The sequence below is a fragment of the Pleurodeles waltl genome, chromosome 12, assembly GCF_031143425.1.
Source record: "Pleurodeles waltl isolate 20211129_DDA chromosome 12, aPleWal1.hap1.20221129, whole genome shotgun sequence".
In the NCBI taxonomy this organism is placed as follows: domain Eukaryota; kingdom Metazoa; phylum Chordata; class Amphibia; order Caudata; family Salamandridae; genus Pleurodeles; species Pleurodeles waltl.
The window spans coordinates 34,992,730-35,064,320 of record NC_090451.1 but is presented as its reverse complement, the minus strand read 5'-3'; the positions used below and the strand labels follow the sequence as shown (position 1 = coordinate 35,064,320).

General features: G+C 48.3%; 1 protein-coding gene across 8 annotated transcripts; it reads left to right on the top strand.

Annotated features, from left to right (window-relative positions):
* The first annotated feature begins 13,957 nt into the window (after positions 1-13,957).
* On the top strand, positions 13,958-66,555 carry USHBP1 (USH1 protein network component harmonin binding protein 1). 8 transcript variants are annotated; one of them, XM_069216827.1, is made up of 17 exons: positions 20,068-20,226; positions 27,292-27,460; positions 27,881-28,047; positions 28,796-28,929; positions 37,304-37,494; positions 38,725-38,928; positions 40,387-40,509; positions 41,056-41,219; positions 42,874-43,014; positions 43,910-44,007; positions 45,672-45,816; positions 46,351-46,612; positions 47,033-47,242; positions 58,744-58,835; positions 59,671-59,793; positions 66,108-66,308; positions 66,361-66,555. In XM_069216827.1, the coding sequence occupies exons 3-16, from the start codon at positions 27,956-27,958 to the stop codon at positions 66,286-66,288; spliced, it is 2,160 nt and encodes a 719-aa protein (XP_069072928.1). In that variant the 5' UTR covers positions 20,068-20,226; positions 27,292-27,460; positions 27,881-27,955; the 3' UTR covers positions 66,289-66,308; positions 66,361-66,555. The 8 variants fall into 8 exon arrangements, with proteins under 8 accessions (XP_069072923.1, XP_069072929.1, XP_069072926.1 ...); XM_069216822.1 differs by lacking the exons at positions 20,068-20,226; positions 27,292-27,460 and adding an exon at positions 13,958-18,330; XM_069216825.1 differs by lacking the exons at positions 20,068-20,226; positions 27,292-27,460 and adding an exon at positions 14,136-18,330 and having other exon boundaries at positions 41,110-41,219.
* Positions 66,556-71,591: the final 5,036 nt, after the last annotated feature.

Genomic DNA, 71,591 nt, shown 5'->3' with positions numbered 1-71,591 from the left:
ATACCTGTGGAAGGTCTTGCAGGCTCTGCAGTCAGCAGGCCTCAGTATCAAGGCATCAAAATGGCACATAGGAAGGGCACTGTTGTATACTTGGGACACCTTATAGGCGGAGGCCAAGTGCAACCTTTACAGCCCAAGATTCAGACAATTCTGGACTGGGAAGCTCCTACCACCCAGACTCAGGTAAGGGCATTCCTTGCCTTGACTGGTTATTACAGGAGGTTTGTGAAGGGGTATGGGTCCATTGTGAACCCCTCACAGAACTGACCTTCAAAACGATGCCCAAAGGGTAAACTGGACTCATGGCTCTCAAAGGCCTTTGACACCCTGAAGGAGGCAATGTGCTCTGCACCAGTTCTCAAAGCTCCGAACTACTCTAAGCAGTTAATTGTGCAGACAGATGCCTCTGAACACGGGATAGGAACAGTCCTGTCCCAAACCAAAGAAGATGGCCATGACCAGCCTGTTGCTTTCATTAGCAGGAGGTAACTCCCCAGGGAGCAGTGTTGGAGCGCCTTTAAGAGGGAGGCCTTTGTTGTGGTTTGGTCCCTGAAAAAGTTAAGACCATACTTGTTTGCTACTCACTTCATTGTGCAAACTGACCACCGGCCTCTCAGATGGCTAATACAAGTGAAAGGTGAGAACCCTAAACTTTTGAGGTGGTCCATCTCAATCGAGGGAATGGACTTTTCAGGGGAACATAGACTTGGGACTGCCCATGTCAATGCAGATGGACTTTCCAGGCTCTTCCACTTAGACAATGAAGACTCTTTAGGGAAAGGTTAGTTTCATCCTGTTTCGTTTGGGAGATGGTAGTGTAGGAAAGTGCCCTTTTTGGCATGGTTACCCCCACCTTTTGCCTGATATTGATGCTGAATTGACTGAGAGTGTGCTGGGATCCTGCTAACCAGGTCCCAACAGCAGTGTTCTTTCTCTAAACTGTACTACTGTTCCCACAGTTGGCACACCCCTGGCACACAGCTAAGTTCCTTGTAAAAGATACCAGTGGTCCCACGGGCTCTGTGACCAGTGAGGGTCCCAAAAGGGCTGCAACATTTATTGTGCCACGCTAAGGGACCCCTCACCAAGCACATGCACACTACCATTGCAGATTGTGTGTGCTGGTTGGGAGGAAAAGGTAAAGTCGACATGGCATCCCTCTCAGGGTGCCATGCCCACCAACCACTGCCTGTGGCATAAGTAATATACCCCTCTAGCAGGCCTTACAGCCCTAAGGCAGGGTGCACTATACCACAGGTGAGGGCATAGCTGCATGGGCAATATGCCCCTACAGTGTCTAAGTCCATTCTACGCATTGTAAGTGCAGTGTGACCATGTTAAGTACATGGGTTGGGAGTTTGTCATCACAAACTCCACATCTCCATGATGGCTTCACTGAAGGATGAGAAGTTTGGTAAAAAAAACTTTTCAGCACAATAAACCCATACTGATGCCAGTGTTGGATTTATTGTACAGTGTACCCAAAGGGCATCTTAGAAATGCCCCCTGTATTTTAACCAACCCTTTGGTGTAATTCTGACCAGTCTATGCCAGCCTGCCACTAAAGGACACGTTTCTGACCCCATGGGGTGAGGGCCTTTGCTGTCTCTGGAGTGAGAAGCAAAGCCTGCTCTGGGTGGAGGTGAGGTGACCCCTCTTCCTGCAGAATCCTCCATCATGATTTGGAGGACAGGGACCAATAGGGATAGGAGTATGCCCCCTTCCCCACAGGGAGTGGGCATAGGAAGGGTGTAGTCACCCTCAGCGACAGTAGCCATTGTCTATTGCCCTCTGACCCCTGTAACACCCCTAAATCTAGGATTTAAGGGCATCCCTGAACCTAGCTCACCAGATTCCTGGTGACCTCAAGACAACAAGGAAGAAGAAGGACTGCTAAGCCGACCCTCCAGCAGTGAAGACTCCATACGACAGCTGACTTGGCCACAGCCCTACCGGCCCGTCTGCAGCTTCAAGGACTCTGCTACAAAAAGGTGACGCATCCTGCAGGACCAGAGACCTCTACAAACCCCCAAAGGAATGCCTGTCAACCAGAGGACCAAGAACTCACAAAGACAGCTCCCTGACCACAAGAAACTTCAAAAAGGACTCCAGAACAACCCTGGATCCGCGAGTCCTGCCCACTCTGCACCTGACATCCACGACCCGTGTCCATGTGGCCCACTAGTCCAGAGCAGGTTCCCAGATGATTCCGACCTAGTGTCTACCCTGGGTTGACCCCTCCTGGCCAACTAGACTACGCTTGCAGCCTAAATCCAGAGCCCCAGACCGTGAGAGAACTGTACAAAGATATGAAATGCCCAAAGGTACCCCTGCATCCCTAGGACCCAGGCCTTAGAGAATCTGACAGACAGTCCAAAAATGTTCAGCAGGTGGCCCTTCTCCTTGCCCAGCCTTTGATTTTCCGGAACCGACCCCCTGGACCTAGCTTGCAGCATCTTTGTGACCCCTGGGGTTCCCCTATTGAAAAGCATTGGGAGCCCAACGATGTGTTTGCACCCTGCACCTGGTCGCCCCTGTGCTGCTGAGGGTGTGTTCTTTGTGCTAACCTGTGGCCCCCTGTGTTCACCTAAACCCCCCAGGTCTGTCCTCTGAAGTTGTGGGTACTTACCTGCCAGCAGATCTGTTTGCCCTCAGTCTCCAAAGAATCCCATTCTAAATCCAACACCAACTTTGACTTCTGCACCCGATCGGCCCTGTGTTGCTAGTAATGCATGTTTGGGATCATCTTGACCCTTGACCAGTGGACATCCTAACCCCTGGAGACCGGAACTGTAAGTCGAGTAATTACCTCAAAACTGCACTAATACTTCTCCTCCCCTAGGACTGTACTGAAAATTGCATTGTCAACTTTTGAAAGTGAAAAGTGTTACTCACCTGTAATATGTTTTATTTGCCAAACCTAACAAAGTACATTTGATACATATGCTTGATACATACTTACAACTGTACTTACCTGCAACAAGAATCTTTTAGTTCTAGAAATAAAGTAACAAATATATTTGTGTTTTATAAAAACAATTGGCCTGGAGTTAGTCATTGAGTGTGTGCATCATTTCTTGACTGTGTGTGTACAACAAATGCTTTGCACTAACCTCTGATAAGCCTAAGTGCTCGACCACACTACCACAAAAGAGAGCATTAGTATTATGTGGTTTCTTGTTAAGCCTCTGGGGAACCCATGGACTCTGTGCACACTGTATCTCATTTTGATATAGTATATACAGAGCCATCATCCTACAACTAGCTACAGATAAAAACATGTTTGCCCTTTGAGACTCACATACTCTGTGCTTTACTTTTTCATCAATCCCTTTGGCCCTTGTTCTGGCTAACCCACAGATAGCACATTGAAGATGCTCTGCTTTCTGATCAGTTGTTGGAGGTGGATTAGTGGTAGCCATCGATCTTCTAAGTGGATGGGCATTGGGTTTGGTTGTTGTCGCTTTCTCAGACGATTCGGATTCTTGTTGTGATTCACTGGTTTCTCCTATTTTGTAACAATTTTTTTCCAGGCTTTTTTCCATTGTATACAACTTGTAGCACTTGTTGTTACAATGATAAAATATTTTATCCTCTTTACCTATCAGTTTCAGTCTTTTGGGAACTTCGTTTTGCCGTATTTCTGCAGCATCTCAAACTCTCTTCTGTCCAGTCGCTGTTGATATTAGCTTTTCTTTTTGATTAGTTTGGCATATGACACATTTTGTTTGTTAAAAGAGTCCTCAGATTTTGTAATTAGCAACACTCTGTCAGGAGGTACAGATCCTCTGCTCCCACCTGCTTCACTCATGTTTACAAATTTAAATCAACGAAAAAGCTGAAACAAAACAATATTAAAATAAATTACCAATAGGATGGCTAAAACACATCATTATAGAGCTGCCATTTTGGAAACTGGCGGAAGGGTTGCTCTGAAGAGTTATTCTCTCTCTTTCTACAAGGCTACTTGACCCGCAAAACCTATGTTTTGACTCCAAAATGAAGTATATAAGTCTCAGGTTCCTGAAATATTACATCATCACTGCAACACATCCACCATTTTTAAAAATGTTGTCCAGAAAGAAATGGCCTTGATTAGCAATGTCTTCCTAAACTAAATTATTTCTCTAATGATACAAAAACAGAAATAAAAAATGATGATCTCTGGACAACAATTTTTTTACAGGGGTATATCAAAGGGCCAGGACTATTCTGCAGTTTGATGTTTAGTTCTGTGTATCAGTTGGTCTCTCAACATCTTGTTGTGAAACAATCTATACTTGCATAGTAAAGCGAGCCCCTGTAAATCAGTTGTATAACTGCCAATATATTTTTCTGGACATTGCTTTCTTTCCAAAATTCTGCCTCGCCAAACCATCAGGAAGAAAATGGAGGATGTGGGAAGGAAAACAGTATGGCAATAGCTACTGTACAGTAGTGAAAACTCTCAAAACTCAACTATTGGTACCCTATGCCTCTGGAAAGCAAACCTTTGTACTAAAGAATTGTAGTCATGAAAGTCTGTGGTTTTAATTAAATGTCCTCAGCGTCACACAGATGAATTCACCTCCCTTCATCGATTCAGTGCTTTGGCTGTGAGACAGATACGTTGTTGTCAACAATTAAACCAGATCCTGGTTGATGTGCTCTTGTGTTGATGGTATATCAATCGATTAAGAACAAAAAAGGCAGCAATAGTTTTCCATCGCACTGGTCTTAGATCCACTTATAAATTCAACTTCGGTGCTCACTTGCCTATATCCTACTGCTCAAAACCACACATTAAACAAACAGAACACATTGTTAATAATTTGTCAGCCCAGCCAATGTGTTTCGTCCCTTCAGCAGGACTTCATCAGGGATTTATTGTGATATTATCTCAAGTGAAATACTCGCACTGTTCGTCTCCTATTCAACGTCCATTCATTAATGCTTCCTGAGAGTCCCTGAATTTGTGGAGGTGGATTTGTTTACTATACGTTGTAAAGAAGAATGAAAAATAAATGGAGTAGATAACAAAATGGTCTCTTTGGACCTATTAATGGACTGAACATGGAACACCTTGTGACCATCGCTGATAGAACAGATGAAATTGTAGTAATTGTGGATTAAGAGATTGTTGACTAAACTAAAAGAACACTTTTTTTTGTCCTTTTATTTGTTTGTTTAATTAGCATAAAAATCAGGTACACCATTAGTAGTCAAGCATGTGAACCACAACGAGGCCTCGCGAGTTTGGAAATGAGCGGACATCATATGGAGCTGCTGGCATCAAAACCAGGCAAAGTTGGGTGCAGTGGTCACTGGGCTACCTACGGCCCATTCCTCCCCAATCCTGTGTACAACATCACTCATGGATGGAGGATCCTAGGGGCAGCGCTTCACTTTTATCCCATTCCACACTTGGAATGGGATCAAAGTCGATCATGCTGGCGTTCATGCTGTTGATCCTTGGGTGGTGTGGCTTTTCAGTCCCCCTTTAAAACAGCTGTCACTCAGACCCCATAATAAATGGGTAAATACAGCCTAGGAAGTTAGAGAAACATGACGAAGTGAATGCAGGTAAGTGTAAAAAGGAGACAACTGAGGCGAGACAGGAGGGTTTGTCGATGAAAAGCTACAAAAACACAGATTTCAACATAGAAATTCGGCTGAGAGAGACGCTAGGGAGGCTGGTGAGGGTGGGAACTCAAAGATTTTGACTGGTTACTGGGAATGGTTGGTTATATCGCAGCTGGCAGAGATTATAAACTTGTAATTTATAAAACTGAGTTAATGCCCTAAATTAACATAGTTGCTGATGGTCCTCCTATGTTTTTCAAACCTTCAACCTGTGAATACACACCTGGGGTAATAGAAAAACCCTGGGTATACTCTCACAGTATTAATTGATGGGATTTCCCTGTTACCTAGGGCATTCACACCCTGAAGCTTTTGGTGGTCCCTTCTCTACAGGATTGATTCCAGGAGGTTGTAGGGAAGTATCCTAGCGATTCCACATGGCATGAAAATATTAGGTAACCGCCAAAACTCCAGTTGGACATTTTTGGCACTAGGCGCTACAGAGAAAACATTCTTCTGCTCTGGCCTGACTACTCCTGTAATATATGTCTAAAAACTAACAGAGGCTGTAGGAGATGCTAGTGTGGGAAGGAGTAGGTTATGAGACCAAGTAGAGGTCTCCAGATTCTGTGAGTATCTTTTGAAGGGGCCATCCATGTGTGAAGAAAAATACCTATTAATTTTACTCCAGTCCTGCCTGGTTAACAGCCACCAGTAGGCATTCCAAAATGTTCCATCGGCTGATGTCTGCTTGGGTTTTGATTTGAGACCTATTGTGACATCATCGGATTACCCCCAGCACCGGGTCAACGCACAGTGTGACTTCCCCTGAGTGTACCTGATTTGATGTAACTGTAGCTCAAAAATTGCAGACACAATCAAGAGTTTCTGATGGAGAATCACCCAAACCACTGTGGCATCCAGTACACCCAAAGACTTTACCAGGGGCAAGTTGTAGCTAGGAAAAAAGTTTAAGATCCAACAACTTTTAATTGCAATTTCTCAAATAGTGTACTGACAAAAAGTATGGGTGAGATAGTTTAGGAACCAGGATACCCAACTACTGCCAACAGTACACAGCACCAATGTCAAAGGTGAAGTGAAAAATGCATGTTGCCGCAAGGATCTCACAGGTTGCAGGTGCCAGGAGTAAAGCTGGTGCGAGGGCACCACTAAAGACATCAAAGCGTCTCTGCAGCTCCATATCTGATAGAGACGTCCAGTTGCAGATTCCTTACCTTAGAATTTCCCCCCAGGCATCAGTCTGGATCCCGAGATTTTTCTCGAGCAGTACTCCTGCAAGCCGTTAGGTCTCGTCGGTCAGCTCTGCATTCGTCATCGGCATCGTGCGCGCTGAATATGATGCTATGGGACCTATATAGGTGCCACCCGGTGCACTGTCAGTTCTTTTCTTTCCGCGCTGGCCAAGTACAGATCTGAAGAAGAGCTACACCCAGTCACTTTCTGACTGATATTTTCTGGTGTTTTTTTAAAATATTTTTTTGTGTTTCACTCCTGGTGCATTGAGATGTCATTACAGAAGACTGGGTTCAAGCCCTGTGACTCCTGTCATTTGATGATGTCCATGACGGATCCAAACCTCGTGTGCTTATGGTGTTTGGAGCGTGACCACGACCCAAAGTTGTGCTCCGAGTGCCAGGCCATGAATCCAAAAGCTTAGAGGGAGTGGTCTTTACAGCTACTTGCATCCCAGCGCTCCGTTCCGCATCGTCCCTGATCATGGTCAAGAGGAAGGTCCTGAGAATGGTCGCAGAGCCCCCATTCTTCGTCGCCCCACTCCAAGTCTTCGGGACAGTTGGGTAAGTTGAGGCCCAAGAAGACGTTGAAGAAGAGCAAACGTTCTTCTACTTCACCCCGTCCATCGGCTGACGTGACATGGGAAAAGGAGCACTGTCATATTTGCCCTCAATCCTCGGAGCCTGCTTCTGGGTTGACTCATCACCTCCCCGAGTTTCTGGGAGCCACCCCAGCCAAACTCTGTGAGTTCTATGAGGCCATGCGCCTCATATTTCAAAGTGCGACTCTGCTGGAGTGCCTTTGGGCCCCGCGGAGTCAACAGGGGCCCTCTCGGGTTCTGTGCTGGCGGCTTCGGCCTTGGCTCCGAGGGCAACCATGGACCCATTCCTGGATCTGAACTGGCATCAGTTGTACCCCCTCGATCTTCCCCAACGATGGTTGTGACTTCAACGCTCCTGACCCTGTCTGTGCCCACGGTCGGCATTGACCTGATCCTCATTGCTGACTCTGACATGGAGCTGGACCTACTTCGCGCAATGCCAATTCCGACTTTGAAAGGGACCTTGCTTCCTCGGTCGGATCCTGACCCTTATTCACTTGGGTTGTGGTACGGTGAGGATTGGAGGGGTTGCTGGACTCTTTAGAATTCCAGCTTGAAGATCCTATGGACTGGCGTATGGACCCGGGTGAAGCTATTGTTCTGGACAATTCCACTGATGCTGGCATGCTTTCTCCTCCAACCGCGGCTACAGAGGAGAGGGTCCTCCTCGATGGTGGTATGAAGAGCGGCTGAGGTCCTTTGTATTGAGCTGCCTTCTGTGGCAGTCAGACTGAGGTTACATCCTGACTGAAGTATTTTAGCCTAGGGCTTCCTCTTCTGGACTCCCTTTGCTCTTTAAAGATGCCCTCACTGATGCCCTGCTGGGGACTTGGTCCAAACCCAGCACAGGGTCTCCTGTAAACAGGACAATTGCCCATCCTCATAGACCAACTCCCAATGACCCAGTGTTTCTCACGCAACACCTGACCCCTGAGATTTTGGTTAGCCAAGCCTCTAGGTCCCCGGGTGAATTCCTTTCCTCACCCCTGGATAGGGAATCCAAGAGGCTGGATCAGCTTAGGAAGAGGATGTTTTCTTCCTCCACACTAGCATTGCGGTCAGTGAACACTGCATGCCTTTTGGGCCGTTACACCCATATCTTATGACACACGGTTGCGCAGGTGCTGCCACAGGTCCCGGATGAGGTCCGGGCCATTCTCTCCTAAGCTGTTGCTGATGGGAGAGACGCAGCTAAGTTCACAATACGATGTGGGCTGGATACGACTGACACACTAGGCAGATCGGTTGCATCTATGGTGGCCTTAAAGTGCCAAACTTGTTTGAGTATGTCTGGCTTTTTGGGGGATTCCAATCTACTCTTACAATCGTGCCCTTTGATGGCACCCATCTATTTGGATACAAAGCAGACTCAGTGTTCGATTGCTTTAAGGAGTCCCAGGCTGCTGCCAGGTCCTGGGGCCTCGCAGCAGCCCCCCACCCCTCAGTCTACGTTTTGCCTCTTTCTTGGCTACGGAAGGGGTGTCCCACCACGTCTATTTCCCTCCATCCACTGTGTCACACATGCTGCCCAGCCTCTGTGTGGCGGGGGTGTGGGATCCAACCTCCTCCTGGATCAGGGAGCCAGTGGTCTACGAAGTCCCCCCCGCTGCAGCCTCCAAACCTTTCTAGTCTGATGCCTCCCCATCAGGGACCAGTCGGAGGGAGGATTCACTATCTCCTGCCTTGCTGGTAATCCATCACGTCAGACAGATGGGTTTTGCACATAGTCCGAGGGGGCTACTCCCTCCCATTTGAGACTACTCTTCCATCCATGCCACCATCGTAAGATCGGATGATGGAGGATCACTTGGCACTTCTCTGCAAGGAGGTTATGGCTCTCTTGGTCAAGAGAGCCATAGAGAGCGTCCCTGAGCCAGAAGTAGGTCGTGGTTGTTATTCCCGCTACTTTCTGGTGCCCAAAAAGGACAAGGAACTCCACCCTTTCCTAGACCCGTGGTCCCTCAATCTCTTCCTCAGAAAGGAGAAGTTCAATGTGATCACTCTGGCTCAGGTTTTATCTGCCCTGGACCCAGGAGACTGGATGGTAGAGTTGGACTTGAAGGACGCCATTTCCATATTTCCATCCTCCCAGCCCTCAGGCACTATTTGCGGTTCACGGTGGGCCACGAGCACTTTCAGTTCGCTGCGATCCCCTTTGGCCTTATCAGCACCTCTCTGGTGTTCACCAAAGGGATGGTGGTGGTTGCAGCTCATCTGCGCCGGTTAGGGGTTTCAGTCTTCCCCCTTCCGTGACAACTGGCTGTTGAAGGCAAGCTCGCCCCAGGCTGTCGTCTCCCACCTTCAGACCCCAGAAGATCTCATGCATTCGCTGTGGTTCACTATAAATCTGCTAAAGTCACACCTGACTTCCTCTCAGACGCTCCCCTTCATCGGAGCAGTTCTGGACACAGTCCAGTTTCGGGCCTACCCTCCTGAGTGGCGAGTCCAGGATATTCAGGCTATGATACCAATGTTTCAGCCTCTAACCTGGATTTTGGTGAGAATGACTCTAAGGCTGCTGGGCCCAGCGCTTAATTTGTAAATAAAAGGGTGCCGGTGCCCAAAGCTCTCCTCTTAAACACACAGCTGCTGTATTTAAATGTGCGAACACGGAATACTGAGGCGGCATAAAGCTGAAGCCCTCTCGGGCCTCTTCAATCCATATAAAGACACTCCCTTCCCCTTCAGCTCACTCTGGCAGCTTTCTATTTTCTCCCTTTGTGACGCTTTTTCGTTTTTCCCTTCCTCCGTCTTTCCCATATGTGTCTTTTGCTCGCAGCAAATGCTTGAGGCTGAAGAATAAGCCCCAGCCCTCAAAAATAAGTGCTGGTGCTCAGCACCGGAAACAACAAGAACAAATTAAGCACTGGGTGGGCCTCATGGCCTCCTGCATCCGGCTGGTGACACATGCCAGATGGCATATGCCATATGGCATATGCTGACTCTATAGTGGGACCTGAAGTTCTAGTGGGCACAGCATCAGGGGAATCGCTCTCACATGGTCCAGATCTCAGAGGGAACTGCACAAGATCTACAGTGGTGGCTACTGGACTGCGATTGGGTCAGAGGCAGATCCCTCTCCCTTCCCCAAACAGATCTGACAGTAGTGACAAATGCGTCACTTCTGGGATAGGGTGGCCACATGGGAGAGGCAGAAATCAGAGGCGTCTGGTCTCCAGCGGAGTCCGGGCTTCAAATCAGTCTTTTGGAGCTCAGGGCGATCAAGCTGGCATTGAAAGCATTCCTCTTTCAAAGGGAAATTAGTGCAAATGTTCACAGACAACACCACCACCATGTGGTACTGCAACAAGCAGGGTGGGGTTGTGGACCCATTGTCAGGAGGCTCTGCGCCACTGGACATGGCTAGAACATCAGGGCGGTTTGTTGGTGGTTCAACACCTGGTGGGCTCTCTTAGCACAGAGTGGGACGAACTCAGCCGTCAATGCTTAGTTGATCAAGAATGGCGTCTCCATCCAGAGGTGGTGCAAGGTCTCTTTCAACGGGGAGGAGAGCCTAGGTTAGATCTGTTCGCCTTCGCAGAGATTGCACAATGTCAGCTGTTTTGCACACTGGAGCTTCCAAGGCTGCACTTGCTCTGCAACACGTTTCATCTCGAGTGGAGCTCAGGCCTCCTGTACACCTTTCCACCCATTCCACTTCTGCCCAGAGTTCTCAGACTGCCCCTTGGGGATGATCTTCTGTCACAGCAGCAGGGGACGGTTCTTCACCTGAACCTGTCCAGTCTCCGTCTTCTTGTGTGGCGATTGAGCAGTAGCAGTTGACAGCTTCTGACCTTCCGCCCAAAGTCTGTAACGTTATCTTGGCAACCAGGCATCCCTTTACCAAAATGATATACGCCTGTAGATGGAACAAATTTGTGGCATGGTGTACAGGCAAGTCTGTTGACCCACTTTCTACCCCTCTTTCTGAGATCTTCTTGTTTATTCTTTTTTTGGCCCAGCAGGGCTCTGCTTTGGGCACCTTCAAAGGTTATTAGTCTGCTCTCTCTGCTTTTCTGAGATTACCTGACCAACCCTCCTTGTTCAACTCTCCTATTGTTAGTAGATTCCTCAAGGGTCTTACCCACGTTTCCTCCATCACCATTCATAATGCCTCAATGGGATTTGAATCTGGTTCTTACTTTTCTAGTGTGCGCTCCTTTTGAGATTCTTCAAACCTGTCCACTCAGGCTTCTGACATTAAAAACAGCCTTCCTTGTAGCATCACTTCTGCCCGCAGGGTGTGTGAGCTGCAGGCACAGCCATCTAAGAAACCCTTCCTTTCCATCTATCGTGACAAGGTGGTGCTTCGCACTAGGGCTTCCTTTTTGCAAGGTGGTCATGCCCTTTCATGGAGGCCAGTCCATCACCTTGCCTACCTTTTACGCACCCCCACATCCTTCTCAGGAGGAGGAGAGACTCCACTGCCTGGACCCAAAAAGAGCAATGGCGTTCTACCTTGATCATATCAAAGAGTTCCGGGTGGACAATCAACACTTTCTAGGTTATGTGGGTGCAAATAAAGGTTGGGCAGTGCAGAAGAGAGCCATTCCCAGATGGGTTGTTCTCTGCATTAAAATGTGATACGCATTGGCTAAAATGCAACCCCTGGAGGGTTTGCGCGCTCACCCTACCATAGCAACAGCTGCAACCACGGCTTTAGCATGCAGAGTTCCAGTCTTGGACATCTGTCAGGCGGCAAGGTGGGCATCCTTGCATTTGTTTACCAAACACTACTGCCTGTACAGTCAGGTCTGTAGGGATGGGTACTTTGCCCATTCGGTCCTACAGGACTTCCTGGTATGATCTTGGTTCGCAGACCCACCTCCGGGGATGGTATTGCTTGGGTATCTATTCTAAGGTAAAGAATCTGCAACTAGAAGTCTCTATCAGATGAACAAGTTACTTACATTCTGTAACGCCTTATCTAGTAGAGACATATTCTAGTTGCAGATTCCTTACCCACACACCCATCCTCACCACTCCGAGAACTGATTTCTAGGTCCCATGACATCAAATCCTGTGCTCATGACACCGACGATTAATGCGGAGCCGACTGATGCCACCTAACTGCACACAGGGGTGCGGCTTGAGAAAAATCTTCGGATTCAGACTGACACCTACGGGAAATTCTAAGGTAAGGAATCTGCAACTAGAATATGTCTCCACCACTGGGTAAGACGTTACTGAAGGTAAGTAACTTGTTCGAGAAGACCAATCGCTATAAGTCGCTTTGGTAACTGTCCAGCTAGACTGCCAGGTTCCTATGGAAAAGAGGTCCTCTTGAATCTTCAGGCAGCTGGCCTTCTACCGGTCTTCCTGGGTGTTGGGTCAACTTTTCTCCCCGCTGGGTAGTGCAGCTCCCTTTCATCTGGTCCTTCACTGAAGTGAGCATTTAGAAGCTGAAGACTTACTTGTCGATGATTAAAAGGAGGACAGCAACCAGGAAGGCCAATGAAAATCTGTGAGGTATGGAGACTGAGGGTCTCCTCTTCACGTCCTTCAGTGGGGCGCCATCATTGCGTTACGCCACTGGCAGCCCACAAGAAAATAAAGAAATGCACACATAACAAATACGTACAGTTTCACGTGAGTACCGCAACCTCGTCCACGCATCGACTGAAAACGTTAACTGGAGGTGTGGCATGACAATGAATCCTCAGCAGCGTGGTATTACGTGTATCCGCGACTACACCCAGTTGTATGTCAGTGGGGCCCACCGGCTCCCATTTTTAAGGACCTGCCCTTGTTTTTCCGCATTAGACTTTGACCCAGAGCAGTAATGAGAGAAACACAAAAGTTGTAAGAAAGGGGTGAAAATGAGTGATAGACAGCAACAAGAAAGAAAGCAGGGATGAAAAAGATCCTGAAAGAGTGAGATAAAAGGAGAGAGAGCGGATGGTGGTGCACAAACTAGACATGAAGGCGAAGTAACACTAGGAAGCCTCGGTAACCAGCGCCCCAAAATTCACTTAGTAGCTTTTGAGCACAACTTTGGGCCTCAGCACTGATTCTTTTATAAAGGAAGCACTGGTTGTGTGTTCTGAAATCCGGTGGGGGAGGGGGCGTTGCACGGTGCTTTAGGTGCTCAGAACTGGAATTATTTTGCCAAACCTACTTGGCTGGAAATTGAAACCATCTGGCGATAATGAGCTGGGGCGCCCTGTGTGGTTTTACGGTGCTGTGAAGGTATTCGAGGTGGCCTCCGTCCGGCCAGCTTGTGGAAGGTATTCGAAAACCACTTTACAGCCCTCGGACTCGGCACTGTACCCCAAAAAATAGTGACCTCCCCCTTATGTCTACGGCTGGGCGAGCGCCTAGGGCTGTGTGACCTCTCAGGCTCCAAGGGACTATGAAAGTACATGGAAGGAGTGTGCGCGCGACAGGAACAGGGAGAGGCCTCGCGCAGCAGCATGTTTCCGCAGACACAGGAAGCTTCTCCAGGCTCTGCAGACGGAAGGAGGTGCGCAGGCCTCCAGGAAGCCCTGGGAGGGTAGTGCAGGCGTGCTTCCAGGCTGGTGCAGTGCCTGATGCAGAGGGAGTCTGGGCGATGCACTAACTCGTTGCTGGGTGCTAGCTGTGACTATCTGGTCATCCACTCTGCAGGCGGAAAGGGAGGTGCGCAGGCCTCCAGGAAGCCCTGGGAGGGTAGAGCAGGCGTGCTTCCAGGCTGGTGCAGTGCCTGATGCAGAGGGAGTCTGGGCGATGCACTAACTCGTTGCTGGGTGCTAGCTGTGACTATCTGGTCATCCACTCTGCAGGCGGAAAGGGAGGTGCGCAGGCCTCCAGGAAGCCCTGGGAGGGTAGAGCAGGCGTGCTTCCAGGCTGGTGCAGTCACTGATGCAGAGGGAGTCCGGGCAATGCACTGGCTCTCTGCTGGGTCCTAGCTGTGACTATCTGGTCGTCCACTCTGCAGGCGGAAAGGGAGGTGCGCAGGCCTCCAGGAAGCCCTGGGAGGGTAGAGCAGGCGTGCTTCCAGGCTGGTGCAGTCACTGATGCAGCGGGAGTCTGGGCGATGCACTAACTCGTTGCTGGGTCCTAGCTGTGACTATCTGGTCGTCCACTCTGCAGGCGGAAAGGGAGGTGTGCAGGCCTCCAGGAAGCCCTGGGAGGGTAGAGCAGGCGTGCTTCCAGGCTGGTGCAGTCACTGATGCAGAGGGAGTCTGGACGATGCACTAACTCGTTGCTGGGTCCTAGCTGGGACTATCTGGTCGTCCACTCTGCAGACGGAAGGAGGTGCGCAGGCCTCCAGGAAGCTCTGGGAGGGCAGAGCAGGCGTGCTTCCAGGCTGGTGCAGTCACTGATGCAGAGGGAGTCTGGGCGATGCACTGGCTCTCTGCTGGGTCCTAGCTGTGACTATCTGGTCGTCCAATCTGCAGGCGGAAGGAGGTGCGCAGGCCTCCAGGAAGTCCTGGGAGGGTAGAGCAGGCGTGCTTCCAGGCTGGTGCAGTGCCTGATGCAGAGGGAGTCTGGGCGATGCACTAACTCGTTGCTGGGTCCTAGCTGTGACTATCTGGTCATCCACTCTGCAGGCGGAAGGAGGTGCGCAGGCCTCCAGGAAGTCCTGGGAGGGTAGAGCAGGCGTGCTTCCAGGCTGGTGCAGTGCCTGATGCAGAGGGAGTCTGGGCGATGCACTAACTCGTTGCTGGGTCCTAGCTGTGACTATCTGGTCATCCACTCTGCAGGCGGAAAGGGAGGTGCGCAGGCCTCCAGGAAGCCCTGGGAGGGTACAACAGGCGTGCTTCCAGGCTGGTGCAGTCACTGATGCAGAGGGAGTCCGGGCAATGCACTGGCTCTCTGCTGGGTCCTAGCTGTGACTATCTGGTCGTCCACTCTGCAGGCGGAAAGGGAGGTGCGCAGGCTTCCAGGAAGCTCTGGGAGGGCAGAGCAGGCGTGCTTCCAGGCTGGTGCAGTCACTGATGCAGAGGGAGTCTGGGCGATGCACTGGCTCTCTGCTGGGTCCTAGCTGTGACTATCTGGTTGTCCACTCTGCAAGAGGGAAGTGCAGGTTTGCTTACAGGACTGGTGCAGTCAATGACGTAGAGGGAATCTGGGCGATGCAGTGACCTTCTGCTGGGACCCTCTGTTTGGACCCTGGACTCTCTCTAGGTGTAGCTGTGACCATCAGGTCCTAGGGTCTGCAGAAGGAAAGAGAGGCACGCAGGCCCTCTGAAGTCCTGGGGGCGGAGGGCAGAGGAGGCGTGCTTGCACTGATGCACAAGCGGTCTGGTTGATGCACTGCCTCCCTGCTTGGGTCATAGGCCCTAGATGCAGCAGTGGCCATCTGGTCGTAGACTTCTCAGGTGGAAAGGAAGGTCCCGAAGAGCAGAGGCCTGCTTCCAGCACATCCTAGGAGTGCAGAGCAGGCAGGCTGCTGTCAGTGAGTGCATGCGTTGATGGGTACGCGGTCTGGGTGATGCACTGCCTCTCTGCTTGGATTCTTGGCCCTAGATGCAGCAGTGGCCATCTGGTCGTAGACTTCGCGGGTGGAAAGGAAGGTCCCGAAGAGCAGAGGCCTGCTTCCAGCACATCCTAGGAGTGCAGAGCAGGCAGGCTGCTGTCAGTGAGTGCATGCGTTGATGACTCGCGGCCTTGAGGCTGTGCTTGGGGCATTGACTACCTGCAGCAGTGTACATCTGGTGGTATCTTTAATGCTTCGGCTTTAGCAGTGCCGGACCGTCCGGTCACCCCGGTGATGTTCTTGCTGTAGCAGTAACACAGTAGCAGATACTGTCTACATCTGTTTGGTTGTGAGAGTAATTGTTTAATGGTAGCAGTGGTTTTCAGTTGTAGCAGTGATTATCTGCTTGTAGCTGCCACTGTCTGTTTATAGAACTGGTTGTCTGAAGGTGTCAGTCATTCTGGCTATGCAGTAAGGCGATATGAGTAGCATAGTAGGGGTAGGGTTCACTCTTGTTTACTTGTAGCAGTGCTTGTTTACGTGTAGCACTTACTTTATTGATGTAGAATTCAATGTCTCATTATAGCACTCTAACACTGGCAGTCTGTCTTACCATTCACAGGTCATCTGTAGCAGTGGCGGTCTAATTACTGCAGTGGCGGTCTATCTGAAGCAGTGACGGTCTAACTCTAGCAGTGACGGTCTCGCTGTAGCAGTGACGGTCTCAGGGCAGCAGTGACAACAGGTGAAGCAGTGATGGGTTCGCTGTAGCAGTGACGGTCTCGTGGTAGCAGTGACAGTCTAGCTGTAGCAGTGACGGTCTAACTCTAGCAGTGACGGTCTAGCTGTAGCAGTGACGGTCTAACTCTAGCAGTGACGGTCTAGCCGTAGCAGCGACAGTCTCGCTGTAGCAGTGACGGTCGAACTCTAGCAGTGGCGGTCTAGCTGTAGCAGTGACAGTCTCGTGGTAGCAGTGACAGTCTCGCTGTAGCAGTGACAGTCTCGGGGCAGCAGTGACAACAGGTGAAGCAGTGACGGGTTCGCTGTAGCAGTGACGGTCTCGTGGTAGCAGTGACAGTCTAGCTGTAGCAGTGACGGTCTAACTCTAGCAGTGACGGTCTAGCTGTAGCAGCGACAGTCTCGTGGTAGCAGTGACAGTCTCGCTGTAGCAGTGACGGTCTAACTCTAGCAGTGACAGTCTCGTGGTAGCAGTGACGGTCTCGCTGTAGCAGTGACGGTCTCGTGGTAGCAGTGACAGTCTAGCTGTAGCAGTGACGGTCTAACTCTAGCAGTGACAGTCTCGCTGTAGCAGTGACGGTCTAACTCTAGCAGTGACAGTCTCGTGGTAGCAGTGACAGTCTCGCTGTAGCAGTGACAACAAGTGAAGGAGTGACGGGTTCGCTGTAGCAGTGACGGTCTCGCTGTAGCAGTGACAGTCTCGGGGCAGCAGTGACAACAGGTGAAGGAGTGACGGGTTCGCTGTAGCAGTGACAGTCTAGCTGTAGCAGTGACGGTCTAGCCGTAGCAGCGACAGTCTCGTGGTAGCAGTGACAGTCTCGCTGTAGCAGTGACGGTCTAACTCTAGCAGTGACGGTCTAGCTGTAGCAGTGACAGTCTCGTGGTAGCAGTGACAGTCTCGCTGTAGCAGCGACAGTCTCGGGGCAGCAGTGACAACAGGTGAAGCAGTGACGGGTTCGCTGTAGCAGTGACGGTCTAGCTGTAGCAGTGACGGTCTAACTCTAGCAGTGACGGGTTCGCTGTAGCAGTGACAGTCTAGCTGTAGCAGTGATAGTCTAACTATAGTTGTGACGGTCTATCTGAAGCAGTGACTGTCTATGTTTAGCAGTGACAGTCTAACTCCAGCTGTGACAGTCTAGCTGTAGCAGTGACGGTCTAGCTGAAGCAGTGAGAGTCTAGCTGAAGCAGTGACAGTCTAGCTCTAGCAGTGACAGTCTCGTGGTAGCAGTGACAGTCTCGCTGTAGCAGTGACAGTCTCGCTGTAGCAGTGACGGTCTCAGGGCAGCAGTGACAACAGGTGAAGGAGTGACGGGTTCGCTGTAGCAGTGACGGTCTAGCTGTAGCAGTGACAGTCTCGTGGTAGCAGTGACAGTCTCGCTGTAGCAGTGACAGTCTCGCTGTAGCAGTGACGGTCTCAGGGCAGCAGTGACAACAGGTGTAGCAGTGACAGTCTCGTGGTAGCAGTGACAGTCTCGCTGTAGCAGTGACGGTCTCGTGGTAGCAGTGAGAGTCTCGCTGTAGCAGTGACGGTCTCGTGGCAGCAGTGACAGCACACTTCTAGCAGAGCACTCACCAGCAGTGACGTGTGCAGCGGACACAGTGCAGGTGGGGCAGTGGTGGTCCAGTGCCCCGGTGGATGTCGCTGTAGAAGACTACAAGTTGTGACCACCCTGCGCTGGAGGCGGAGGGACCAAGTCTGTCGCCATCTTTAGGTCACTGCAGAGAGGACCAGCTCTCCCAGGATACGATGGACGGCGCTGAGCTGGGTCAGGTAAGACTGCTTGCTCTGTCTCCCGAAGGGCAAACTATAGAACAGTACTGAGGATTCATCGCTTGATTATATTTAGGTGTTAAAGATATTGTATTTTTTTTAAAGAGCCCTTAATGTCAATCCGAGCACGGACCGAGTGCTTGGTTTAGCACCAAGTAAGTAAGCGACGCAGAGTTTTGAACCCAGGCCTAGAGTTGAACATAAAAGGTTCCTACTGTATCTCCTTATGTCCTTGTGTAGTACAGTGCTCGGTGCTTAATGTGTGCTTGTTTCCGGTGCTTTTTTTGAGGCCGGCGCTTATTCGTCTGCGTCAAGCATTTGCTGCGAGCAAAAGACGCACATGGAAAAGACGGAGGAAAAGAAAGACGGAAAAGCGTCACAAAGAGAGAAAGCAGAAAGCTGCTAGAGTGACTGGAAGGGCAAGGAGTGTCTGTAAATGGATTGAAGAGGCCCGAGATGGCTTCAGGATTACGCGGCCTCCGCATTCTGTGCGCGCACATTTAATTGCAGCAGCCGCATGTTGATGAGGAGGGCTCTGGGTACCGGCACGTTTTTATTTACAAATTAAGGGCTGAAAGTGCTGATATGGACTTGACCCCAGAGCGCTGCGCGGTCCTGTCCAGGATGTCTGGTGGGGGGAGTCTAGGTGAACAGCATGGCTGGAAAGGGGTGACTGCTCGTTGTGCCAGAGGGCTGCCGGGGTGCAGCTCCCCTCCTCGCTGCACAGAAGTGGGGGAGCTTGCTGAGGGGAACCATCTCATGGCGACAGGGCTCTAGGCCGGAGCCCTGGTGTCAGCGCAGTAATGAAACTCGAGTACCCGGCCGGCAGAGCAAGGTCTTGGGCGTCTGTGTTTTTCTCCATGTATACCCCGTCTTGATATCTAAAGAGAGACCTCCTGCCCTCCCCAGCCCCGCAAGCCTGGATCCTATTGTCACGTCAGCTGAGGGGGCCAGGGCCACTGGGATGAGTGCCCTCTCTATGGACGCTCTGGTTAAGTACGCTGAACACACCTGCGTGCCATCTCCTGGGTGCGGCTAGAAGCCTCCCGTTGGTTTCTGGGGCGCTGTGGCTTTCTGGGCTCCACTGGTAATCTCTCCCCAGTCCTTACCCTTTCGCCCTACATTCGCGGCAGCCGGGGGTAGGCGGTAGGGTAAGCTGGAGAGAGTGAAAAACTACTGAAATGTATTCCGTAATGCTAATAACAAGAGTTTTTTTCAGAGGTGGTGGAGCCACCTGTAGGGTGAGTCCAAAGACAGCCACAGACTAGGTAGGGAACACGATATTGGGTCGCTCTGTTTCCAACCCAAATTACTGAGTTTTCCATTCATTAAGTGAACAAGACGGCGAGCAGCCTCGAGGCGCTAGGCAGAGCTTCTCCGAAGACGCATAGAACACCCACTGAGTGATGACTTGCAGGCAGACAGAAAATGCATCCCCAATGCCACCGACATATTCTGTATCTTATATTTCATGCTGTTACAATTATTTAAAGAAGATGTTGTGCTGCCTTGTACTGTCAAAGAGCTAAAGCCCTCTTAAGCCAGGCCAAGCAGTTCCATTTTCATACTCTGAAACGTGCGAGTCGCAGACAGCAGCAGGGAGGGAACCTGTACAATTACTGCCCGAGGCCTCTGTGCTAGCCGGGGGCAGACTCCGCAAGTCGCTGATTGGCCTTTCCTGGCTGGACTCCTGGGTTGGCGAAGCGCCCAAGTTGCAGTTTCTCCGGGAAAACAGGATGCAGCCCGGGGATGTGGTTTCCGTTTCAAACGATGCGTGCGCCCGCCTGTTGCCCTAGGTTTGTGCCAAGGTGAAGTGGGCACAGCCCCTCCGCGATCCGCAGCAGGCTCCCTGCAGAAGGGATGTGAGGGGCAGGGGGCACCCTCACAAGAGGACAGGTAAGCCCGGCCTTGGGTGGCGCGCGGTCTAGTCACGTTACCCAGACTACAGGCAGCAGAGCTATCTGTGCCAGGGGCGCTTAATGCAGGCAAGGGGCATGGGCCTCGTCGCCCCTAGCTAGGCAGTAAAAGCCAGCTGTCACATCACACACCTGGGCCTCGGTGCCACTGCTCCTGCTTCACCTACGCCGCTGTGCATTTGGGAAGCAAAACCGTCCTAAGGTGCACGGGGTGTACACCTTAGGACAATATTTTTTGGGAACGCTGCAGAGTGGAGGTTGGAGGTAGTAGCCTAGCAGAGGGTAGTGGAGGGGGGATGCCTCTATTCACGTCCATGCTAACCTTGCTGCAGCCCTGGCCCCATGGCCCAAGAAGACCCCAGGGCAAGAGACTGTTCTCGGGGCATCGTCAGACATGCTTCCGGTCCTATGCTGTCCCCTCACTTCCACGTCACTGCTCCCTTCTCGGTGCCCCGTGTCCCCCACTCTTTATTCACGGCCCCCTTCTCTAAACACCCTTCCCTCACTCCCTGTTGTAAGCCACTTACCCTCCTGTTGCATGTTGTTCACTCCCTGTCCCATGCTCCGGCCTCTATGTACCAAGCCCCCCATTCCCCCTCCTGTTCTTCCTTCTGTATGCATCAAGTCCCTCAGTCTCTATTCCATGCGCCGTTCTCTGTGCATCAAGTACCTAACTCCATGTCCCATGCGCCACTCTCTGTGCATCGAGCACCTAACTCCCTGTCCCATGCACCACTCTCTATGCATCGAGTACCTAACTCCCTGTCCCATGCGCCACTCTCTGTGCATCGAGTACCTAACTCCATGTCCCATGCACCACTCTCTGTGCATCGAGTACCTAACTCCATGTCCCATGCGCCACTCTCTGTGCATCGAGTACCTAACTCCATGTCCCATGCTCCACTCTCTGTGCATCGAATACCTAACTCACTGTCCCATGCGCCACTCTCTGTGCATCGAGTACCTAACTCTCTGTCCAGTGCTACTCTCTCTATGCATCAAGTACCCCACTCTTTGATCCATGCTCCAGTCTCTATGTGTCAAGTACCTCAATCTTCGATCCATGCTCCAGTCTCTATGCATCAAGTACCTCAATCTCTGATCCATCCTCCAGTCTCTATGCATCAAGTATCTCAATCTCCGATCCATGCTCCAGTCTCTATGCATCAAGTACCTCAATCTCCGATCCATGCTCCAGTCTCTATGCATCAAGTACCTCAATCTCCGATCCATGCTCCAGTCTCCATTCATCAAGTCTCTCACTCTGTGTTCCATGCTCCCTTCTAGTCATCAAGCCCCTCACTCTGTGTCCCATGTTCCCGTCTCTATGCATCAAGTACCTTCACTTCGGGATCCATGTCCCTGTCTCGATGCACTAAGTCCCTCACTCACTGTTCTATACTCTTGCCTGTATGCATCAAGCCCCCCTCCCTCTCCTATGTCTATACAACAAGTCCTTCATTCTCTATTCCATGGTCCTATCTCAATGCAATGCATTAAGTCTCTCCTTGTTTGTTCCATGCTTCTGTCTCTATTCAAGTCCCTTACTCCCTGTTCCATGCTCCCACCTCTATCAAGTCCCACACTCTGCCTCGAGATCCCTCCTCTGTGTACCATCTTCCTTACCCTCTGCTCTATGATCTCTTCTCTACATGTTGTGTATCCCACTCCATGTCTCTTGGTCCATCCTTTATGCACAATGTCCATCATTCCAATCTCCTTTCTCTATACATCGTGTCTCCCACTCCCTGTCCCATGGTCCCTTCTCCGTGCAGCAGATTTGTAGGAAGCTGGCCTGGTGTGTGGTGGGTACCTGAGGTACTTACACCTTATATCAGGTCCAGGTATCCCCTATTAGTGAAGTGTAGGCGGTGTCTAGAAGCCAGGGCTCTCTAGAGGTAGCTGTGGATGAGCAGCCAAGCCTTATCTAGGAGACATGCAAAGCTCATGCAACGCCACTGTAGTCACACAATACTTACACACATGAAAGAAAACACTCAGTGTTACAAAAATAAAGGTACTTTATTTTTGGAACAAACCTCCACAAAATACTAGACAGGTGACCCACCCTTAGGAGGTAAGTAATACACTAAATATATACATTAGTAATTAGAAATAGGCATAGAAAAGGTTAGAAAACAGTGCAAATAGTAATAACCAATAGTGATCCCAGGGGAGCACAAACTATATACTAAAAAAATGGAATGCGAACAAGGTACCCCCACCTAGGTAAGTAAGATGTGTAGAGGGGAGCTGGGAGTGCTAGAAAATCACAGAGGTAAGTAACACAGTACTCCCACCCCCCAGCGACCAGGAATACAGGAGTAAAACACTGGATTTTCCCCAAACCACCCAAAAGAAGGAAAATGAAAAAAAAAAGACACCCAGATTAGACTGCAAGAAAACTAGCAGTGGATTCCTGAAGAAAGAAGACCTGTGGAGAGAGGGGATCAAGTCCAGAAGGCACAACAAGTCCAGTGGGGGCAGGAGCCCCTACCTACCACACTGAAGATGCAGGAGTTGGTTGACGGTGAAGAAGGACAGGTCAGCACTAAAGTCCAGAAGCTGGAGAAGAGTTCCTGATGGACGCAGAAGGTGTCCCACGCTGAAATAAAGATTGCAGACTGGTGTCGGTGTAGGAATTCTACCAACAAGCTTTGGCAAAAGCAAATTTGTGGTTGGAGGAAAAGAGGTGCTGCCGGGAGCCGGCAAGGCCCAGGAGGACTCAACCCAGGAGGGGGGGGGGAGAGTCACAGGGGACCCTCAGCATCGCAGAGAGTCCACAGGAGCAGAGGCAGCACCCAGAGGAGTCCCAAAAGATGAGGACACAGAAGGTGCAAGAGGAAGCCCACGCAGCACCACAAAAGAGGATCCCACACCGCAGGAGAACCACGCAGGAGGCTGGGATTTGCAGGAAGGAGTGCTGGGGACTGGAGATGCAAGTCGTCTGAAGATCCCTTGGCGGAGACGCAAATAAGCCATGACGGCTGCAAGAGATGCTTTGCACTGAGGTACTGTCCTGCGTGGGAGGACAAAGGCTTACCCTTCACCAAAGTTGGACAGCTGGCAGAGAGGACCAAGAGGACTATTCTGGACCACCACCTGTGATGCAGGATCCATGCAGCTCAGCAGGAGAGGGGATCCACGCAGCCGGTCGTCACTTGTTGTAGTTGGCTTCAATTGCAGGGCAGTGACTTCTTCACTCCAAGGGAGATTCCTTCTTCTTCTTGTGCAGGCTGAAGAGTTGCAGTCTTCTGAGGATGCATGGTGAGGGAACTGTTGCAACGCTTGCAGGAACTCTAGATACAGTATTGCAGAAGAGTCTTTTACATGGATCTGCAGCTTGTCGGTCCTGGAGGGTCCAGTTGGGGTTCTGGTGGCCAGAAGTCGAAGTGGAGGTTGCAGAGGAGTCCTGCTGGAATCTTGCAAGCTGAATATGAGGACCCACCACAGAGGAAGACCCTAAGTAGCCCTGAAAGGGGGAATTGTCACCTAACCTATGTAATCACCCATCTGGAAGGGGCTCTGACGTCACCTGTCTGGCCTAGCCACTCAGATGCTCCCAGAGTTCCCTGCCAACCTTAGAAACAAGATGCAGAACCCAGGGACCCTCTGGAGGAGCTCTGAGCACCATCCCTGGAGTGGTGATGGACAGGGAAGTGGTCACTCCCTTTTCCATTGTCCAGTTTCGCGCCAGAGCAGGGACTGGGGTTTCCTGAACCGGTGTGGACTGGTTTATACAAGGATGGCATCAAATGTGCCCTTCAAAGGAAAACCAGTGGCTTGGGGAGGCTACCCCTCCCAAGCCAGTCACACCTATTTCCAAAGGGAGAGAGTGTAACACCCCTCTCCCAAAGGAAATCCTTTGGTCTGCCTTCCTGGCTTGAGCAGGTCAAGCAGCAGGAGGGCAGAAACCTGTATGAGGGGTGGCAGCAGCTGGGACTGCCCAGAAAACCCTGGAAGACTGGTGATAGCAATGCTGGGGGTCCTCAAAGGAGCCCCCAAAGTGCATGGAATCATACAACCAATGCTTGCAACAGTATTGGGGTATGATTCTGACATGTTTGATACCAAACATGCCTAGGTTCAGAGTTACCATTATGTAACTGGACATAGGTAGTGACCTATGTCCGGAACACGCATAAAATGCCGTCCACGCACTCACAAAGTCCAGGAAAATGGAGCTGGAGTTAGTGGGGGCACCTCTGCTAGTGTAGGGGTGGCCTCACACACAGGTACTTGCACCCTGCCCTCTGGGCTAGGAGGGCCTACCATAGGGGTGACTTACAGGGATCCTGGTGCAGTGACCTGGTAATGAAAGGGTGCATGAACTCTTTCACGCAGGCTGAAACACTTTGCATGGGCTCGCCATGGGTGGCATAATACATGCTGCAGCCCATGGGGAACCTCTGGTGCCCCAATGGCCTGAGTACTTATGTACCATATACTAGGGACTTACATGGGGGTACCAGTATGCCAAAAGTAGGGTGAAAAAGGTTCTAGCAACCAAGTTAGAAGGGAGAGAGCATAATCATTGGGGTGCTGGTTAGCAGGATCCCACTGAACACAGAGTCACAGAAAATGGGGGTAACCATGCCAAGAAATAAGGCACTTTGCTACACAGTTCCTCACTCCTTTCACCCAGTCTGTTACCCCCTTCTAAATGCATACCATCCCTCACTCCTTGTGCCGTGCACCATGGCCATCACTCCCTGTTCCTTACCCTCAGGCAGCGGTTCATCACTCCCGGTCCTATATTCTCACTACAGACTGTCCTCTCGTCCCCAGTGATGCCTCTGTTCCATGTTGCCCCAGGAGGTGCACATATTCCATGAGTGACCGCAGTGGCGCCTATTCTCCATGGGTGACTGCGGGGACGCTTATATTCCATGAATGACTATGGTGGTGTTTGTATTCCATGAGTGATTGCAGTGTTCTCCATATTCCGTGACTGAATGCAGTGGCATCCATATTCCATCAGTGAATGGGGTGGCACCTGTATTCCATGCGTGACCCTGGCGACGCCTGTAGTCCATGTGTGCCCCTGGTGATGCCTGTAGTCCATGTGTGACCCTGGCGACGCCTGTAGTCCATGCGTGACCCTGGCGACGCCTGTAGTCCATGCGTGACCCTGGTGATGCCTGTATTCCATGCATGACCTTGGCGACGCCTGTATTCCCTGCATGACCCTGGCGACGCTAGTATTCCATGCATGACCCTGGCGAAGCCTGTATTCCATGCGTGACCCTGGCGACGCCTGTATTCCATGCGTGACCCTGGCGACGCCTGTATTCCATGCGTGACCTTGGCGACGCCTGTATTCCCCGAGTGGCCGGGTGATGCTCGTATTCCGTAAGTGACCGTGCTGATGGTGCATAGATTCCTTGAGTAATTCCGGAGTCATGCCTGTGATCGGTGAGTGACCGCTGTGATGCCAGTTTTCCATGGGTAGCCCAGTTACCCCATATTCCGTGCGTGACTGTAGTGGCAGCTTCATCCCATGAGTGACCCCGGTGTCACCTTCATTCCATAGCTGACCAAGGTACCTCCTGCATTCCATGAGTGACCCCGCTGGCGCCTGTATTCCATGCATGACCCTGGCGAAGCCTGTATTCCATGCGTGACCCTGGTGATGCCTGTATTCCATGCGTGACCCTGGCGACGCCTGTATTCCATGCGTGATCCTGGTGATACCTGTAGTCCATGTGTGCCCCTGGCGAAGCCTGTATTCCATGCGTGACCCTGGCGACACCTGTATTCCATGCGTGATCCTGGTGATACCTGTAGTCTGTGTGTGCCCCTGGCGACGCCTGTAGTCCATGCGTGACCCTGGTGACACCTGTATTCCATGTGTACCCCTGGCGACGCCTGTAGTCCATGCGTGACCCTGGTGACGCCTGTATTCCATGCGTGACCTTGGCGACGCCTGTATTCCATGCGTGACCCTGGCGACGCCTGTATTCCATGCATGACCCTGGCGACGCCTGTATTCCATGCGTGATCCTGGTGATACCTGTAGTCCATGTGTGTCCCTGCCGACGCCTGTATTCCATGCATGACCCTGGCAAAGCCTGTATTCCATGCGTGACCCTGGTGATGCCTGTATTCCATGCGTGACCCTGGCGACGCCTGTATTCCCCGAGTGGCCGGGTGATGCTCGTATTCCGTAAGTGACCGTGCTGATGGTGCATAGATTCCTTGAGTAATTCCGGAGTCATGCCTTTGATCGGTGAGTGACAGCTGTGATGCCAGTTTTCCATGGGTAGCCCAGTTACCCCATATTCCGTGCGTGACTGTAGTGGCAGCTTCATCCCATGAATGACCCCGGTGTCACCTTCATTCCATAGCTGACCAAGGTACCACCTGCATTCCATGAGTGACCCCGCTGGTGCCTGTATTCCATGCATGACCCTGGCGAAGCCTGTATTCCATGCGTGACCCTGGTGATGCCTGTATTCCATGCGTGACCTTGGCGACGCCTGTAGTCCATGCATGTCCCTGGTGACGCCTGTATTCCATGTGTACCCCTGGCGACGCCTGTAGTCCATGCGTGACCCTGGAGACGCCTGTATTCCATGCGTGACCTTGGCGACGCCTGTATTCCATGCGTGACCCTGGCGACGCCTGTATTCCATGCTTGACCCTGGCGACGCCTGTATTCCATGCGTGATCCTGGTGATACCTGTAGTCCATGTGTGCCCCTGGCGACGCCTGTATTCCATGCATGACCCTGGCAAAGCCTGTATTCCATGCGTGACCCTGGCAATGCCTGTATTCCATGCGTGACCCTGGCGGCGCCTGTATTCCATGCGTGACCCTGGTGACGCCTGTATTCCCCGAGTGGCCGGGTGATGCTCGTATTCCGTAAGTGACCGTGCTGATGGTGCATAGATTCCTTGAGTAATTCCGGAGTCATGCCTGTGATCGGTGAGTGACCGCTGTGATGCCAGTTTTCCATGGGTAGCCCAGTTACCCCATATTCCGTGCATGACTGTAGTGGCAGCTTCATCCCATGAGTGACCCCGGTGTCACCTTCATTCCATAGCTGACCAAGGTACCACCTGCATTCCATGAGTGACCCCGCTGGCGCCTGTATTCCATGCGTGACCCTGGCGATGCCTGTATTCCATGCGTGACCTTGGCGACGCCTGTATTCCATGCTTGACCCTGGCGACGCCTTTATTCCCCGAGTGGCCCGGTGATGCTCGTATTCCGTAAGTGACCGTGCTGATGGTGCATAGATTCCTTGAGTTATTCCGGAGTCATGCCTGTAATCGGTGAGTGACCGCTGTGATGCCAGTTTTCCATGGGTAGCCCAGTTACCCCATATTCCGTGCGTGACTGTAGTGGCAGCTTCATCCCATGAGTGACCAAGGTGTCACCTTCATTCCATAGCTGAACAAGGTACCCCCTGTATTCCATGAGTGACCCCGGTGGCGCCTGTATTCCATGAGTGACCCCGGTGCCTCCTGTATTCCATGAGGGACCCCGCTGGCGCCTGTATTCCATGAGTGACCCCGGTGCCTCCTGTATTCCATGAGTGACCCCGCTGGCGCCTGTATTCCACGAGTGACCCTTGTGACGCCTGTATTCTGTGAGTGCCCACAGTGACGCCCTGGTTGTCTGTCTTACAGGAGGACATTGACCTCTTGGAAGGGGGCACTGAGTTTTCAGACTTGGATGAGGTGGCATCAGTGGATGGTCATGCCATGCTGCGGTACGAGGAACACATCACTGAGCTGCTGGTAACCATCGCAGAGCTGAACGGGAGGGTCGAGGCGCTACAGCACAGCGGGGACAGGTGTGGTACCCGGGTCTGGCGTCACCACATCCTCCCACCTTCTCTTGTCTCCTGTGATGTTCTCCTTCTCATGTCACCTCATCCCAGTAAAGGCCCCATTTTGCATTGTTTTCTCCCATGTGATGACATATCCAACCCTCCACTCTGTCTTGCAGTGGCACCCTGCCCACGCCCTCCACCACATCATGTCACCACCTCACTCTGTGACACACCCATCTTCCATTTCTCTTCTCTTGCGCTGTCACGCCTATCACATCTCCTCCCTCGCGCAATGACACCTTCATCTCTCTCCTCCTCCATCTCTTGGCAGCTTTTTCCATCATCTCTCTCCCGTGACGTGTTGGCACCTCAGGCTCTCCTCTCCCATGTGGAGGTACCCCCAGTGACGCGTTCCCTCTGCTCTTCAACATAGGGTTAGCTGTGGTCAGTCTCACCTTAATGATTTTAGAGCCCCGAGCAAGAAATATTTTCGGGGCAACTGTTTGGAACAATTTTAAATTGTATTACCCCTTTTTTGCTATTCAACCCCTTTGTGGGCTAACATTATTCAATTATATCCTAAAGGTTAAGATACAAAAATACCCAGAAGTGAGCCAGAAAGATCATTTTCCAGGGGACTCTTTGGAAGGTGGGGGTCCAGGACAATTGCCCACTTTGCCTTGCCTTAAATTGTCTCTGGTGGTGGTCCGGCTGGTGTCGTCACTGCGCACGTAGCGTCGCTTACCAGCATTCGCTGTGTTTCTTGCAGAGAGGAGGACGAGCTTTTCGACCAGTGCTCCCAGTACACGTCCAGCCTGCCCAGGTGCGTGTGGCCGCCGAAGGGGCCGGATGTGACGCAACAAGTGGATACAGTCTGTGAGGACATACAGCTCCCTGGTGACGGTAAACTCTAAAATAGGGGGCCGAGCTTTCACACACTTTTACAGTTTAAGAAAGACAGAAAGTAATCTCTGTCCCTAAATCTATTTCTGATTAAAAACGGGAAAGACAGAAAGAACATTTTCTTTTGAGTAGCTATCAGACCTCAGTGCCAGGCTACAGGCTATGATAAGTGACCCAAAGTGCTGAGTAAAGATTTTTCTAGCTTACGCGTCAAGAATTTTCAATTCTATTAAGTACACGGAGGTGAGGATTATGCTTCTCTTTCTTTACTGATCCAAAAACAGCAGCCAAAGAGTTAACAACATTAAACTACAAATCCCATCAACCCTAGTAGTCCATAGTGTCCAATCCCAGGGTATCCCCAACTATAAGAGTCTCTATGACAACAGCTCCTCCTCTTTCTTTGCGATAGACGAACATACATCAATCCTTCAACTTGCCACTGAACATGACTGCGAACTCAAACACAACAGGAAACTTCGAATTCTCATCCTGAAATTTCAATCTCCTTTAGAAACGGAACCTAAATGAAAAGAAATACGTCATAATATCTTTTGAAAAATTTCAATTTAAAGGGGGGGAAAAACACAAATTTGAATACATCTCATCATTACGAATTTATACGTTGATAATTAAACATCAAACAATTACCATTGTTAAAATCTGGGTGGGATAATCCTCGCCTCCGTGTCCTTAATAGAATTGAAAATTCTTGACGCGTAAGCTAGAATTATTTTTATTCTATGTCAGGACCGGAGGCTTCGGATTATGCTAGTTTAAAGTTGATCCACCACATTAGATGCTATATCCACAATGGGTTTATGATAGAATACCTTAAATGTACTATCTGAAGACCAATCCGCAGCTGCCATGATATCCTCCAACCTGGAACCCACACCAAAGGATTTGGAAGCCATAGCTCCCCTTATGGAGTGAGCCCCAAACACTGAGGTATCAATACCAGCCTCCCCCAAAAGCCATTTGACCCATCTAGCCAAAGTTGCTGACGAGAGAGAAGGGAGATTAACAATTGACCTCCTGCATCTCTTCGAGATTCACGGGTAGAATTCTCATAAGTTTTGAGACATTGAATCACACACAGTTTTTGATTATGAGGAAAAGCAGGGTATGAAATACATCTTGATGCAGTTTTTGTTCTTCTAGAAATAGAGAAGGAGACTCCCGTAGGAGTAAATACTCTACCTGTCAAAATCCAAGGCTTTCACATCAGAAACGCGTCTGCATGAAATAAGGCATAATAGAACCGTCAATTTAGCCGCTAATTGTTTAAGTGATAAATCTTCATTGCAAGGCCACGACCTAATAAAACGAAGGACGACATCCACGTCCCACAAGACTGCGTAGCGTGGCTGAGGAGGTTTTACCATTCGAATACCTCACAGAATTTTGGAAATTAAAGGGTGTTCCCCCACAGGCTTACCATCTACATGGGGGTGACCTGCTGAAATTGCAGATCTAAAATTATTAACCGTTCTGTAGGCTAGACCCTGTGTAGCTAGCTCTGAGAGGAAGTTAGCTATCATGGGAATCTGGGTCCCCACGGGATCAATATCCCGTTCACTGCACCAACCCACCCATCGTTTCCAGGCTGACTCATATCGTTTATGGGTGGAGGGGGCCCAGGATTGAGATAAAAAGAACAAAGAAGTTCGGGAGATGGGTGTTGAGCCGAGAGGCAAACAGGTCTGTTACAAAAGGACCCCATCTCTCTGACAGTTTCTGAAACAGTGAATGATGGAGCATCCAATCGCTGTTGTCCTTCAGAAAACGTGAATTCGAGTCCGCCACTACATTGGCGCGACCCGGAATATATTCTGCTATCACATGTATCTGATTCTGGAGGCAATAATGCCAAAAGTCCTTGGCAATCTCCGCTAGCATATGAGATCTGGTGCCTCCCAGGCGGTTGATATATCTTACCGCTGACACATTGTCCATCCACAAGAGGATGCAACATCTGACTTTGTCGGGCGAGAGAGAGCGAATTGCAAATGCTCCCGCTAGTAACTCTAAGCAATTGATGTGGAGATTCAGCTCCTCTGGAGACCAACGGCCCCCGTCTCTACTGATCCACAACGAGCTCCCCAGCCCCATCGACTGGCATCTGATTCTATGATCATTTCCGGAGAGGATGCAAAGATGGCCTTGCCATTCCAAGCTTCCATGTGCTGAAGCCACCAAGCAATCTCCGTCCTGGCTTCCTTTGATAGCGGAATCTGGTCTGTGTAAGAGAGACCCTTGCGCAGGTGTAATATCTTCAAGCGCTGAAGGGCTCTGTAGTGTAGTGGGCCCGGAAAGATCGCCTGAATGGAGGAAGCCAGAAGCCCCACCAGTCGGGCTAGAGTCCGTAATGATATAGTCGGAGAGACAAGGGCTTTCCGTAACTCTTTCTTGATTGAGACTCGCTTCGCTAAAGGAAGTCTGAGCTGAGTCTGAATAGAATCTACTTGGAAACCTAAGAATTCTATATTTTGAGAGGGAACCGTGACTGACTTCTCGCTGTTGATCAAGAAACCTAGATCCTGAAGTATTTGTATTGCCCAGGAGAGGTGTAGAGAGACTAATTCTCTGGACTGTGCCATGATCAAAATATCGTCCAGATAAATGATGAGGCAAACACCTCTTTCCCAAAGGAACTGGGCCACTGGGTAGGAGGAGCTTCGTGAAGCACCACGGGGCTGAGGATAGACCAAAAGGGAGCACTTTGAACTCGTACCAAAGGTGTCTCCACTGAAACTGAAGGAATCGTCGATGAGGAGAAAAAATGGGAACTGACAGGTAGGCGTCTTTGAGATCTAGACGTACTAACCAGTCTTTTTCTTGAAGAAGGTCTCTCAACATATGGATACCTTCCATCTTGAAATGGTGATAGACTATCCAATGATTGAAATCCTTCAGATTTAGTACCAAGCGAAAACCTCCTCCTATTTTCTGAACTAGAAAAATGGTACTGATGAAGCCGTTTGGATGAGGACATGTGGGTATAATTGCTTGTTTGTGCAGAAGACTTTTGATTTCTGCGTCTATGAAAGTGCTCTCTGCAAGGGAAAAAGAGAGGGGAAGAGGGGGGCATTCCTGTCGGGGGGTGTCGTAAAACTCTAGTCTGTAACCCTTGACCGTCTGAAGAACCCACGGATCTTGGGAAATGCGACTCCATGCTGGGGCATGTTTCTTTAGTCTCCCCCCAAGAATCACCTCTGAAAATTGAATAATTCTCACCTGCGTTGGAGGAATCTTGAGCTCGATCTGAGCCCCGGTTCCTGAAGCCACGTCCACGACCTCTGCGGCCTCTGGAGGGGTAGAAACCCGTAGGTTGGTAATATCCTTGACCTCTGGGGGAATAACCGGCAGAGGTCTGTTGGAAACCACGGCCTGGCGCTTGACCTCTATAACGCCCGGCCCTGGTAAAAAGGCCACCTGTGAACATTAGTTTCATGGAGGATTGAGCCTTGTCCAGGGCTGTAAAGGTGGAGACGTACTTGCCCAAGTCTTTCACAAATTTCTCTCCAAATAGAAGACCATTAGCTAGGGGGCCTGGTTCCGTGGGTGCCAACTCTGCTAATTTAGGATCTATTCGCATGAGGAACGATTTTCTGTGTTCGGATGACATGGCACAATTTACATTGCCCAAAAGGCAAATGGCTCTTTGGGCCCATTCTAGAACAGTTTGAGGGTCTAAGGTCGAATTGTCTTCTTTTGCCTGAACGGCTAGGTCTAAAATCTTAGTAATGGGACCAGACAAATCTAGCAATTTGTCTTGGCATCCCTTCCAGGCGCGATCCAGACCTTTTTTAGGGTCTTTAGAAAATTTCTTTAGAAAGGTAGCCACATTGGGGTCGAGTTCTGGGGTGTCTGCCACTTTGCCCACCAGCGAGGGGCGGGGGCATTCCGATCTAAGAATGCTACGAACCTCTTTATCAAACCCTTTGCAAAGTCTTTCTTGAACATACTGGGCTACTTCATTGCAAGGGACCCATTCCGTTGACCTGGGATGAATGATGTTGTCTGGGTCGAAAAGCAAATTTCCTTGAGGAGATACTTCTTCACCGATGTAATGTTTCGATTTTCGTTTGCGTTTGCCTGAAGTTTTAGGCTCCGAGGCATCGGAATCCGATTGCGAGTCGGATGATTGAGAGAGATCTTTTAGTCCTGCAGAGAGGGTGGGAAGACCCTCGGAAGAAGGAAGATCCGAACTATACTCATGGTCGTTGAGTACGGCCAAGGCCATTTGGGAGAGAATTTCTCCTGAGGATAAAGGGTTTTTCTGTCCCATATTGATGAGATTAGGGTCTCTGGAATGAGATTCGTTATTTCGTGACCCCGATGGTAGGGGTCCCATTAATTCTCTTTGCCCATATCTGACCAGAGGTCTGGTAAATGGTTTAAGTGCTTTTATTAGCGCTTGGTTAACAGAATCCTGAACATGATGACCCAAGGCTTGCACCAATCTCTCCTCCATCTGTTCAGGGAAGGGACCTTCCACTTCCTCCTGATAATATTCATCCTCCCCAGCAAAATAAGCCATGGCAGGATACAGATGAAGTTCAAGGGGGGAGGCAACCCCAGCAGGTAAATATTCTTTTGAAAAGAGTGGATCAAATTGTATGCACCCAGTGCAATTTATTGTGGGCCTGCAGTAATGTGGAGGGAGCACCTGCAGAAAAGCCTCCTAGGCGAGGCCTGACCGTTTACTCGCCCTGTCAGGCGTTCTGTAGGGCAATAGCACTTCTAATGCGCTTCGCGCGCTACCGAGACGGAGACTCCGATGAAAATCGGAATCTCCGGCTCCGCGCCTGCGCGAGCGCAAGAAGTGTAAAAATAGAGAGCAGACTGCTCTCCGATGCTGCACTCGCTCGGTCTCCCTCGGAGACCGAGTGAATCAATATCCTCCGCCCGGCGCGCACAGCAATATTTCACAGCTGTGTCGCGGGCGGAGATTCCATTCCCCCAACAGCACGATCGGGAACGAGCGAGTGACGTTCCCGACGCGCGAATCGTGGAATAAAACAAAACGGGAAGACTGAACAGAGTCTCCCGCTTATCGAGTGCCGCTTGCCCTGCTCCCACTCCACGGCCCAGAAACCATAAATTAGATAAACTAAACAGTACTTATCTCACAGAATATAGTTGAGGCAAAAAACGAGGGACTTAACTTCGGCTGCGCAGCAGCAAAGAAAGAGGAGGAGCTGTTGTCATAGAGACTCTTATAGTTGGGGATACCCTGGGATTGGACACTATGGACTACTAGGGTTGATGGGATTTGTAGTTTAATGTTGTTAACTCTTTGGCTGCTGTTTTTGGATCAGTAAAGAAAGAGAAGCATAATCCGAAGCCTCCGGTCCTGACATAGAATTAAAAAGGAAATGACATTTCCTAGAAAAGGACAAGTGTTTGTGGATGTGCACACGCGCCTGTACTACAAAGATGAGTGCATTGTGTTATATGTGGCTAAAACTGAACAGACAGGTAACAGCACATGTTACCGTATTGGTTAAACGAGTGAGGAAATATATACTGCAACTCATTTTTTAACAGAACAAGAAATATCAGTAAAACGAGCAAAAATAATTACAGATAAATACACACGGAAATGTGAAAAACATTAAATAAATAACCCACGCCCTAAATAAAATGTTTGAAATATGTAGCCTTACACAAGGTATGGGGTACAGGAACACTGATTACCTGCAGGCTGGCCTGCTGGCGCCCAGCACATTTATTTCCTCAGCAAGGTCCTTGAGTTGGGCACAATGTGTGGTCCTTTCTACACACATGTAACAGTATGCCTCAGTGTAGTTCTGCATCACTGGTCCTTACAGAAATCAGAATGTTACCAGGCCTCCTGATGCAATTAATTTGTATTCTCGAACTGGCATAGTGCAAAAACTCACAATTGTGTTTAGAGGTGGAGCCTGCTCTTGTGGTGTGGTGGGACACTTACACGTCACTGGCTACTGAGTTGTACAAATGTATCTTAATGGCCTGGTGGAGCAGAACACACACCCACACATACACTTTCACACACACACAAATACACACTTGCATACACACACTCACAAACATACACACACACCTGCATATATACACACTCACACATACACTCACATGAACACATTATCATTGACATACACACTCACACACAATCATGCACGAAAAACGCACATACATACATCCTGACACACATTCACATATGTACACACACGCTGCCAAGCACACGCCGTCTGTAAATATAAGCCAATGCCAGTAGATACATATATTAATGTTCCAGAGCTTCTAACACACTGGTCGTTCTTGGGCAGCAGTCATGTGTCGTGCTGTGGCAGACGTGACACATTTGCCCCATTCCTGCTGGCATTTACAAGGCACCGGTGGGATGGAAACATCCAGCTTTCCCCCAGAGCCAGTTCCGGTCTGCACCGTCTCTGCTCTTCTAATGCCGTTTCTCTCCCTCTGCACTCTTCAGTCATTCTTCTCATCAGCAGGCCTTTCGACTCCAGGACACACATCTTAACCCAGTCTATCTCACCTGGTAACCTTAAAAGCTTAGGGGTGACCTGCGGTAGTCACCTGAAGATCACAGCCTGATTTCCAGCAGTGCCATGCTCAGACCTTTATTCTCTACAATTTGAAATGTTGCTTTTGTTACTTGCTAGGAACTTCTTGACTACTTCACTGCTCTTTTCCAGGCTTTTATCTCTGTGTTCTCCCATGTGCCCCTCCATGTTGAGGTCTTAAGTCTCCTTCCCTCCCATCCACCATCCCTTCCAATAGATCTTTAATTGTTTTTCTGCAGCTCGTCAAGACCCTTTCTGTTCGTTTTCCAAGCTAGTTATCCATTGCTCTCTGCCTTGGATTTCTCTTCTCTACAATAGTCCTTCAATAAAATCTTTTTACCTGATGTGGGCGCAGTGCTTAATTTGTGCTTGTTGTTTCTGGTGCTGAGCACCGGCACTTAAATTTGAGGGCCGGGGCTTATTCTTCTGCCTCAAGCATTTGCTGCCAGCAAAAGACACATATAGGAAAGACGGATGAAAGGGAAAACGAAAAAGCGTTACAAAGGGAGAAAGCAGAAAACTGCAAGAGTGAGCTGAAGGGGCAGGGAGTGGCTTTATATGGATTGAAGAGGCCCAAGATGGCTTCAGGATTATGCGGCCTCAGTATTCCAGGCTCGCACATTTAATTGCAGCAGCTGCGTATTTAAGAGGAGGGCTTTGGGCAACAGCACCTTTTTATTTACAAATTAGGCACTGCATGGTTGAAATGACTATTTGGAGGCCGGAGTTTGAGACCTTTGTAAAGAGGTACATCAACTGGGGCTGAACACTTTTAAAAGGTCAGATGGACCTAGACCACATGGCTCATGGTGTCCACTCCAACAAAACAAACCTGTGGCTTGGTGGGATTAACTTGTAAACACTTCAAAGACACCTGCAAGCTTTTGAAGTACCATGGAAGAGGTTTCATTGGCTATCTCAGAGGAGGATGTGGTTTAGACATCAGTTTCTTGAAAAAACAGGGAGAAGTAGGTGGGTCCTGGGGATCCTCTTAGATGGGTACTGAGTGTGGCACTTGAAACAGTAGATTAAGAATTTAGGGACAGATCGGACTGAAGTGACATGATCCATTCAAGTAAAGCACTGTGAGTCAGGAAAGTATGGCTGAACATGACGAAGGTAATGAACCAATCCAGAAGTGCTGATCACTCACACCGCCAGTAACAGCGAGTGTTCTGAGGTTGGCCAAAGTAGCTTTGACCACTGAATCTGTTTCCCTGGCTCAGTGAAATGTGGCCTCTGGTGGACTCAGCAGGCTGCTAGACTCATTGTAGTTTTACACATGATCCACAGAGGCCAAAAGCATCAAGTTCGGCATTGAGAATAGTCGCCTTTTGGTGGGAGTGTCCAGGGACTTCATGAGTCCCCATTGCTGGGGGCGGCCTGGAGTGCCGCTGGGATAGAATCATAAGTCAAGGAAGAGGGGAGCCGATGCTTGAGATGAGACAGAACATGGAGAAGTGTCAACTGTTTAGAGACATGTACTAGGGGAACTTCACCAGGACAGGAAAAATGTTTGCTCTTGTTAGGGCCTAGTAACTAACTTCTGATTAGGCAAAGGCTTAAAGGTTCCTCCTAAATAGATATTCTCACTTGGGGTTCCATTTTAGCAGACATGGACAGTTCCCTTGACTTTGGTTGGTACATGATGCCATAGAGCCAATAAGATGAGGAGAGACAAGGCTATTGCTTGGCCGTTGTGATGTTACAAATGTATTCCTTCTATTCTCATCTGCTCTTCATTTCTTCAATAGTCTAGAGACCTTCAAAGAAGTTAATGTCTTTGTTTATTTGTGTAGCAGAAGAAAGTTCAGAGTTGTTTACTGAGCTGCAACAGGTGCTCTCCTCCTTGGAGAACATGGTGTCCTGCCGGCGGAACCGGACCCTCAGCCTGCAGAGTTGTCCTGGAAGCGGCAATGACCATGATGTGCACATGGTGGATGCAAGAGTGGGACTGTGGAATGCAGAGAGGTGGACAGGGGCTTTTGAGGTGAGAGACTACCCGAGGAACATGGAGGTCTGCTGATCATAGCATAACACTGAGACTCTTAGCTTGACCCTAAAACGCCCTGCATGATCCTGAGGCTCAAGCAATAGGGCGTGTCATTTGGACTAATTGTAGCTTTAGCATTATAGTACCCTTTTAAGTACATACCTGTGCAATGGTTCTCCTTAAAAACACCTTGTTTTAGAGAGAGGTCAAAGGACCACCATATTGTCACACTCTCCATGTGAGTCTCTACTACAATAGCCCCCACAAAAGGATATTTCAGATTATCCATAAGCTCATGGCTTCTTGTTTGAGATGAGAACATGCTCCAGTCAGTTGTGGAGCTAGAGGTCACTGTAGTCGCAGACTTCTGCTTCATCCAAGATTACAGGAGGGTAATTAATCGCCTGCCTCCTCAGCATGGCGCAGAGACGAGGCTTGGCTGTGCAGACGCAGGTGGGCTGCTTTTGGGTATGGCTGTCTGTGTGATCTGTTAGAGACATCAGCACAGGCCATGTCTGAAGAGGTCTGAATACAGAATATTGTCATTGGAGGAGCAGGAACCACTGAAGAGGGAGGATCTCACCTTGCTGTGAACAAGGAGATGAAGGATGTCTCAACAGAGCATCTCTTTTCCACTCCCAACACTAACATTTCCTTGTAGTTCTCCATAGACAGTCTTGGTGTGGTGCTTGATGTGACAATGTGTTCCAGAGCTCAGATCATTCCGTGACCAGGTCTAAAAGAGCTAATATCACTCAGAACCAGGTCTGAAGAAACTTACATGATTCATCTGATCAGGTCTAAGAGAGCTCTCTTCACTCATGTGACCAAATCTATGAGGGCTTACCTCACTCATGCAACAAGGTCTATGGGAGCTCACATCACGCAAGCGACCAGGTCTGTGGAGGCTCACATCACTCAAATGACTAAGTTGATAGGTATCAGAGCAGTGCCAAAATGCTGTTGCAGGTTTCAAAATATGACTTGTGTGTGCATTTGTATAGTGACTTTTTCCGGCTGGTGGATCTGTGGTAGATTAGTTCCCAAAAGGGGTTTGTGTGAAGCTATTACATGTTCACAATCTGTTGTAGTCCCATACCCTAATTAGAGCACCACAGTGTAAAGTTCTTTATAAATGATTGAAGACATGGAAATCCTAAAAGGTTATATACTCATGTGTGGGGGTTGACTATTCTATACCTTTGAGAAATTATGTTGTTTTCAAAGGAATGTGATGAAATGGATGAGGTGTTTGGCATGTGGTCAGAACTCACGGCTGAAGAGCGGAGCAGTTACAAGGAAGAAGTTACTAGCTATCGAGAGAAGAACCTGGCTCTTAAACAGGCACTTGATGGAAAGGAGGAGCAGTTAAATCGGTCAAAGGGCACATTAAGGTCTTTCCAGGAAGAAAGGGATCGACTTCAGAGAAAGGTATGATGTATGAAGATTCATGGATGAAAGGTGAACCACATACTGCATGGAGGCTAAGTATGTCAGACTCTTACGTGCTCTTCCTTGGCCTCTGATTAGATGTTCCCTGCACATGCATAATACCCCACTGCTACTACCAAGCACAGGTCTGCCACTTATTTTCCTTTCTATGTAGCTCCTATCCTATCTCACTGCTGCTGCTAACACCGTACACAGACCAACTAGTGGCCAAATGTGTGCCACACAGCATCGCTGGTATCCCACTTCTGACACCAAATGCAGCCCTGCCAGTACATACAATTCTTGACCTGCAGCAGCGCTGTTACCGACATATGCCACTCAGCCACTCTTAAATCTGTCTGCAGCAAACAGAACATGCTACTATCCTGACAACACTGAATGCAGTTTTGTAGCTCTCTTCCCTGCCATGCACCAGTGATTCCCCACTGGTGCCACCACAGGCATCTATGCCAGTAAATATTACCTGAGCTGCAGCCCATGTTTCACTGGCACCACTGACATCTCTGTCACTGACTCTTCCCTGGCCTTCAGCCTGTGGTTTCCTACTGCTGCCAGCTCACCAAGGTCTTCAGCTGACTGTTGTTCTTGCCAACAAGAGCCTACTTATGTGCCAATTGTCCCTAATACAAACTCTGACACTAACATTGACACAAAGCTGTGAATGCCCTCATTCCTGACCAGCAGATACCCCTCTTATTTATCTGTTGGACCTCTCCCACACATAGTGATCACCGCAATCCAGCCCACAGCCCCCTTGCTATATCAACTCTGTTTACTCATGCCACTCTTTCCACATTGTACTCCTTCCTCCCCCACACACAGCTTCTGTCTGAAGACCCCAACCCTGACCTGCCGCACCCTGCACTGACCTCACTGTGATGTCTCATTCAGCGATGCCTGTTCATCACAGCCTTGATCTGCTTTTGCAGCAGTGCAACCCATACAGCCTCTCATTCCATGCTAGTCCAAGACCAAATTATGGGGATTGGGTCAATGCGTGAGACTGTCACGTTCTCCTGCAGGAAGTGAAGACCTGGAACCCCCCTCTGGCACCACAGCTAAGTCCTTTTTAACAGCACCCTCTTGTCCTTCTACACTAACTCTGCCACAAGCATAGACACTAACCCTCAGAATAGAGCTCTAGAATTGAAATGACGAGCAAATGCCAAATAATCTCTGTGTGTAATTTGACTGTCCTCGGCCCTTTCAGAAGTGCTGGCCTGTGACGAAATCTCCAAATGTCCCTATTGTCTAGTGCAGGTTTCTGCAAAGTCGGTCCTGGAGAGCTGGGTCCATGCCAGATTTTTTGCATATCCACATTTAGAAAAAAGATGTTTCAGAAATCTACATTTTTCTAGTGGGACCCTGGATCCAAAGCATGCATAAGAGCTTGCTGGTAACCTCCAAATACAGCACAGCGGCATTTCTCTCCTGCAGGTGAAAGAGCTTCAGGACAGTCTGCAGAGGGTGGAGTCACCACCACTCCTGCCTTCAAGTCGCTCCAGCTCCTTCAGCGGAGCTGTCAGTCCCAGTGCTGAAGAGGAGGACTGGGTGTTTAAGGTGAGTCCTATGTATGTATGTATGTATGTGACTTGTGAACAGGGACGCTGGGTATTTATGCGGCAATTGTGAACCAAATTGGGAAGCAGTGTGAACAAATTATTCAGCAAAAAGGCAAATTAGGAGGCAGAAGGTGGCGCATTATTATTATTGACTTCAACTCCACAGTATCGACTTCCACCATGTTTGACGTAAGCAACTGTGGAGTTAGAATAGACATTCTGTATCTTTCTATGGTTTCTTACCTTGATGTTATGGTGGCTGATATAGCTTTTTGGGCTGATGTATGTGCTGGTCGATATTTCTGTAATTAATGTATGTGTCATGCTATTTACGATAAAGACTTGCATAGCCAGGCAAGTTAGACTGTATTGAGATTTACCTGTTAATTTTGTATTAGGTTTGGGAGCGATCTGGATACTGAGCGGGTTGGACAGAGACCTCCGTAAGGATCTGTGTAGGACTATAGAGTGCATATTAGGCAATGGGTTTTATTTGAACATTATATATAATGTCTCAAGGCTATCCTTTCTGTTTGCATGGCAGCACTCTTTCCAAGACCCCATTGCCACAATGCAGAGCCTTATTAACTGTTTGCAGAATTGCTCCAGAGTCCAGCATCTCTGCCAGCTGCTCCCCCTACAAGCAATACTCTTGGCACCGGAGGCTAAAGTCAAAGAGCTGGAAGCTCATATAGAACATCAAAGAGGGTAAGAGGCAATGTTCTCAGAGGCCTTTAGTACAGCCAAGTAAAAGAACTCTTGTAAATGGTGGCCAATTTTGCTAGGCGAGTTTCAAAAAATGCTGAAGAGATCTTGCTTAGCCTGAACTGAAAGGCACAGCCTTGAAATCTTGAAGGTTCATACAATGTAGTTAATCCTTGCATGGTGAGAACCACTGAGTTGGTTAATTCCTTCAATTCTTTCTGTCTCTATAGAAAGACGATAGTGCAGCAACAAGCAGCATGTACAAGAGCAAACTTTTTCCATTTTATAGCTTTTCACTATGTTCATTGGAACTGGTACTCTGTTGTCCACACTGGTTAAGTTGTTGCTGTTATTTCTTCTTTGTATTGTTGCTGTTTTTGTCTGTGATGTGCCTCTTGCTCTTAGTGTTGTTTTTAACTTCTTTTTTCTTTGTGTTATGGCTTCAATTTTGGTGTTGACTTGCTTTTTGAGATATTGTTATTGCTCTTGATGTTTGTTTTTTGCTGCTGTTACTTTTCATGGTGTATTTTTGCTTTTCGTGTTCTTGTGATAATTGTTTCTATGTTTTTCTGCTTCGCTGTTGTGGTTATTGAAGTTTTTGCTGTTCTTCATGCAGGTGCTGCTGGTTATTGTTTTGATTTTGAAACTGATGCACTTTATGTTGTTGTTGCTGAGGTTGCTGGTGTTCTGTTGCTTTTGATGCTGTTCATGGTGTTTGACATGAAGGTTTTTGAGGTGGTTCTTTTTATTTTTGATAATGTTGCTGATCTTGGTGTATTTGATATCCCAACCGTTTATCTTAATGATGTTGTTGCTATTATTATTTGTAATGTTAAACTGGTTCTTGGTGCCATTGTATTGTTGTTTCTTTATTCCCACCTTTCCTATACCTTTTGTTGTTAAAGTAATTTTTTTGCTAGTTGGTCATCTTGATTTTGTGTTTCTGTTCTACTGAGATCTTGTTTATTGCTGTTTTTTTCATTGTTTATTTTGTTCTAGCTGTTGTTCATATTCGTGCTGTTGCTGTTCTATGTGGTATATTTGCTTCTGTTGCTTATATTGTTCTTGTTCTTTGGGTTCTTGTTTTTTTCCTTGTTTTGTTTTTGTTGTTGAGTCCTGCTGTTTCTGATGTTGTTGGCACTCTTTATATTTGTTGTTGTTTTTACTATTGATCTTTATTTGTTCTTGTGGTTCTTTGTGCTATTGTTATTTTAACTCTGTTGTTCCTTGGAACGTTTCTGTTCTTCTTTTTCATGTTGGCCTTGTTGTTGTTCTGTGTGGTGTTCAGTTGTTGTTATGTTTATTTTTCTTATTTTGATTCACAGTTGTTGTGCTTTTTCTTGTTATTGGAACTGTTCTTGTTATACCTGTTGCAATGTTTGAATATGATTTTACCTGAATACCTCTGAGCACAAAGAGAGTTAATAATGGAGGGCAATACAAGAGCTTTAAGGGTGGCTTGGACAGGATCAGCATGGAATCTCTTACATATACTTTTAGGGTTACCTGTTATGAAACAGTAGGTAAGGAGTCGGGTATACTTGTAGGGTTAAATGGGTACTTCCTGATACATTTGTACATCAGTCTTTGGATACATTGAGAAAGCTTGTTGGGATGGTGCCACAGCGAAGCCCCCTAAAGGACTTCATCATTTCAGGTGCATCGATAAGCTGAAATGTCTGAACGACCTCCTCGTGGTAACCCTGGAGGAGTGCAAGAGTGATTCTGAGAGGCTGAGCATGCTCCTGGGGAAGCACGAGTCGGACAACTCTGCACTGCGCTTGGCAGTGCATACCAGGTGAGACCTATACTGAATTCACCGAGGTGCAGTGAGTTCTTGAAGGCTTGTGATTTGGAGGAAGAGCAGTGAGGTGTGGCACTTGGTGGGTTGGTAGAGACTGGCTGCCCTGTGAAGAGATCCAGACGTTAGTGCCTCTGTGAGTCCCTTAGGGGTGGATCAAAAGCAGATGTGACAGCCTTTGGCAGGAACAGACCGGTCAGGCTGTAGATTTCTCCAGAGGCCAATGACCATCTGCTTGTTAGGGCAACCCAATGAGCGTGCTCACAGAGGAATACCTGAGTTCAGATAACGTGACGCGAGATGTTTTTATAACTCCCCTGTGTCACTTGAGAGTCCAAGCCCAAAGACAGGTGTTTACGCTTGTTTGTCCAGAAACCATTTAATGAGCTAACAGAAACAATTTCACAGTCTGAGGCTGTAGATATAATGAGGTGTTGCAAAATATATTTTACAAAGTAAAATCATAGTTAGTAACAGAGAGAAAAACAGCACTTCGTTGTGACATGAATACCTGCAAGTACTGGAGGAGCTCCCTGCTAAGGTAACCAGTGCAGGTATGGGAGGTGTGCAGTGGGGCATCAATATTTTCACATAAACTGAAGGCATGCAATACTACAGTAACATTTCTAGGTATGGGTGGGCATGCAATTCTACATGGACAGGCAGGGGAGGTATGCAGTACTACACAAACATGTGACAACATGGGGACGTACAGTGCTCCACTAGAGTCCAGGCATGAAAGGTGAACTGTGTTACACTAACAACTGCAATGAGCAGCAAGGTGGCAGAATACCAGAAATCATCTGTATGTGAAATAGTTGGCTACAGGAGAGTATGTGGTACATGCTTGTGTGTGTGACTTTTCCGCAGTGACTCCTGTTTTTCCTGGCAGTGAAAGATGTATAGCGGTGCAGGAGGTGCTGCAGATGCTGTCGGATGCAAAACTGGAGCTTCTACATCTAGTGGGAAAGAACAGCTCTACGTCACCAGGTGAGCGGCTGCAACATTTTCTAGTGTTCTTTGGGTCTGCGAGTCATATATTTCAGCATTTGTATACATTCAAGGCCACAGTTAGAGACAAAATCCATACCTCTTTACAATATGAGTAAGATGCAAATACAGATGAGAATCCAAGTAAGGCCCATTGATTGGTTGAGAAACGCTGACTATTAAGTGGACAAAACAGAGTGCGCAGCTCCAGCGTGGGTTGGATGGCAGTCAAAGATAATGCTGATGAGTCTTTGCTTGTGCGGAAGCTTGCAGTTATTGTTCCAGAGATATTGTAATTAGCCAAGTAGCAAAATGTTTCTAGAAGACCTGGTTGGGGGGATGGCCTAGACTTTGTGACTGATGTAGAGGAATTTGACAGAAGTTCTGGCACACTGAGAATGCCTTCATGGATGTTGTAATGTTTGGCTATTTATGTGCCCTTGTTCCCTGCTTGGCAGTGGTGCCCAGGGCATACTTTGTAGAGACTGTGGGGGTCATTCCGACCCTGGCGGGCATCGCCCGCCGGGCGGAGACCGCCAGAAGACCGCACCGCGGTCAAATGACCGCGGCGGTCATTCTGACTTTCCCGCTGGGCGGGCGGGCAACCGCCAAAAGGCCGCCCGCCCGCCCAGCGGGAAAGCCCCAGCAACGATGAAGCCGGCTCCGAATGGAGCCGGCGGAGTTGCTGGTGTGCGACGGGTGCAGTGGCACCCATCGCGATTTTCAGTGTCTGCTAGGCAGACACTGAAAATCATTATGGGGCCCTGTTAGGGGGCCCCACGACACCCGTTCCCGCCATCCAAACCGCCAGGACCAGGATGGCGGGAAGGGGGTCGGAATCCCCATGGCGGTGCTGTGAGCAGCGCCGCCATGGAGGATTCTTTGGGGCAGGGGTAAACCGTCGGGAAACCGCCGGTTGCCCTTTTCTGACCGTGGCTTTACCGCCGGGGTCAGAATTGCCCATGAAGCACCGCCAGCCTGTTGGCGGTGCTTCCGCGGCACTCTGCCCTGGCGGTTTTCAACCGCCATGGTCAGAATGACCGCCTGTGTCATGTGATGGGATGGCAGGTCCTTCCCGGAAACCAGGAAGCCATAGCCTTCATCATCATGGGTTATTTTGGTGTTCCTGGTCTCTTTCCTACTTAGGACCATCGGAAGGGGTTTGAATTCTAGGGTTCTTCGTGTTAGGGACAGCGGTTTTCCTGGTATTTTTTTGCTCCCTATGTCGACATCTCTGGCCAGCCTTGTTTCCATTGTGGAGAACCACAGTTTAGGTTATAAGACAAAAGATCAATTGACATACACTGATTTAAGTCCAAATTCGGGACTCCTGCACTTATGTAGGATACTCAGGGCTAGGCCTCTACCTTTGTTATTTTCAATAGTATATATCCACTGCCTGTATTTTAGACCTTTTAAAATGCATGTTTGTATTCAGTCTCAGAGATTGTTCTAAGCTGTCAATATTTCTCAGTGATTATACATTCTTAGCTGTTGCTCTAAAAATGTATTGATTGAATTCATGATTGATACAGGCAAGTGGAAAATTGATGCAAATGAGGTGACTGATGAAAGATTTCTGTTCTGCTAATGTTATTGTTAGTTCTCTTCTGTGCACGTTGGTGGTAGACTTCATACATTGACCGTATGTATTTCTAATCTAGAAGGGACACAAACATGGCAGTCATGCTCAAAAGAATTTGAGAACAAAAAGAAAACAATGCTTTCAGAGGCCAAGACACTGCTTCATGAGGCCAAAGCTTTTTCCACGTCTGACAAGAAAGATTCAGGAGGAGGCTTACAGCAAAAGTAAGTGTACTCCTTTGTCACTGTTTGAATTTAAGGCCTACATAATGGCAGTGGGCCTTATTTAGAGTTTGTTGGGCAAGATACTTCATCACAAATCCACCATATTAGAAGTGCATTATAGTCTCTGGCAATTGTGGTACGGCAGATGTGGTCTCCGGCGCATTTTGATTGAGTGACCTGTCCACTAAAGTCTAAACAAGGTCCAGTGTCTTCCTAGAATGGGCTGGGAGATTGAAGAAGAGGAGGTTGTGATGGTACATTATACCATTACTCGCATAAATGTTACTGTGCATAGGGCTTGAAAAGAATTTATAGTGTGTGGAGGGCTCAGGTAATGTTTTTACATTCACTAGACCAAATTGATTATTCTCAATTTAGATATGGGCCATTGCCTTGTTTCATTGAAAGTATTGGATGGTAGAGTCAGTGCACAGTATGGTGGGGAGTATGAGTGAAAGTAACACACATTGTACTGTGAATTGTGTAATTTTTGGTCTAACAACTTGTTACCTCTGGTTCTTCCATCTGGAACAGTTTTGGGTTGAGCTGTGAAGAAGAGAAGTGTCTGAAAGATTACTTCTGGAAACTGGGGCAGGACCAGGCGTCCATTAAAGTCACCCTGGTAGAAATGGCTTTGAAAGGCACAACTCGGCTGGTGGACGTGGCACGCATCCATGATGTCATCAAGGCCAAGGTTGACGATGCCATTGAAGCCTCACTCGACATCTTACCTGGCTATACAAGGACACCCATCCTGGAACGACCTCAGCTCCTGCAGAACTTATCAACTCTCAGGGTGTGTGCTTCTAACTGTTACCCTTCAACTGGGGAAACTTTGATGATACAAAAATGTTTCAAGCTGCTTTTGGTAACAAATTCAAATTGTAAGTAATTGAGAAGAACTATTTATTCAGAATTAAAAGGGTCAATTTTCTGAAGGATCTGGAGACTGTTGCTAGTAACATTATGCTAGAATCACCGTGGAAGGTACTAACAGTGCTCCGACCTGGACTAGGCAATACCCATGTCAACTATTCACAGTGGCAACAATATTCCCTACTATTAGTCCCAGCCTGCCACGTGGGCTCTCAGATAGTATAAGTTTCATGCTTCTAAATGGTGGTGACCCAATTGATAACAGGCTGAGGGGGGAAACAAGCTTGTTTTCTGCCTTCCAAAGGAATTGCTCATTGGGTTTGGTGTCTTCTTCCAACAGGAGCAACTGGTGGATCTGAAAGCGGAGCTGCACCTGCGGAAGAAGGAAAACAGGATCTTGGAGCTGCAAGCCCTGGCCCATGCACATCAGGAAAACACATACTTGCTCCTCACCGATCACCTGAAGTGGGAGCTAGTGGACGGAAGTGAAAGGCACCTGTCCCCGGTGAGCTTGAGAAGAAGTACAGGTGGTAGCAGCTTCTGGAGAGAGGTGAGCATAGGCGAATGAGGGGATGCTGGCCTGCCTGAGCCACTTGGAAGAAATATTAGTGGGTTTCTCCAATGTAGGTGTAAAGGTTGTGGTGAGAACTTGCACAGTAGAAAGGACTCTCTGGTAGTCTGCTGGGCATTTATTCGATTAGCCATTTTGAACCTAGGGTCAATATGCCAGTCCTATTAGTTAAAGAGTAATGGGGTGGACATCTCTCCGGTGGACCACTAAAGTTATCTCTTCGGTTACGAGCATGAGGCAAAAGGGTTTAAAGGGAGATTTTCAACAAGAAACAGATTTGTCTAACTTTTCAGTGTTGGATGCCGAGGTGAAGATAATTTACGATGACAGTGACTAAATATTGTTGGTAACCCTTAGGCTCTTCAAAGTATATGTAAAAAAAAGATTCAAGCTGCTAGTAGGGTTACATCCTTCAACCAGCTTTTGTATGAAACAGCGAATAACCGGGGAAATGTAATTTACACAGTGGTAGTTACTAAACTAAGAGTCAATTTATAAGTGAAATTAAACCATAGACAACACTCAGAATTAAACATGTATGTAGTTGTGTGATAATTTCATGTTCTTTTATTATAAGTGAAAAAAAAAGTCATCAAAAAACAACCAATGACTACAAAAGGAGCAATCTCAATGCACCCTGTATAAACTGGCACTAGCCAAGGACAGGAGGAGTGGGACGATGATACAACCATACCCTCCTCTCCTCACACAGTTCATGCCCATCCCTTCAGCTTGCAACTCTGAAAAGTAATCAAGTCAATACATTAGGGGGATAACATGTCTGTGCTGAACAAGTTTAAAATAGCATAATAAATCACTCAAACATTGAACCTGTCTGGAATTGGATTATGTAAAGATTACATTATTTTTGCACATTCTTTTTTGTACCACTTTTACTCTTTCATATTAAGAATGGATGAAACAAAATTTTCTCCAGTACTGGATCTTTCATATATTCACATGCTTGAATATTCCCCATCGTCGAAGTGGGAGTCCCACGGTAACCTTATAAAGCAATACATGTTAGTATCATAAGCTATTGCGGCAATGCTCATTCTGTTTAATAGCCTATCTGCTTCCTTTTTTTAAAAAAGGACTAAACTTGACCTATGACCAATCAGACGCCAGCACCCTCTAGAACACTCCCAACAGAGGCTGTTTCCCTCAGATTTTATACCGCAGGTCGTGTGAAGGTAGTCTCCCTGAGCTCTGCTCAACTACCTCTTTTTTTCCTCACAAGAATATACTTCTTTGTGAATTATTTCTACAACTGGACTGGATATGTCTCACATTTCAAAGAAAAGCCTTTTCAGGCCTTGTGACACCTTTGGAAAGAAACAACTTCACTCATAGGATCCTCACAAAAAAATGTTGTTACTGTTTGTATCCTTATCACAAGGTAAAAGACTGTTACTTCCGCTCATGTTGGAGCTGTATATTCAGGTACAGAATGGAGGGAAAATCCCCCCATCTTGGGATCTGGCTAATATAGTTGTGTTTCAGAAGAAAGGAAAATCCCTGTTAAATCCAGCCTCCTATCGCCCGATCACATTAATAAATAGTGACGCCAAAATATATTCAAAGATCTTGGCAGTTCGACTATCGCTGGTGATTAAGAAGCTGGTTTCTTCGTGGCAGCATGGGTTTGTTCCAGGAAGAGATACAACTAATCATATCCAGAGAGTTTTAGCACTTTTTGACTCTACGGAAGTAGCAAAAGAACCAATGGCGGCTGCATTTTTGGATGCAGAGAAGGCATTCGATCGGGTGAACTGGAAGTATCTGTGGTACGTTATGGAGCATTATGGGCTAGGGAAGAAATTCATTATAGCAGTAAGGGCACTATATAGATCCCCGGCTGTGAGAATACAACTAATGGGAGGACAATCTGAGAGCATCTCAATTAGGAGAGGTACCAGGCAGGGATGCCCATGCTCTCCCCTCCTTTTTGCTTTGTATATAGATCCTCTGCTGAGACAGTTGGAAGAAAACAGTAAGATTCCACCAATCCATAGGCAGGGATGGGATACTAAAATCTTAGCATATGCAGATGATATAGCCATACTAACCCCCTCTCCTGATTCAGCACTAAGAGAGATCGAAGTAGTGACGAAAAAATTTGGAAGGTTTTCTGGATACTTGTTAAATGGAGCTAAAACACAGCTGTTGGCAAATCAATACACAAATACTAAAGACACACGGAGGGTGGATCATGCAGTATATTTAGGTATTAATATTACACCCAAGCTAGATGAAGTTGTCAATTTAAATATAGATCCTATACTTGCAAAATTTAGAGAAGATATGTGCAGATGGAACAACCTGCATTTAACTATTGTAGGACGATGCAATATGGTAAAGATGATTTTCCTACCGAAGCTGTTGTATCTATTTCGTGCTATACCACTGAGCTTTACTAACTTAATCGTAGATCGATAGAGCAATCATGAGATTTATATGGGCATATGGTAAGTGTAGGAGATCAAGCAAATTTATGTCTCTTCCTCGGGAAAGGGGTGGTTGGTCCTTACCAAATATAAAATTATATCAAATGGCAGAAGCTTTCCAATGCATGCACCCGTTATGGGGGCCTAATAAAGAAGGAGTTATAAAAGCGGATCTCCCCAATATATATGAGTTGCAGATTGGAGCAGTAGCCAATGGGTGCTTGGTAACATATCACGAGCCTGGATATTACAAGAAAACTAGGTATAAGGTTTTGGGTGCGGCCCATAAGTGTTGGCGATTATGGTACAGAAAGAAAGGATTTGGTAGATACAATTATTATACCATGAATGAGAAGAATCCATTGCTCCCCGAAATATTTCATGATAAATATATGGCAAATTGGTCCACCCTAGGTATAACCAGGTTAGGAAATGTTTTTGACAACTCAGGGGTTAAGTCGTTTCAAGATCTCCAGGAACAATACGGTCTAGAGAAAAGGGACTTCTTCAAATATTTACAGATAAGGGATTTTTTAGGGAAAAAAACAGGGGGGACCCAGGGATTCAAAAGTAACCAACTGATGAATGACATTCTAGCTAATCCCAGTATAACTATTAGGTCAATTTATCCTTTTTTATTGGTAGAACAATCAGATGATCTAGAAAAGAATAAGGATAGGTGGAGCAAGAAGTTGGCAGATGGGAGTAATAACTTCATGAGGTCACTGGAGTTGGGTTGCACTATTTTATTATCATCTTCCCTGCAAGCGCAACACTACAAGACTATGTTTGATCTGTATCATACACCAGCCCACCTCGCAAAATGGGGATGTGTGTCAGGAATAAACTGTCCAAGATGTGGGATGTATGGTTCAGACATCATACATATGATGGCTACATGCGGGGAATTAAAGGCCTCAAGGGAAGGTATTCAATCTGTTTTGAATGAGGTTTTGGGATATGATTTTACTCTCACACCTGAGATCATGGTCTTTGGAACGGATGGCGAAATAGCTGGATCACATAGAGCATTTATTTTTGTAGCCATGGCGGTGTTTCAAATTTGTATATCAACATCATGGTTGGATTTACGACCCCCGCCTTGGCAACAATGGTTGGCTAGGCTGCTGTCTGTATACCATTTGGAGATGGCATTGTATGAACGGAAGGGGAAACAGGCTAGGAGGAAAGGGAAGGCAATATGGGGTCCATTCCAGGCTTGGATAAAGGCCCATAATGATCGGGGTCACCCCCTTTTGAACTAATGGGTTTCATCTTTAGATAAGATTGGAGGGGTGGCCAGGTTTTGTATCATGTATGATTTAACTGGGTGATGCTTGGGTGATGTCTTCTCCTTGTCTTTTCCACCCTATGTTCTGTTCTGGAAAAAGTATTGTGTTGTATTTTAAGTCTCCAGTGTAAAATGACTCAAGAATATATATGTTATATGTTTCCTTCCAATAATTAAAAAAAAAAAAAAAAAAAAAAGGAAATCTCCTGACCCTCCATCCTGTGACGAACAGATTAGACAACCATATAAGTGGGCAGCAGCAGAGGGCAATGCAATTGCAAGTCAACAAAGCTGGCGAGAAAGACATGTGTCTGCGTCCGTTACTATCGCCTCGAGGCAAAAACACTCATAAACCTCTCTGGATGTCCTCTACCCATCAACAAAATGGATCAGTGGTTCTGGTTCTTCCTCAAAAACCCAGGGACAGCTATTGTTTCTTCCGTGTCTTTTACTGCAGACTGGTGTTGATATAAATGCAAAAGAGCACCAGTACTTTTTTCTGTATATGTTTTCACTATCTATAAACCTCACTTCCAAATGCTATATGTGGATGACACATACCGATTATCATCTACAAAGAACTTGCTCTAATTGCTTCTTGATTTTTTATTGCTTATTTCTTTGTCATTGTTTTTAGGGTCGAGTGCGCAAGCGGTCTAGCTGGCTGTAATGCCTTTGTGGGCTTTTAACCACGCCCACCGCACGCCCGTTAGTTTTGTTGGTTCATGGGTTTGCCTTTTAAAAATCACTTGATTTCATTTGTGAAAGGTGTGCACATGTCATGCCTTTTCCAGTGTTTAGCTCGTCTCAAACGCACCGGCCAGCTACTAAAAACATACGAGGCTCCATGTTTTCCACATAGTTTCCAGACTACTTTTTCTTTTTATTTCCTTTGCAGTGTGATCTCACTGGGCAGTAGTCGAGAGCTTTGCATGACATCAACCCTGTTACATGGATAATTGTATAACTGCTGATACGTTTGACTGTGAGCGAACTTCTGTTTCCTTTTGTGTGCTCCCTCATGCTCATGGTGTGGTGCTTTGAATCGGCTCATTCATGTAAAACTGTATTACTTTTCATTTTCAATTTATGTGGCAATAAAAGCCCGGATAGGACTTTAAAAAAAAAAATAATAAATAAATAAAAAAGTAAAAGACTGTAAAATCTGCCGGACTTTCGCTCAAAAAACTCTAAAGGACAGAGAAGGCAGACTGTTATTGTGGCTTCTGAAACTTAAGGCCCGGAAATATCCTTTATCTGAGGATGATAGTGATAATTCCTCTCAGGTCACAAGTTCAAGTAAGAACGAGGCAAAGGAAAAACATTATTTAGAGCCAACAGCTAAGGTCAGTAAAAAATCCAAACATACTGACACTGGCAAAGAGAGGAGGTACAGAGATCAGCCTTCAACCTCCAGACAGCTCTTACCTAAGTCTCTGCCCAATACTCCTTCTCTGAAGGAGACTGTTCTGAAAGATGCCTCACAATCTGCTCTAGCAATGTTGAAAGTGAAGAAAATGGATCCAGCGTCAACAGCATCATCAACGGTAACAACAACGGTAACTCCTACCTTTACCTCACTACGTTCGCCTATGATTAGGACGATAGTAATAGTGAAGGCTATCAAACGCCGCTCGTCGGAGGTACCATTGACGACAACCTACGTCGGTGCCTCATCGGCACACACACCGTCAACGGCACAAGGTGAACATGCTCTAACCTTGTCGACGGCGTCATCGACGAAAAGCTTGTCGATCAGACCATCGTCGATGAAGAAGACCTCACCATCAAAGACTTAGTTGATGACCACACCGTCGACGGTAGCTGTCTCGTCGATGATGACTCCTTCGACAGGCCCGTCGATGACCATTCCACATACAGAGAGTACAACAACACCATCATTGACATTAGCTTTACCGCCGCTGTAGCAACACTCGTCAGAGAAATTGTCGACGACACCACAACTTTCCACCTTCTCACAATACGAAAGATTTCCACTGTTATCTCTCATACCATTAAAAAGCAGATCATCAGATGAGACAATTCTGCCTATTCATACATTTCCTAGTAAAGTCCTGCTTTACCCACCTATTCACCTCCTGGATGATGATTATGGTGACTCTGATAATGAAAGACCATTTGGCACAGCTAGTAGCCCATAGCAACTGAGGGTGAAATGCCAGGACTTTGACGACAATGAGCAGAACCAGGATTATTACGGTTCAGCTTACCAAACACATCAAATACAACAAGAGAATACAGAATTTCCACAGGAACAATATCTTCCAAAGCCAGCATCTCTTATAACAAATCTGCAAAGTATGCTTTGAGACTATTACCAGAGATTCCCATCTTCGCTCCATCAGACACCTATGATGCAAGTTCCATCGCTGCCGCAACTCTTTCAAACACCTGTTCTATTGCCAAAGCCCACTCCATTGGTTACTACACCGACTACCTCGGCGCAAGATGCCTCTTCCGTAGTGGAAAATTTGCCCTTGTCAGATGATGACACAGAAGACGGTGAAATCAGAGAAAAATATCTGATCAGGACGAGTGGGATGACTACCTTCTTCCTTCTCCCTCTCCACCACAGGCAACACCAGTGGATTTTCCACCCATGGATATTGGGGGCTTCCACAATCTGATGTACTGTGCAGCTAAAAGATTTGAGCTGCCATTGTTAACCAAAGAAACAGACTATTTTCTTCATGACTTTAAAGAACAAGCAAGGAAGACTGTAAGGGCCATACGTATAGTTGATTTTATCTGCAGGAGGAACTAAAGGTCTTGAAGAACCCAGCCACTGCGCCTCCGCTCATTCCACGCCTGGAGAAAAAATATTAGGCCCCAGACAAATTTACTATCTTGCCTCATAGGTGAGCCAAAACCAGATTTAGTAGTGTCACAGGCTGCACAGCGTCGCTCAAAAAAACCTTCTACGTCGACTACATCACCTCCAGACAAAGATGGTTGTAGACTGAATAGCATCAGAAAGAGATTTTCCACAATGGCAGCCACTACAGTTAAGGTGGCAAATTCGCTGGCCATTCTAGCCTGCTATGATCGCCAAATGTGGTTGGATATAGCACCGTACATCGACTTGCTACATGAGGATGCTAAAGCGTAAGCACTGAAGATTTTGCACGAGTGGGTCTCAGCAGAGATGATTGACTGCGCCATAGACATCTCCACTACAGGTTTCAGACAATTGGTGGGATCTGCAGTATTGCAAAGGCAGGGATGGTTAAAATCCACATCCTTTCGCCCGGAGGTCCAGACAAGAATCCTGGATATGCCATTCGATGGGAAGTCTTTGTTTGGCAAACATATAGATGACGCCTTACAGTCAATAAAAGCAGATACTGACACAGCCAGATCACTAGGTACCCTGCAGTTCCGTAAACAGGCCTATCAAGGAGCTAGAGGAAGGGGAAACTATTCATTTCCAGTCAGCTACCAACTATACAAGCAGTACCAGTCACCGCAGTACCGCCAACAATACGGACAACAGCAGCAGTATAGACAACCTCCAGCTGCGGCGTATAAACAACTTCCCAGAGGAAAGTTACCTGCAAGGGGCAGAGACAATAGAAAATGATGACCTCCAATATATGCCAAACTCCTCCGCACAGTATTGGATCGGGGCGCATTTTACATCATCTCCAACAATGGTCCAGTATAACTTCCAACAGGTGGGTTTTGGACGTAATCTTGAGAGGACACTCACTAGAGTTTCTTCAGAAACCCCCTAACAACCGCACCTTCAGGCCCTCCACCGCCTCGATTAAAACAACTTTTAAGGGAATTATCCAGCATGATAAAGAAAGGGGTGATGGAGACCATTCCAAAACATCAGAGAGGAATAGGATTCTATTTGCGCTTCTTTCTTGCCAGGAAGCCCTCAGGAGAATGCCATCCAATACTCGACCTTTGTAAGTTAAACAGTTTTCTAAAGAAGCAAACTTTTTGTATGGTGACGCTACAGGACATATTACAACTCCTGAACCTCAGAGGTTACATGGCGTCATTAGATGTACAGGACGCATATTTCCATGTGCCAATATGCCCGGCTCATCGCAGATTCCTACGTTTCCAAATAGCAGGAATACACTTCCAGTTCGAGTATTGCCTTTCTGGCTAAAATCTGCCCCCAGAATTTTCACAAAAACATTGGCCCCGGTGGCAGCTCCTCTCAGGCAACAGGGGATCCAAGTATTCCAGTACTTGGACGACTGGCTGATAAAATTCCCTACTTCAAAACAGACGGCGGAAGCAACAGCTACCTGCTTTGCGTTTTTCAACATACGGGGCCTCACAACAAATTATCAGAAGTCATAGCTGAAACCAACAAGATTGACTTTCTTAGGAGCCATTCTAGACACAGTACAGGACTAAGGGGGTCATTCCGACCCCGGCGGGCGGCGGGCGCCGCCCACCGGGCGGAAAACCGCCCAAACACCGCACCGCGGTCAAATGACCGCGGCGGTGATCACAACTTTCCCGCTGGGCCGGCGGGCGATCTCAAGCAGATCGCCCGCCGGCCCAGCGGGAAAGCCCCAGCAAAGATGAAGCCGGCTCCGAATGGAGCCGGCGGATTTGCTGGGGTGCGACTGGTGCAGTGGCACCCGTCGCGATTTTCAGTGTCTGCTGGTGTAAACCGCCAGGAACAGGCTGGCGGGAAGGGGGTCGGAATCCCCATGGCGGCGCTGCATGCAGCGCCGCCATGGAGGATTCCCTGGGGCAGGGGAAAACCGGCGGGAAACCGCTGGTTCCCCTTTTCTGACCGCGGCTTTACAGCCGCGGTCAGAATTGCCCCGGAAGCACCGCCAGCCTGTTGGCGGTGCTTCCTCTGCCCTCTGCCCTGGCGGTTACAAACCGCCAGGGTCAGAATGAGGGCCTAAGTCTTTTCTTCCGAAAACAGATGGGCAAAAATTCTCCAACTGGCAACCAAACTTTCCAAAAAAAAGTAAGTAAAGTGTCCGAATATACGAATCGTATATGGGAATGATTTCCTCATGCATTCCCTTGGTCCCAAATTGCCACTTCACATGAGGCCCCTTCAACAACAACTCGACGAGCAATGGATCCAAACACAGAGCTCGTTCAATGACACTATTCACATTACCCCAACAATGAAATCGGAGATCTTATAGTGGGCACAACCTCTCAACCTAACGGAGGGTCTCAGTTTCTTACAAATGATACCAGATTTCATAATAACAACGGATGGGTCGCTAGAAGGTTGGGGAGCACACCTCCACAAATTGAGGATCAGTGGAAAATGGTCCACAGAAGAGAGAAAACTCCATATCAACCAGCTGGAACTCAGGGCTATTGCCTTAGTATTGAAGGCCTTTCTTCCAAACATCACAGGCTCATCGGACTTCATTCAAAAAGACAATACAACCAGTATGTTCTATCCCAACAAACATGGAGGAACACGTTCCCAGATGCCATCGACTCAAGCTCAGGACATCTTGAGCTGGGTGCTTCAACTCTGCATATTCTTAAAAGCGGAGCATGTACCAGAAGTACACAATCTCCTTGCTGATTCATTAAGCATAATCACCAGTCCGTGCCACAAATGGGAATTAAATCAACGCAAAACAAAGGAACTGTTCCAGCGATGGGGGAAGCCAAATCTCGACCTGTTTGCACTGAAAGATAACTAGAAATGCCTGTATTTTGCAAGCTGGCATCTCCAAGAGGGATCATGGGGGAATGCATTTTCGATGCAATGATCAAGAGTATATGCCTATGCCTTTCCGACGATTCCATTGATCCCAAGGGTAATAAACAAAATGAAGAAAGAACCATGCAGACTCCTTCTAATAGCCCCCAGGTGGCCCAGGCAGTACTGGTTTACTAAACTCCTTCTCCTCTCAGAGCAACCTCACTGGCAACTCCAGGTGACAGTGGACCTCTTGACAATGAACAGGGCCCAGATACTGCATCCAGACCCAGCATTGCTTCACTTATCAGCCTGGATCCTGAATACAGTGAGTTTGCATCGCTAGTCATTCCTCCAGACTGCAGAAAAGACATTCCTGCAGACTGCAGAAAAATACTGGCCGAGGCAACAAACAAAACGTATAAGCTCAAGTGGAAGCGCTTCTGCCTTTGGTGCAAGTCCGGGAACATCCACCCACTCGAAGCACCACCAGACAGATTCTTCCGTACTTACTCCACCTGGCAAGATCTAAACTTTCTCATTCTTCCATAAAAGTACACCTGGCTGCAATTGTGTGCTTTAGACTCACCAATAAGGCACCATCTCTGAGTTCTTTTCGAATTATCAAACAGTCCATCAAAGGTGTCTTCAGGGCCTTTCCACCAGCTAAGAAACTCCCGCCAATGTGGTATCTGAATGTAGTTCTGGGGCAGCTAATAAAACCACCATTCAAATCGATACACAGATTGGGACTAAAGTATTTTACCTGGAAAACGGCAATACTTTTGGTCGCACTTCTGCGAAGAGGGTGAGCGATATACAGGCTTTCACCATCAAGCATCCTTTCCTGCAGTTCACTGTAGACAGTGTTATCCTCAGGACGAACCCTAAATTCATTCCGAAAGTGCCATCGGATTTCCATTTGAATTAACCAGTGGTTCTCAGAACGCTTTTTCCTAATCCACAGACACCAGCAGAAAAGTCCCTCCACTCACTAGATGTAAAAAGGTGTCTCAAATTCTATTTACACAGAACTCATCACATTAGGAAGTCAGACCATTTGTTCCTCGCATACGGAGATATCAGGAAAGGTCAGTGACTGAGCAAATTAATGCAAGATGGATTGTGGCTACTATTCAGTACTGTCATGCACAGGCCAGTAGGTTACAAGGTTCAGTAACAGCCCATTCAACGAGAGCAATGGCCACTTCTACAGCCCTCTTTGCTGGAGTTCCAATTCAGCACATCTGCAGGGCGGCGACTCGGTCCAGTAGGCACACGTTTACAAGACATTATTACCTAGATGAGACCCATAAGACGGATACCGCTGTGGGACAGGCAGTGTTGCGACACCTCTTTCATTAAGGTGAGCCTCTTTTCTTCTTCTCCCACCATCCGCCAATTCTGTTTCTCAAAAGCTATTGTATAGTTATTTTTACCATACTGCTTGCTATTCTGATTCAAGCATGTGAATCTATGAAAGATCCAATACTGGAGAATAAAATTAGTTACTCACCTGTAACTGTAGTTCTCCATTATTGGTATATTTCATAGATTCACATGCAACACACCCTCGTCCCCTTAGATGCTCCCCTCATTTATGACACAGAATTGGGGGCACAACTAGTGCTCGAAGATCTGAGGGAAACAGCCTCTATTGGGAGTGTTCTAGACGGTGCTGGCGTCTGATTGGTCATAGGTCAAGTTTAGTCCTTTTTTTAAAGCTATTAAACAGAATGTGCATTGCCATTATAGTTTATGATACTAACATGTATTGCTGTATAAGGTTACCGTGGGACTCCCACTTTGATGACGGGGAATATTGAAGCATGTGAATCTATGAAAGATACCAATACTGGAGAACTGCAGTGACAAGTAAGTAACTAACTTTCTTCCCCTTGTTACGCTAATGCTATGACTGCCATTTCTAATTGGTTTTAGTATTACTGCAGTTACTTTCAGATTTCGATGTTTATATTTCTTTGCCTTAGTATTTCTCCCATTTCTGGGAGGTCTGTGGCCATGCCAACAAAACAAACTCTCAGGTTGACTTTTTTTCTTGTGCCAGGTAGTTGGTGACCCTGAGCCGGAAGCTGATGAAGAGACTGACGGACACCAGGGACCGAGCATGATGCGGGACCTTAAGAGGTCCGTGTCTCGGTAAGTTCCCATGTATTCTCCGGTGTTACCAGAATGCTTCCATCGAACATCCTTCCAAGCCCCCAACAAAGGAGCTCTCCCTTTAACGGAGGATTCCTCACAGGCAACCAAGGCTTCTCTCCTTGAGTGAGAGAGAAGTCCCTCCAGCTGACACACTCAGCCTGATTTAATTTGGCGGTCAGGGTACTTAGTTGCATTTCCCGTCAATCCCTCAGTCTGCCTCCCTCATTTAAAGATGGGCAACCTTAACGTTTCTGCTCACGGAGCCATTTTCACAGACCTGTAAACGACAGGGATGTGTGCAATTATACATGTGTCTTCACACCCGGAAGGATGAACGCATCACCTGACTCGCCGGGATTAAAATCTGTGATCCACAAATTACAAACAGATCTCAGCAGTAGGGCCTTACCCTGCTGAGCTATCTTACACTTACACCATAACGTCCCCAAACGTTTGCAACCCTTCGCAGGGGTTTCCTGTCCCTCGTGGTAAGAGGAATAGTTGAGAGTGAAGTGTAATATTTGTGTCACGGGTTTGGATCACAGCAGAGCCGGCTGAGTATGTCATCCTTCCCGTGTCATACAGTAAGTGTCGTTCATCGTCTGCAGGCCACTTCCCTTGAGCTCAGCGCTATATGAATGGACAGCATTCAAGTTACTTTCGTAAACTTTAGTAAATGTTTGGAAGTGGCAGTGCTTGGAAGCCCTCTACGAAGCACGCACTCGCCTCCACGCACTCGCTCTTCGCTCCCTGTGTTTTCAGATCATGCCCTTCGTGTCTCCATCCTGCACGGCACACGCACCCTGAATCCATCTCCCGCTTTATGTTGCAGGTGCAACCAGTTGGAAGCTCAAATCGAGGAGCTATTGGTAGCGCTTGAAAAGTCGACCAGGGAGGACAGCGCTAAGAAAAGGCAGTCCGTCGAACTTACCAGGGATTTCTTCAGGGCACACAGGTGGGACATGAACATGAAGTCGGGGTGGGGGGCTCATTTTTGTACCGCCTACCATGAACATTGCAAGGCAGAAGGCGGCGGGGAGAGGGGGGGCGGGGGCGGGGGGTCTCTGGTGGGGGCACTGCTCAGCTAAAGGGGTCTTTAAGCATGGACGGCATCTTTCAGTTTCGGCCTGCAGAGGGCAGTGTTGCATAACACGAGAAGGCACATGGCAGTGGGAGCTGGTGTCTGCTGGGGAGGCCTTGTAAGAACTGGAAGCTACGAAGTGGGGGTCCTTTCATTTATCTTTTTTTCTGTAGCTACGACATAACCCGAAGGAGTCAGGGGACCATAGGTAGGACCTTTTGTTTTGTGACTTGCAGTTTGCGATCCGTTTGCAAATTGCGAGTCAAAAAACACAATGTACAAGTGTTAACCACACTGTTTGCAATTCCCAAATGAGTCGCAAGGGACCTGCCTCATGAATATTCATGAGGTAAATCGTGATTCGCGACCCATTTGACAATGGCTGCTCTCACAGACATGGTGGCCTGCTGGGGTCAGCCTTTGACTGCTTTTGATTAAAGCAGTTTTATTTTAATGTAGCCAGTTTTCCTTAAAGGAAAACTGGATGCATTGTCAAAAATAAAAATGAAAAGTTGCCTGCTCTGAAAAAACATTTTTGCTTCCATTCACAAAGGGGAAAGGGGCCAGTGGGGACCTCTTCCCGTTTGCTAATGGGTTAACACCAATTTGAAAGTGGTGTTAACTGCAGTTTTTTTGCGACTGCATTCACGGTCACAAGACAATCATACATCCTCCTGCGAGTCACAATTAGAAAGGGATGCCCTCCGAAGCCCCTTTCTAATTGTGAGTCGCAGTCCCTATTTTGCGAGTCGGTAACTGGATACTGACTCGGAAAATAGGAATAGTACATTGTACAAGGCCATTTTGTGCTCACGAACTGCGATTTTCGCCTTTTCACAACCAAAAAAGCAGGTCACACATCTGGCTATGCGGCACACCGATGTTTAATCACACCGGCTGCCGGCTTCTGAGAAGAGCTTCAGGCAACAGCACTCTTTCATTTCACAAATTAAGCACTATAAGGAACGCATTCAGCTGTGGAGTTACACACACATTACATATGGAGTACAAGTTGTAGCGTCTCCCCCAGCCCTGGAACATGCATATGAATTACTCCACACAGGAGCTGTGTTCAAACGTTATTTTATTCCTCAGCAAACACTAACTTACTGTGCATTACATCATATTTTCTATTAACCACACCTTCACACCTCCCCATCCATTATGTACTTCCTGTCCAGAGTCCACCGAGAACCATGAGGATTCTAGTGCGCATAACATCAAGATGCTAGACAAGTTACAGAAGAGTACGAAGTTACACAACTCTACATAATGTAAGTGCAGATATGCAATACTGGATAGTACCTGTCCATTTAAAGCAATGGCCTTATAAGTGACATATGACGCTTTATATGAAGCAGAAGTCCTAGCTTCAGTGGGAAGCCCTGGGGCGTTTGGAGTACGGGTGAGATGTGTTTTGCGACACTTTCAAGGCCAAAATCTGATGCTCCTGCCTGAAACCAGCAGGGGAATCCAATAACGGGAGAGGTAACTATGGAGTACCAGAGTATCCTGCTTTATGCTACTTAATATGTTATTTATAGCCCCATGGACAGCCATCTGCAGGGCTCTGGCCTTTCACAATGTAGGGCTGTGAAGCCTTCCAGGTGCCCCAGTGAGCCCCCTGACCAGTAGCACACAGGGGCGTGGGGGATTAGGGAGGAGTGGGTACTGCTCCAGGAAACTCTGAGTGATTTGGTATTTCCAGACCTGGGATTTCTAGGATCAGAAGCAGTGCCCCCATCATATTGAATTCTGAGTTTTACATAGAAAAACCATGGGTGGGAGAGGGACAGGGGCTATGGCCAGAGGCACTTCACGGACCCTACCCCCTCCAACAGCCTGGGGTGGGGGGCACACAGTGCTTCCCCCAGAGGGTACACGGCCTCCCCATTCCTCGCACCACCAGCCAGCGATGCTCATAACAGGTGGTACATATTTGTGTTAAATTCTCAAGAATTGGGTAACCTTGCAAAATATTACCCTGCAATTTCAGGATTGACAGGTTACTCTCTATTCTGGGGGGCTTAGCTCATGTCCCCTGTTAATTCTCTGCGCACAACTGGCTAAAATTGTCAGTTCTGGACTATGAATCTCCCGACAACTAGTTTGAAATTGTAATGGAGGCCAAGTGAAGGTGGGCACTTGCAATGGGCATAGAACCAAAAACGACCACAAGCCAGTGAGTGATTAAAAAAAACATGCAAAGTCCAAAACATTTTCTTAGGATGCTACTGCCAAATGATGGTGTCACTGACTATCAAGGCTGTATGTTCTTCAATTCACAGCTTTCTTCCTCCACCCTACACTTCCTGTCTCTTTATCTCATGAAAGCAGAAGCTGCCTAGGTTTGAGTTCACCCAATGTGTCTTCATTCCACCACCCTACACTTTTGATCTCTCCGTCTCTTTTTTTATACCTACTTTCTACTTTCTCGCTGTGTTTTTGTCTTGCTGTCCCTTTGTTCTCCATTTCTGCCTTTCCCCAAGTCTGATGATAAAATCTGGTCTCCAAAAATAAGTACTGCTGCTCATCACCTGCAACCATCTGCACATAACCCATTTGTAGCATGTGCACCAACCTCCAACGAAGGCCACTACTGTCCAGTTGAAAAACAAAGTGAATGTGCTTAAAGGAGAGGTCTACAAACATGACTTCAATTGGAGCATTGCTCAATAGTACCAATATATACTGAGTGTTTTAAACTTTTGCCAAAAGAAAAAGCTCCTGCCTTTTAGCCAGAAAGTGGTCCCTGTGGCGTCAGTGCGTGCTTTCAAAGGTCACAGACACTATCCTGCAGTGCCACCTAGTGGTTTGCATGGCATTACATAAGATTCTAAGGGAGGGTCCTGAAATATTGCGAGCACAGCAGGGCCACCTAATGACCAGGTATGTCATGGCATAAGGATAACTAAGGGCGGGAGGAGATACCAGAGCGGCAGGGACACCCAGAGGCGAGGTATTCAATGGCAAAAGACATAATAGAGAGGAGCACATCATTCTCCATCATGTGAATCTTTCACATATCCACATGCTTTAGTCATTCCCCATTGTCAGGCTAAGTAATTGTAAACAGCATTAAATGGCTATAGGCCTCATCGACAGTGTTTGTTTAGGTGAACGTCCACCACATGTGAATCAATCCAAACTTCAGTCGGTGAGGTGGAAGTACTGAGCTCTCCGACTCCCCCTAGAGACCACCATAGCTCATATTTCAGACACAAATTGTGAGTAGACTACTAATAATTGAGCATCTGACTGGGGAGGAAGGAGGGCTGCATAAATATATATAAAAATACCAATGCTGGAGAACTAGTGTTACAGGTAAGTAACTAATTTTATTGTACAGCAGGGACACCTACAGGCTACTTATGGAATGACACAATAAAGTTATAGAGCTAGAGATCTAACAGTGCAGCAGGGACACTTAGGGGCTAGGTATGGAATGGCACTGGACGCTATAAAGGAGGAAAGAGACAGATAGTGCAATGGCAACACCTAGAGCAGAGGTCTTCAATCTGTGGGGCACGACCCCCGGGCGGCGTGGAGTTATGGGAAGGGGGTCACGCATTCCCCAGCCACACTGGCAAGACAAAAAGTATTTATAAAAAACCCTTCTCCTATTTTTTTCGTAAAACGACCATCATGGGTACGTTTAATTCTGATATTGTAACTGCGTCAGCTGAACTGTCATTCACAGAGTGTCCTGCGCTGTGAAACCGAAGCCTGGCAGACAGATAAACCACTTCCTGCCCGGGTGCTGCTTCCTGCAAATGTAAAGGACGCTTGGGAGCCGGTACTGGCTTTAATTGATGAATCTTTGTGAGAACAAGGATGTATTCTTTTGGAGTGGTAGAGCAGTTAACAGCTGAAATATGATGTGAGTGCTCTCAACTGTAATTGTATTTACATAGCGCGTACTACCCCAAGGAGGTGTTGAAGGGGTAGTTATGAAAAGAATTGCATTACACAGCCTTGGTATTGCTAAAATCTATATTTTAGAAGCATCATTTCATCCTAAAAAACTTTTAATGCGTTTTGTAGCAGTATAGTTTATACTGCGTGTAATGGAAGTTTAAAATAATGACTTACATATTCACAGTGCTTTCTGTCACAGGTTGTGACCTCGTAGCACTAAAAATACACAAGTCACTATTTTCCACTGCACCACCCAAGATTTAATTGTGTGGCTTTCTGTAAACAGACAGACCACTGCAGTGGATTAACTAATAGAGGTTTCATAATGTACTATTGTGCATTTCCCAATAGGTAACAACTTTTTGTACTTAATTTTCTTTTAAGCTGTGTGTTATTTTACATGTAGCTACCCGACGGTGAGAGATTAAAAAAACGTACAGAATATTTTGTTTTTGGCCACACCTTTGACCCCGCCCCCACGCTCACTGACACCACCCCTATTGCATGCAGGATCTAAGTTCCCATTTTTTTCTGAACTTCGATAGCTGCTTGGGCTGGCTGCCCATTCCCTTGCGGATGGTGGGAGGTTGACAAGAATTGGAGCACTGCACACAGCACTGACGCATCAGTGAATACAGTGAGTACAGTTCACTCATTACAAAATAGCTGGCACTGGTAGCACTGGCCTGGGGGCTCAGCTGCGTTAGCTGGAGCAGTCTGACCACAGCTGAGACTCACTCAGGCCGGGCGGCAAGCAGCGGTTATGTTTCTTTTTCGTGCCGTGCTGTGCCTCCAGTTTGGTGCGTGCCTCATTCACTCAATCAATCAGGGTTCTTATATAGCGCAACTACTCACCCGTGAGGGTCTGAAGACGCAACCACTGACTTAATTTTGGGTTAAATTAAACCCTGTATATGTGCTTTTTAATGTGAGGGGCACCTCACCTTTAAGTCATGCAGACATGCACTGTCCTACAGTACTGTGCTAGCTGCTGCCACAGCTGCTCTCCCGCCCGTCAGTGCCTGCCTCAGCATACGGCTGCACCTAGGCCAGCTCTCCCGCCCGTCAGTGCCTGCTTCAGCATAGGGCTGCACCCCTGCACCCAGGCCAGCTCTCCCGCCCAGACAGTGCCTGCCTCAGCATATGGCTGCACACCTGCACTTAGGCCAGCTCTCACTCCCAGACAGTGCCTGCCTCAGCATACGGCTGCACCTAGACCAGCTCTCACTCCCAGACAGTGCCTGCTTCAGCATAGGGTTGCACCCCTGCACCAAGGCCAGCTCTCACTCCCAGACAGTGCCTGCCTCAGCATACGGCTGCAGCCCTGCACCTAGGCCAGCTCTCCCGCCCCGACAGTGCCTGCCTCAGCGTATGGCTGCACCTCTGCACATAGGCCAGCTCTGCTGCCCCGACAGTGCCTGCCTCAGCATACAACTGCACCCCTGCACCTAGGCCAGCTCTCACTCCCGGACAGTGCCTGCCTCAGCATACGGCTGCACCCCTGCACCTAGGCCAGCTCTCCTGCCCCGACAGTGCCTGCCTCAGCATATGCCTGCACCTAGGCCAGTTCTGCTTCCCCGACAGTGCCTGCCTCAGCATATGCCTGCACCTAGGCCAGCTATCCCGCCGTATAGACAGTGCCTGCCTCAGCCTATGCCTGCACCCCTGCACCTAAGCCAGCTCATTCCCAGGCAGCATCAAAAAAAGAAAGCAGTGTGTGGCAGGTGCACACATTAATTAACTCCTGTGGTGCGTGGGTGCACAGCACAGGATGTTACACCATCAGGCCGGGAGGCACTATCACATGGTTCTCTGTGCTCAGACTCTCAATGCCCTCCAACCTCTGCCACGAAAATGACAACAGCACCAAACTAACATAACTAGGAGTCACCCAAAAACCTTTCATTTGCTTAACACTCTTTAATATTATTTCTCTACCATAAAAATTATTTGCTGTGGGAATTGGGGGCGTTTATGGCTGTCGATGATAAGGAGTACCAGGTTCTAGAAATGTTTGTCAGGAGTGGGTCCTTATGTCTAAAAAAAATTGACAGGGGGGTGTCGACATGAAAAAGTTTGAAAACCTCTGACATAGAGCGTAGATATGGGATGGCATAAGACCAAGGTTAGAGAGGCATCAGGCACATGTGGGGGCTGCTTGAGCGCTTTATCTCAAAGTTTCTCAAACGAGGGCAGGGCCAGCTCCCAGTCCAACTCTCTGTAGATTCCATGAAAGGCTGACAACACTATAATGTGTTTTTTGTTTCCAGCAACCTTCTCTCGGCCTATAAGATCACAAGGAAGAAGCAGGCCGACCAGTTGCGGCAGCTGGAGAAGCAGGTGGAGATGATGTCCCGGTGGCACCTGGTTCAAGCCCAGAACTTGCAAGAGAGGATCGATCAACTGGAGGCAGCTCGTGCTGCCAAGGTCCCGGGCGAAACTTCACTGTGAGGCAGGACCACCACTGGGACCTCGGGGTGAACCGGGCGAAACTTCACTGTGAAGCAGGACCACCACTGGGACCTCCGGGTGAACGCAAGAAAGACATGATGATCCGATTGTGACAATCCAAAATCTGGACATTTCCAAAAATAGGAGGAGGAATGCAATGTGAGATCAACCAAGAAGCACAGAATGACTTACATGACAGCTCTCATCAACATAAAACAAAGATAACGAGGCACTAACAAAACAAATAAAATGCAGGTTTAGAATCAGTATTACAGATGTTAATTGAATTGCTTTCTGAGAAGAGCTGCCAACTAGTCCTGACTTCAAACACATGGAAACTTGCCTTCTTCTGTTTTCAGTCAATCCTCTTTGAAAACCGGGACATGTGCTAAATTTGCTGAAATCTGCCATAGCACCTGGTGAATACCCGGGACTGACCCGGCAAATCAGAGACACCTGGTCACCCCAAAGAAAGAGCGACCAGACACTGAGGACATATGAGATATGAGCCCACCTTGATGCAGAAGATGCCCACAAGAATGATTGGGTCAGTGTCATGCCTGGAGTTGGAGGGGTTAAGTTTTGTTACTTTATCAACATCTGTATAGTGCCTTCTACCTTAAGTATGGCATCATAGCGCTTCCTTACTCTGGGCACCCTTTTTGTGCACTCTGGGGTTTCCAGCAATAGATTTTAAATGTTTGTTTGATTGTTAGACACTTGTTGGATGTCTAGATTGCTATAGACTGCTGACCCTTCATATCGGTTAGTGTGAAACTATGGTGAGTCTGATTAAGTTGTTTGCAGTGTGTTTTGTTATGTGTACAGATTCTGTGCTGAAGGACTTGGCCGTCCTCCACTGAGCCGGGTGATTGGTCTCTGCCTGACCTGTGTGCATTGTGGTTACACAGCATATTTAGCCGGGCAGACAGCCAGCCTGCGAGGTTGTGCACCTGCTGTGTTTTGTTTAAAACTGTTTGTATTGGACTGATTCTAAGATGTATGTTGGTGTGGTGAGGGGGTACCTTTGTATTGCCACATCTGTCACAACTGAATGACTTTTGTGCCTGGTAGAGACGGAGTCTCCCTGCCTGCATGGTGTGTAGTTTTAGAAGAGTACACTGTAGGTGTGGGCATAAGGATGTTGTGTAGTGAATATTGTTGGCTTGAAGGGCATGTCAGGACGTGAAAAAATAAAAATCCATCCTCAATCGCTTGACGGGCAGAAAATAGCTCTTTTCCCTTTGTGGTGCCATCGATTACAACCACCTGCCCGCCGGAAGGACAACACATTCTGCCTTTTGGGGCGCAAGAGGAAAGGCCCTATCCGACAGGGGGTCTCCGAGGCTTGTCTGTTCCTGCCACCGATGGGCCCTGGGCATAATGCTGGACCCCTGGTTCTGAGCATGGCTTGTCTAAGACACCCCAAGGGCAGTGGGGAATTGCCAGGGCCCCCACTTTCGAAGGGGGCCGCCTCGGATAGTGAACTTTCTCCTTCTCTATCATTACTTCTGCCTTTTCTACCCACTGTCCTCTTAACAATTTATGAGCTTAAGCAGGACATATTTCCTGTTTTTTTGTGTGACCCTCTCACTGAAAGGTTAGCATACAGTGACGTATTGTACGACATCACGTGGCCTCGAATTAGCGAAAAAAGAAAGTTCTTCTGAACAGCAGCTCCCAATAAATGTCTTGCACCCCAAATCCTCAAGATGCCCGGGCGCCTTGTGATGTTTTTAAACGGAGTAGGGACACACAGAGCCTAACATGCAGTGAGGTCCCCTCCACAAAACAACATCCCCAACAAATCCAGGAAGGGCGCCCCTCGGGGGAGCTCTGTATTCCACGGGGGTCGGTACACCCGAGTTACCCCTTAATTAAGAGCGCCTTCACCTCTGAGCAGAGGGGTTCACTTCTCACCCAGACACAACCAGTCCGGGGGCGTGTCTGATTACCAGTAATTATCACTGTCATAATAATTATGTTTTGAGATCGGTGAAAAAAAAAAATCATCCTTAAAAAAAAAACAAAGCAGTCCAGGTTGTTCAGTGGCTAGATCTTTATTCCATTCTGGACATCCAGTCCTTATAATATATACATTACGATATTTGTAAAGTTTGTGGTGTCTCCATTCAAGAAGCGTGACACGAAACACGTATTAACTGTCAATTATAGAATACATTTTGGATTAAAGATATTTAGCATGAACCCTAGCAAGTGGATCCGTTGAGGTGGAGAAGGCAGGCTCCCCGAGACGTGATGTAGCTGTCAAGTGACCCGCGTAATGCGTGACGCCCTGGGCGACGCTTGCATTTTTAACCAAAAGCAGGTTGCATTCTGGGACCTGTAGTTTCCACTCCACGCATGGGTTCAAAACTCCCAGCAAGCAAAATCCTGCTGTGACCTGGGCTCACTTGGCAGCTAAAATGAGCATTGTCTAAACTGAGGGGAGGGGTCTGCCAGCGATCGGCAGCCGGCTGGGGCCCCTCTGACAGGAGGGGGTCACAGTGGCACAGGCAAGGGACGTCCCCTGGGCTTAGACCCCGTGACTAGTATTGGGGCACCCTCTTTGGAGTGCTAGACCCTGCCTGGCTTCCCCTGAGGAGGGGTGGGGGTGCGGGGTGGGTTGGGGGGCAGGGGCGCTGGCCAGGCGAGGGGCGGCAGGGCCAGCTCAGGGATTTATCGCCCATTCAGGCCGCACTCCAAGCAAACAAAGCCGGGAGTGTTGGCCTCTCCATTAGCGGCAGACAAAGGGCGCCCCCCACCCACAACAAAGTCATAAAGCGGGGCGCTGCCAAAGGCGGCTCATTAGGGCCCGACTCGGTAATTAGCGGTGAATGGGGGCCCTGGGCGAGGGGCGCGGGTTCTCACGGTGCTTGGAAGGGGCCAGGGGTGCGCCTGGAAGCCTCTGCGAGGGCCCGGGTGTTGGCTTCCCTGGGGGCCCCTGCTCGCCTGAGGGGGAGTCCCCCTAGGGGTCCCAGAGTTCCTAAACTGGAGAGAGGAGGCCTTCATAGGGTACGAGTCTCACTAGGAACCTGGGAATGAGGGCCTCCTCAAGTTATGAGACCCCTAGGTGCCAGGAGGCCTCCTCAATGTATGAGTCGCACTAGGAGCCAGGGAATGAGGGCCTCCTCAAGTTATGAGACCCCTAGGTGCCAGGAGGCCTCCTCAATGTATGAGTCGCACTAGGAGCCAGGGAATGAGGGCCTTCTCGATGTATGAGACCCATAGGAGCCAGGGAATGAGGGCCTCCTCGAGGTATGAGACCCCTAGGTGCCAGGAGGCCTCCTCGAGGTATGAGACCCCCTAGGAGCCAGGGAATAAGGGCCTCCTCAAGTTATGAGACCCCTAGGTGCCAGGAGGCCTCCTCAATGTATGAGTCGCACTAGGAGCCAGGGAATGAGGGCCTTCTCAAGTTATGAGACCCGTAGGTGCCAGGGGACCTCCTCAATGTATGAGTCGCACTAGGAGCCAGGGAATGAGGGCCGCCTCAATTTATGAGTCTCACTAGGAGCCAGGGAATGAGGGCCTTCTCAAGTTATGAGACCCGTAGGTGCCAGGGGACCTCCTCAATGTATGAGTCGCACTATGAGCCAGGGAATGAGGGCCGCCTCAATTTATGAGTCTCACTAGGAGCCAGGGAATGAGGGCCTTCTCAAGTTATGAGACCCGTAGGTGCCAGGGGACCTCCTCAATGTATGAGTCGCACTAGGAGCAAGGGAATGAGGGCCTTCTCAAGTTATGAGACCCGTAGGTGCCAGGGGACCTCCTCAATGTATGAGTCGCACTATGAGCCAGGGAATGAGGGCCGCCTCAATTTATGAGTCTCACTAGGAGCTAGGAATTGAGGGCCTTCTCAAGTTATGAGACCCGTAGGTGCCAGGGGACCTCCTCAATGTATGAGTCGCACTATGAGCCAGGGAATGAGGGCCGCCTCAATTTATGAGTCTCACTAGGAGCCAGGGAATGAGGGCCTTCTCAAGTTATGAGACCCGTAGGTGCCAGGGGACCTCCTCAATGTATGAGTCGCACTATGAGCCAGGGAATGAGGGCCGCCTCAATTTATGAGTCTCACTAGGAGCCAGGGAATGAGGGCCTTCTCAAGTTATGAGACCCGTAGGTGCCAGGGGACCTCCTCAATGTATGAGTCGCACTATGAGCCAGGGAATGAGGGCCGCCTCAATTTATGAGTCTCACTAGGAGCCAGGGAATGAGGGCCTTCTCAAGTTATGAGACCCGTAGGTGCCAGGGGACCTCCTCAATGTATGAGTCGCACTAGGAGCCAGGGAATGAGGGCCTTCTCGAGGTATGAGACCACTCGGAGCCAGAGAATGAGGGTCTCCTCAGGGTATGAGACCCGCTAGGAGCCAGGGAATGAGGGCATCCCCGAGGTATGACCCACTAGGAGCCAGGGAATGAGTGCATCCTCAATGTATGAGTATCACTAGAAGCCAGGGAATGAGGGCCTTCTCGAGGTATGAGACCCCCTAGGTTCCAGGGGACCTCCTCAATGTATGAGTCGCACTAGGAGCCAGGGAATGAGGGCCTTCTCGAGGTATGAGACCCCCTAGGAGCCAGGGAATAAGGGCCTCCTCAAGGTATGAGATCCTCTAGGTGCCAGGGAATGAGGGCCTCCTCAATGTATGAGTCTCACTAGGAGCCAGGGAATGAGGCCCCCCTCAATTTATGAGACCCCATAGGAGCCAGGGATTGAGGGTCTCCTCGAGGTATTAGAACCCCTAGGATCCAGGGAATGAGGGCATACTCGAGGCATCAGACTCTTTAGGAGCCAGGGAATGAGGGACTCCTCGAGGTATGAGACCCACTAGGAGCTAGGGAATGAGTGCATCCTCAATGTATGAGTCTCACTAGGAGCCAGGGAATGAGGGCCTTCGCAAGTTATGAGACCCGTAGGTGCCAGGGGACCTCCTCAATGTATGAGTCGCACTAGGAGCAAGGGAATGAGGGCCTTCTCGAGGTATGAGACCCATAGGAGCCAGGGAATGAGGGCCTCCTCGAGCTATGAGACCCCTCGGAGCCAGAGAATGAGGGTCTCCTCAGGGTATGAGACCAGCTAGGAGCCAGGGAATGAGGGCATCCCCGAGGTATGACCCACTAAGAGCCAGGGAATGAGTGCATCCTCAATGTATGAGTCTCACTAGGAGCCAGGGAATGAGGGCCTTCTCGAGGTATGAGACCCCCTAGGTTCCAGGGGGCCTCCTCAATGTATGGGTCGCACTAGGAGCCAGGGAATGAGGGCCTTCCCGCGGTATGAGACCCATAGGAGCCAGGGAATGAGGGCC

What these genes read in the sequence shown, in the direction of transcription:
- USHBP1 (XM_069216822.1), top strand. Translation starts at nt 18,307, where the DNA reads ATGGACGGCGCTGAGCTGGGTCAG. An exon ending in GGTGGACAGGGGCTTTTGAG is followed by an intron (nt 37,495 to 38,724) that starts GTGAGAGACTAC and finishes TTGTTTTCAAAG; the next exon opens with GAATGTGATGAAATGGATGA. An exon ending in AGAACTTATCAACTCTCAGG is followed by an intron (nt 46,613 to 47,032) that starts GTGTGTGCTTCT and finishes TTCTTCCAACAG; the next exon opens with GAGCAACTGGTGGATCTGAA.